Source organism: Cyphomyrmex costatus, unplaced genomic scaffold, assembly GCF_001594065.2.
Source record: "Cyphomyrmex costatus isolate MS0001 unplaced genomic scaffold, Ccosl1.0 scaffold205, whole genome shotgun sequence".
NCBI classification, from domain to species: domain Eukaryota; kingdom Metazoa; phylum Arthropoda; class Insecta; order Hymenoptera; family Formicidae; genus Cyphomyrmex; species Cyphomyrmex costatus.
The window spans coordinates 779531-838012 of record NW_017276095.1 but is presented as its reverse complement, the minus strand read 5'-3'; the positions used below and the strand labels follow the sequence as shown (position 1 = coordinate 838012).

Here is a 58482-nt window from a genome sequence, read left to right as displayed (position 1 = left end):
TTCCATTATTCAACGGTTTATTGCATATGCAATGAGTATTAATGGTATCTTGTTTGTTTCCCATTTTTATCAAAATCCGAAACGATAGAGAGCCGGGAAACATCGAAAATAATAATAAATAATTGGCAACTTTTAAAGTGAAAAAAAAAATGCAAATTAAACAGTGTTTTATACTTTACGGAACTTTTTATAAAACCGATCCTCTCTTACGTAAATAAGCTAAAAATGTGAAGTTGATTGTAAAATTTGTTGCAAACAGAAACTTCTCTCTTGTAAAAATCAACGTGTTAGATGAGCTAAAATAAGTTTTCTATCGAAGATTGCGCAAGTTACTTAACAGGATTCGCGCCATGTTTACTTTAACAAGTCGCAATCGAAGACAATATGAATACAATTTGCAGGGTTTGCGCGAGCCGCCTTACCAAGCCAAAGTTACCACCTTGTGACATTGCGGTTCGTTAATTCTTCGTCGTCTTCCGGAATTGAGACCCTTAAACTCGCTTGAACTATCACAACGTCGAAACTCAGAAAAGCTTTTTTCCGTTCAAAAAAATACCGGAAGATTAATATGTAATTATAACGAGAAAAGCATTTACAAAGATTGATGGTATAACATCGATGAGTTCAATTTTCGACGCTGCTGTATAACTTTCGGGAAACTTACAATTCTTAATTCAATGAAATCAACGACTCAAAGGAAAAGACTGTGAATTACAAGATAAAATTTAACAGAAAAGATTATTTGTTTCGGTAATATTTACTTCAAAGGAGCTAGAAAAATAAGTCTCCGTATATGAAAGAATACAGAACGTATAACATTCTATATATTCTTTATAACATTTTATATTTGTAACATTCTTCATATATAACATTCTCCAGCTTCTAAATAGCATCGAGATCCGAACTCACCGAGATTGTTATATCGCTGTCTAGCTTCGACTTTGCAACCATCCGATACGCGCAGAATATCCCTTTGAGATTTAAATCTTGCGTTTATGAGACGATTCCGGCATTCGGGGAGGCGATCCTAGGGATCTTCTTTGGTAGTGGGTTGTATCTGATGCACCACGCTGGGCAGGTGGTGGTGATGATGGTGCTCCGGTCGCCTGGAGAGACCCAACAAGGGCGGCAGCAGCGGCAAAGGAAGAGGCAGGGGTAGCCCTCCGGGGAAGCCGGCGAGACCACCGAGGAGAGCCGAGGCAGTCGAGTGTTCCTGAGCTTTTCTTCGAAGCTCCGCCAAACTGTTACTTCGATGGAGATCAGTGGTGCCGGTACCGGCGGTGCCGGGTTTGCAACAGCCGCAGATAGAACCGGGCCAGCCGGTTGGCGACCAAGATAACATTTCTTGAAGGCTGCTCGGCCGATGCTGGTCGCTGGTGGTCCATAACGATGGCGTCGTCGAGGTCAACGACGCCGACGCGCTACTGACAACTTTATTACCGAAGAGCGGTGGCGAGAACTGAGCGGCCAGATGAGGCGAGAAGAAAAGGGATGTTGGTGGTTCCACCGGCCTGAAGCCTGCGCCTATCCCCGTGGTGCTGAAAGTTTGACAAGAGGAAAAAATTAATATGAATAGGGAATAAAATTAGAATTGAAAACATATGACAAAGTATAAATTTAATTTTTTAATTAAAATTAGTTTGGAGTAGAACGCGCTTCTCTCCTATTGGGATCTCTGTCTGGGTGAAACTGGCAAGGGGATAGAAATTACTTCTTGCTGAAGATTGTTACGTTCTCCTTTTATCGTCAAAAGTGCAAAAATGTAGAATACAATGGTTCGATAAATTCCTATATAAAAGAGTTTAAGAACATATAAGATAGTTTCTATAAAAATTACTAAAATTGGATATTTTCTATAAAAAAATGTTATATATAATAATTTTACAATTTAAATAAAAATTTTCTTATTTTACTTAAACTATTTCTTTTAAACATCTATTTCTTATTGAAATAATTTTTTATCCAGGTTCTAAATCGCTACCAAACTTTTCGTATGTATTATATTCAAGTACAACATAAAAAAATTTGCGAAAAAATTTTCTCATGATTTGTTCATTTTGTTAAAAAACACAATGTGTAGTATTTAAATTTTTAAGATGAGATAAAGCTATCTCATATCCACATTTAAAATGATAAATTTTTTGTTTCAAAATAATATACTAAAAAGACTATTAATTATTTTTTAAATTTTTCTTTCTCTTAATTCGTAATTTTTTCAATTAATGGCAATAGCACAATTGTCGCGCACTGAGATCTCAATCATCACACCGGAAACGATCCTTAACTCGTCCGCGAATTAACGCTATTTCAAGCACTGGCGCGATTATCGCCAAAAGGACGTCGCAATTTCGCGCGATTCCAACTACCTATCAGTGTATAGCGAAAGCAAGAGACAGACATACAGACGCGAATGAGGTACAGGAGAAAGACAGAAACCTAGAACGGATGGAGCAGAGAGGGAGAAAGATAGATAGCTAAATAGATAGATAGGTAAGTAGAGCGAGAGAGAGAGAGAGAGAGAGAGAGAGAGAGAGAGAGAGAGAGAAGGAGCCGCAGCTTCACAAGCGCTAATCCGATTAGCACGCGTGATGTTCCGCATCCTCCGAGAGGAGCGGAGGCTGCTTTGAGGCGCTGATGATTATCTCAAATATTAATCGCAAATATTGTTTAATTAATGTAACGAACTCGAGTCGGTGCTCGAGTCGAAGCCGAGACCGGGAGCGAGAGTAGGTGGGAAGGGTTTGGTAGAGAGGACGCGTGGGGGTGGGTAGGAGTTAGGGCAGACAGCCCACGGCATTTAGGTCGTTAGTGGGGTGGGCGGCGAGGGTAGGAAAGACGCAGTTCGTCGGCAGGCCAGAGTAACGGATTTCAGGTGGTTGCCCGGGGGTGGGGGGTTGTATCGGGCTTAAGGGAGAAAAGGGCGGGAAGGGGCGACAAACCGCGGCGACGCGCGGAGGGCGACGGAGACGGCGACGGCGGTGGATGGCGGCGAGAGGAAGAGCCGAACCGCGGTAAGCGCGATAATTAGCGGCAATTAGCCGCGTAGTCTACCGTGCGCCTTGCTCTACGTGCGCGCTCGTTTACTTGCCGCGCTCACACATGCAAATGCATACCTATACGTGAACGCCGCGCCGCTCGCGTGATGGACGAAGCGCGACTCGGTACATCCCCCTTATCGACGCGTATACTAGGCACTGAGTTACGACGTCGAGTTACGGTATATGGAAAGGTAATGGCTGAAATGACGCTGATTATCTCGCAAAGATGACGTAAGACTTAACATCCACTCACGCCTTTGGAACAAAATAATCGTTGTAAAAAGAAAAAATACTATAGGTAGAAATTTTTAGTAATAATTCGAAGGCGATTTTTAGACAATTAAAGTTGTGCCAATCGCATTTTTCTTTATGAAATGGAATTTTGGCTTAATTAATTACTTGTTTTCGCGTGCGTATTTTTTTTATTATTCGATTAATGCAGAAACAAATTATATATACAGTAAGTGCAAAAAGTATTCATACAGCAGATACCTTTCTTAAAACCCTATTTTTAATAAATAAACATTAATAATAAATATTAATTAATAATTTATTAATGAAAAATAAAACATATTTCTCAAAATTATTTGATCTAAAATGATATAAATAATAAAAATATACTGTCTTAATAATAAGTGAAAATGAAAAATTGTATTATTATATTTAAATTTTAATTATTTAAACGCACAAAAAGTATTTGTTGAAAAGTTTGTCTTCTAAAATCATAAACACGATTATTTTTGCGAAGACTTTTTTGTTTATATTAGGAAACGTATTTATTGTTAATAAATTGCTAATTAATGTTTATTTTGTACAAATAAAGCTTCTTCTGAGTAAAAATCTTTCTTATATACAAATACTGTTGTATTTTTACTATCTATATATATTGCAAATTTTTTAAAATTCTTTTACTCTTCTAAAAAAAAGTACAAAGTAAAAAATAAAAGTTAACCTTGTACCTCGTAATTTGAAATATTTTTTTCTATCCCGTATCCTTTACTTTTGTCTGCCTTTTTCATCTGTATAAATTTTCAGTCTGTTAGTTACTCGAACATACACGTGTGATCACTTTAGTTATTTTATTTAATATTTATGTGCTCCATTTTACTTATCTAGGTATATCTAGTTTTTTATCCTATAATCGCTTCTAGAAAAGTAATGACGTCGATAACTACGATATTACCTAGACGAGGTCGCGTTTTCCGTGTAATAAGACTCCATTAAAATCTTTATTTAAAATTCAATAACATTAAACGCTCTCAGCTCCACCGGTAGTGAATATAGCATGGAGTTAAAACGAGTAATAAAAGTGACAGGAAACGATTCTGAGCTGCATATATTATTAGATGTGATATCGTTAATACACATTGCAATTAACAATTTTTTAAATACACATTTCAATCAATAAGATGGCCAGAAAAACAACAAAAAATCGTCATAATATCAAAATGGCGTAAAATGGTTTTAAAATAATTTATTATAAAGATGATTTTTAGTAATATTATCAATCACAATTCATTATAACGTTTGACATTATTGTGATCAGTTATGCTGATTGGATAACAAACTGTTTTAAGCCGTAGTCATGTTATACCGATTGCGTGATTGGTAATTGACGATTAATTTTCAACCAGTTAGAGCAAAGCAATCGGTGACTGGTTGAAAAGTAATTACCAATCGCTAATCACAATCGCGCAATCGTTAGTGTGACTATATTAATTCCTTCACCATTTTAGCTGGTAATGAGTTGATCTTTCGATGCGGAAGCTTGCGTTTTATCAGTCGAACATAGGCGCGATTTCCAAGACAAAGTACCTGCTTTTCGTTGAGCTAACAAGAACAACGGCATAATCAATTCTTACGTAACAACCTCTTCTAAGAGAATTGAGAGACAAAAGAGCGATCTAGCGACGAGACACAATGTCTTTGCAACGTGGATCCGCCCCAGCATGAAGTTAGTCGCTCTTAAGATAGCTAGGTAGAGGCTAAGGTAAGAAGGAACGCAGAGCTTACACCCTCCCTCCCCCCCTGCTTTCCCCCCAACCACCTCTCCTCTCCATCCGCGACCCCCGGCAGGAGCTTCGCCGTTCCTCTGAATAAATGATAGGGATATATTTACGGCGAGCGGTTTTAAATAAATTACAACTGCGGGGACGGCGAAGGAGTATCTTCCTGCCGTTTCTTCTTTACCTTTTCCCTCGACCCTGGTATCAGGCCCACCGTCCCCCCCTCCTTGGCACCCCTTTGGCACCCCGACCGCCTCAGAGCCACCCGCGCTATACCTTTCCGTCGTCTTGTCGACATCTAACGTGCCCTCCTCTCGCAAACATTACGCGTGTCTATCCACGCGTGTTTTTCGGCATTTTTTTGTTCCCGACCTCCACGTCGATCCACAGAGAGCCCCACTGTCGTCGTCTCGGAGATTATAAACGAATGTGCTCCGTCCCCGCGGAAAGAGAGGATCGCGAGCAGGATAAATCGCCCCTTTCCGATTCTTCGGACGTACTCCGGTCCCCTTGTATACGTATGGCCGATGAAACCCGTCTCTCTCGTAGAAATATTTTATGTGGTACAAATATTTTTCTAGATTTTCTATACACATGTACGCTGAACTCTCTTTTATGCTATCTCAAACATTGATAATGTAAATAGATATTTACGTAAACAAGTACTCTTGTAGGATATAAGAAGAAAAGTATCAAGATACATTTTATTATTTGAAAAATTATTTAGTTAAGTTATTATTTACGATACTTATTAGAATGTGTATTAAATTATGTAAAAACTCATAGATGAAAGAAATATACCTAGGTATGGTATAATGATTATTCTTCAAAAACGCGCAATGTTATATATATATATATATATATATAACCTTAAATATTACACAAAACACTCTCGACTTATTGTATTTTCTTGGAAAAGCTATTAATAAAATCCAAAGGAAAACTAACAAAATATTAATCCTGAGTTACCACAGTGGTGCGAATTTCTCATCTTTCGTTATGTGTGACTTTGAAACGAAGAAAACAAAAGTAATTCGATTATATGGTTTTCTGGTGTAAAATTATGCCCGGGGGGAAACTCATTGGTAATAATAAAATTAAACAAAAATAATATTTTATTGCAACAAATTAAGAAAGTAAGAAATTAAAGAGTTACTGCGCGAAGTGAAAATTTTGTTGGTGTGAATTCATACCAGTGTGGTAACTTAAAGTTATTAATATTAGTTTTCAAAACTATTTTTTCATTCATTTTTCGTTAAATATAAAACGTTTATATCGATTTGTGAAGATGTTTTATACTTTTAGCCAAGTTTGTACTAATATGGCTAACAATTTGCATTCGTAAAAGTCAATAATTTGAAAACGTTTTAATCTACTTGCTCATAACTAACATATAATATACAAAATGTGTTATGTATACAAAATCTCCCCGCGAAAAACCGTCGCTAGTTCTTTAACCTTTTTATCTGTCGCAAACTCTTTAGCACGTCATATTGGCGCTTCTCTCTGTCGACATGTGAGTCATAAACAACAAGACGCCATTTAGTTTCACGAGACAAAAGTTCAGAGCGAAAAGTGGTGTGCGCATCGCTTTGTCGTCCCCGCCACCGTCGCTGGGCTCCCGTGGAAGCTGCAGTTTAACGAGGCGACGATTATCGCGATTATACGAGTGGCTATAACGGAAGAGGTGAAAGGTGGGAGAGGGGAGTTACTGAGAGAAGAAGCGGCTTAACCGGCGGGCGTCGGGGCTAGCAATGCCGTCACGAAGAGTGGTTTAATGGCGCGTATCGAGCATCCGGCCGGCGGTGTTCAGCGGCGCTTGCACCCACTTACCCGTTGAAATCGTCCGAGAGAGTTTATAAGGGGTAGGTGGGAGGAACCGAGGCGGGGGGGAAGTAGAGAGAGGAAAACTCAGGAAGGAGGAAGATATTTCCTAAAGACGTAAATACAAACGAAGCTAAGAACTCACCTCTCAGCGGGTGGCCCAAGGCCCCCCACGGTGCTCGGTGGCGGCGGCGGCGCTCTTATGGGGGTCGGTGGTGGCGTCGAGACGCCACCTAGAGACGGCTGACTCGGCTGGGGCCGAGGACTGACCGAGGCGGAAGTCGTGCTGGGGCTCCTGGAGCCACCGCCGCCACCACCGCCACCGGCACCTTCCGCCACGGCGTCCTCCGTGTCGGCGGCGCTGCTGCTCGTCGTTGTGCCCTCTGGGTCATTCCCCGTGGGACTCGGGCCCGCCGATGAAGACGTTGGTGCGGTCAGAGCGGAGGATTCCGCGTTACCGCCACCGCCGCCGCCGCCGCCGCCACCACCGCCGTTTCCACCCTCGCGTTTGCGTTGCTCCTCCTTTAGACGTTCGCTCTTACGCCATTTCGCCCGCCGATTTTGGAACCACACCTGCAAATTACGATCGTCGCGGTTAGCATGGATTAACGTTACGTTTCAGCCTCGGAGGATCAATAATTAGGAGCGTAACTTTGATGCAGAAGTTACACTGAATTAACTTTTTTTATAATGGCTCGAAGAACTTTTCTTGCGCGGAAAAAAAATATAATATACATATAATATGCATACACTGTTGATGTTTGGTTTACTGATTTCCAAGTCATTATTCAATGCGTAAATGTTATATAACATAAAAATAGTTTTGGTGTTAACACACGCATAATATCTCCTAATGTATAACAATTTTCGTTCTACGCGGTTCTACGTTTTTATTTTGTGTCTTTAATGTTTTATGTCTTTTTCATAATACAATTTTTGGGTTATGCTAAATATGAATAAATATCATATTGCGATATACGTGCATCCGGGGAAGTTAAACTTCTCAAAAGCCAGCTTCGCGGAAGTTTGCATAATTCTCTGATTCAATATTCTCGACATCTCAGTCATCCGACTATAAGTATACTACACGCGCGCAGACCAGAGGGTTAAGTCTCGCGAAAGTCATATAGAAACGACGGGAGGGGTGGACGGATAGGAGAAAAATGAGACGGACGCGGTCGTATCTGACACTCCGCAATGTCCGCAAATGTGCAAAGATAATTGCATGTGCGGGTAGGTGGAGGAAGGGAGAAGGTGGCGTTCTGAGGCAGAGAAAAGCACGAGGGTGCGGCAGGCTGGTTGGCGGACGTTGAGGGAGGGATGGCTGGGTGACCGAGAGGGGCACTTTCCGCCGTGCATGTTCAACGAGCCGACAGCAACCACGGCGACCGAGTGTTTTTTAAAAAGCTCGAGTTCGGCTAACGAGGCTAACTTGACATAATACCGGCTGAAATAGACTTTATTACACCCAGCGGTTCTCCACCGTTGACTTTTGTCCCGACAATGGATGCACAATAACCGGGTTCTCGTGCGGAATCCTCACTCGTTGCACGTACGCGCCAACTAACAGAAAAACTCAGGATGTTTTATTACCCAGGGAAACCTAGAAAACCTGTAATTTTGGGGGGATTTCTCTTTTTCTCTTAAAAATCAGGAATTTTCATGAAAATTTTTTCTTGATGATACAAAATGACAATCTCATTAGCAATAAGTATGGCATACACACGCGCATGCATACATTCTCATTCCCTACAGTACAAAATATTGCAGAAATATTGTAGCAATATTGAAATTTACATATATTAAAAATATCGCATTAATATTGTGAAATACTGTAATTTTAATATTTTGTGGGAAATATTGTAGTATACTGTTGAAACATTACAATTCAAGAAGTAAATACGCGGTTCCGCCGCAAGATGGACACGCTTCTCGTAAGAAGAAAATGTCCGGAAGGTCTGTAAGAAGGTATATACAAAACGAGTTGGCGAATCTTTTGAAGACGTTATGGATGTTTTCTAGATACTCAAATTATTTTATACAATTTTAACGTACGTATTTTAGAATATGATGCTAAGCAGTAATATGTTAGCAAATAAAACTGGATTAATTACTGAAATGTTGTAAAATATTGCAGCAATTTTTATGAAATATTGCCATCTTTCAAAATAACCCTCAAATTCCACACTCCGACCATGCAACCGCAACTTCCGCATTGATGCGAATTTGACTTTTGCATCTTTAAACGTTAATTTTATCATGACGATGTATAGCAAAAATACGTTAAAATATGTGTTAAAATAAAAAAATATTTTTGATGGAGCGGATTTCGCACCAGTGTGGAATTTACGGGATAATATTGCTGCAATATTGCAGTATTTCGTATTGTAGGGAATAGATCTCGTGAATTTTTATAAAAAGATCAAGATGAATAAAACAATACACATACACTTAAAAAAAATATAGTGATGGCAACTATACGTATATAATGGTGACAATTACACAAGTTTTATATGCGTAGAAGTAATGTACATATTTGAATAAACTATTTTATACTTGTAATAAATACTACAAAAAACAGTTTATTCAACTATAATAGTTTAACTACATTAACTCTACATATAAAATTTGTATATACGGAGAAAACATTTACTGCTGCCACGATTAAAAGTCACTCATTATTTCATATTTTGGTTATAAGTATAGTACAATTGTGATAATCTTCTAAGTAAGATTGTGGCATATCAGCTAGAAAATGTATATTCATCTTATGGATATTACAACCAAATGTATTGGTAAGCGAAAATTATCATTATTTCCGGTTGTAGCAACTGTAACATTTGTCTGTGTAGTTGTCTCATTTATAGTTGCTGTCACGATGTCTCTTTAATTCTCTGAGTGTAGCATAAGAGACATAGATAACTTACTAGTACCGTAGTGAATTTTCTCTTAGAAAAGGTGGTCAAAAAAATTCTTAGAAGATAGTAAAAAAAGTTAATAAGATATTAAAACAATAAATATTATTTTTTAAATAAAACCTTTTTAGTTTATTTTTGTTATAAAACGTTAATATATGAAGGTGTTTTACATTTATGGTCAAGACTGTATTAAATTGCGAAAAAAGAACAGACTATTCGTAAAAAAAGATTTCATAAAAAGTCCTTAGTAAAAAGAGCTGAAATAGGATTGGTACATTCTATTCTGTATAATGGCTCTGGAAAATAATTATCTTATATTCGAGCGCGGAGCTTTCGCAGGAGGAAGCACGGGAAATGGTTTTAATAAAATAAATACGATAGGTACGACTCTCTACCGCCACCTCGAACATCGCGAGAGGATGGAGGAGAAACGACAAACGGGGAGATATAATAATATCCTAAGGGTTACAGGAGGGGGCGAACGAGGGGGAGTAATAGCTGAGAACAAAGCCATGGTTTCGCAGGGACCACCGACCGCGCCGTTTTCCTTCGCACCCTCGCGCGATATCTTTCTCTCCTCTCCGCTTTTTTTTTTTTTTCAATACAAATTTAATCCGAAATTTGTTGATAATGGGCGTAAAACGTTTTTAATCGGCTGCACCCTCTTGTTAAACGAATGTGTCGCTCTTTGTCGCAGGATTACCGATCGCACGTATCACGTGCGACATGCTTTTTAAAACGCTGCGTGACAACGATAACTACTGATTAATTCACGAAAAGCTGTTTTTTCCAACAGCCCGTAAATTGAAAAATGTCCACTTTCAATAAATCCACGTTTATAGAAATTTTCCGCTCGTTTCTCAATTTCCAACACAATTTGTGGATTCAAATATTTTCGAGTCACAACTATCGCGGGTATAGAGCTATACCGATAAATATTCTATACCGAACTATTTCTCTCGAGGTATACATGGTACCGTGAAAAATTTTCTGCATTTTACAAGTCCAAAGAAGCGTGGATAACTACATGATGAGAAGAGAAGAGAGGAGAGCTCCGCGAAATCCAATCACCGAAAATAGCTATATAGGAGAGAGCCAACGTAATCGCGGTGTCCAGCATCCGTGCACGGTCCAGAGCGCGTCGCACGAGCGCAGGTGCGAGCGGCGTTTGATGCGGCGCGACGCGTCTAATTCACGCACGCCGGTAATTGTCGGCCTCGCACACGCATCATATACAAGGTCCGTGTGCGAGGAAATATTGTGTATACGCGCGCTCGCTGTGAGGATGTCATACGGTACGTGCCTCGGCGATACAACGGACCCTCCTTCGACTCCCTCACGCCTGTCCCCCCTCCCCCGCCCCCTCTAGGAGGTTCTAATTGGAGCCTGGAGAAGAGGACGGGCGCTACATAAACGCGCCTATTTGTTCATTATTCCAGATTCCCTTTGTCTTCGCTAATGAAACAATGAGTCTGCGCCGTAATTGCGTCACAGCCAGACCGACCGCCTCGCCCCCTCTGTTCTTCGCCGCCTCGCGCCACCCCTCTGTCTCTTTCATTGTCGTGTGTACACTGTCGTATCTCTCTCTCTCTCTCTCTCTCTCTCTCTCTCGTGAAGATTGCTGCCTCCCCGTAAATTCGCACAATGCATGCCGGGCTGCCTCTTAAACTTTGTGATCGAGGATCCTTCGCGAGTCAGGATATTAATGATGAGAGGGCGAAGCGCCGAGATTCTTTCGGATTTTATCGGGACACGCGAGCTATATTTTACTATATTCATTGCTATATTCATTATTTATAAATTTTACAATTAATTTGTTCGACTAAAAGACGCAGAATAAATAAAATAAATAAAATTTTCATTTAGGGTTATTATTTTTATGCTTATGTTTTAAATATTACAGTTTATAGATTACTGAAGCAATGCGGGTGCAGGAAAACATCCCAATCCAATTCTAATATTTCTTTAATTGGTCTCCTCACCAACATGTGGCCTGACATTGCCAGTTAGGACAATTCATGGCATTCACTTTTCATACTTTTTGATTTTTCCCATTGCATTTAAACGACGAACAATTGTTGAATGATCAACTCCCAATTGTGTTGCATGTTTACAAGTCGATTGGGTTGAATATTCATTAAACGATACTTGCAATTCGTCTTCTTTCACCGTTGTAGAACGTCCGGAACGTTCTTTTGTCTCACTGATCAATCTTACAAAGTAACGATACGCATTGTGAACAAGAACATTTGCACTTAATATTAAACACTTTATCTATAATTTGTCAACCACTATAAAAAGTAACAATTAATAATAATTATTTTTACGTTGCGTGAAAAAATCGTAGTAATAAATAGATTCAATAATGCTAAGAATATAGGAGTTTTAGACGAAAAGAACGTTTTGCTAAAATATTTAAAAATAATTTTATTAGATTATCAAAATATTATAATTATATAGGTATAAAGTTGATTGTTAGAATGTTAGAACTTTTTGTAGCATTGCTCATTATGCTTCAATTTCCTAATTATATTTTGACAAAAAATTCAACAAAAATTATTTTCAAATCTATGTCTATACCGAAATAAAATATTTACCCAAATAGATATTTCAGCAAAATCATTTTTTTTTTCTGTGTAATTATCGAGATATGTTTGACTTGGAAATTGCGAAAGGCGCTGTCAAAACGTATCATCTGAAACTTGACGGAAATGCACTTTGGCGGCCGCCGAGAAATCAAAAGCCGCCATTGGTAATCAGATATCCTCTGCAGATGTTCCGACAGGATTTTAGGCTGGAAACGCTGTTACGTTGCAGGGATTCTCAGCGCGAATTACAACGGCGTGAGTAAATATGGCCGTGAGGACGGTAGCCAGGAGTACAAAGTAATCCCGGAGATTACCGGCTTACTCTGTCAGAAGATTACGTCAGGTCGAGGGTGTCAGCGCGCCTCTTGGGGGTCCAGGGCCCCCCGCTTCCGTCCTTCTGCCCTGCTCGGTTCGCCCCTCCGGTACATACGCTTTCGCTCTTGCGGCAACACCGTACGGCCGCAGACAATCGATCATAGTTACGGTCCCTTTTATACAGATTTTCTTTTTAATTTTCAAATCGGTTATATTGAATCTAAAATATTTTCATCCTGACTGAATTTTGCGCGTTCTTCATCTATGTCGCGTATACACACGTCATACATAAAATATATGGCGCGTTATTTTTCGTACGATAAATTATAAATATGGCAATTTTTTAAATCCGAGAGTGGCAGAGGACAAAAATCAATGAGAAAAAAAAAATCGTCCAAATTCCGCTTTGGATTGCAGAAATCCGGTTTATGCGTATTTTTTCACGATATAATCATTTGAATACTAATGGATACATAGGCGGGTAATACATTCTATTGTGTGTTCCATGAAATATTACAGCGAAAACATGCAGCGCGAAAAATGTTCTCGGGAATTTCTCTACTTAGCGCTGCGAAGGCGGACAAAAAATTATCGGGTTGCCGCGCGTAATTTTCTCATCGCATTAAAACGCGGAATCCAATCTCAATGCGCTGAGACGCATTAAAAGATTAAGCTCGCTGCTGCCAATGCTCGGACGCGAGCATGCGAACATTCTGTGAAGTTTTAATGCACGTGCTTTCATGTTATCGAATAAACGTGATTATGCAACGTGATTAGCATACTTTCAAGTAACCTATTTTAATATATCCTTAAATATAATGCACACAGTGCATCCGCCATGAATTTGTTTATCTCCCTTATTCTAATGGATCTTTTTCGTAATTTAATCGGATTACAAACATTATTATATTACGTGCGGCAAGATACTTTACGAGAACTGACGAAATAAAAGTGAACAAAAAGTAAATAATTATGTTAATAATAATTCAGCGACCCACGCGGCTGCTTTTAATATAACTTGAAAAATCATAATTCCAAAAAAGTCTAATCAGGTTGTAGGATTGCAAAACTTAAGGGATATATCAATTGCGCTATCTTTATACTAATTCTTTTCGATGATAATGACTTTTATTTAAAAGAAGTCAAAATATATACGAATTTTCAATATTGTCTTTTGCGAATAACACGATTAATTATTAAATTATTTTAATATATGTGAAAATATTTGCATACCAATTAACATCCTGGTTCATATTATTTCGCGTTTTTACTTTTTTTTTTAATTTAAAACACTGGCATCAGAACTTATATTTCACTCACAGAAAAAATTTCTATATTTGATATTGCTCCACGGTCTAGAATATATAATAATAAGATGGATATAAAATAAATCGTATTTACTTTTCACACACAGAGAAGAATTTTATTCTTAAATAAAAAATTTCTAAAATCTAAAATAAAGTATTCTTGACGATTTCCCATTAATTATCTTAATAGAAAAATTTATAAGTTGGACTCAATATTCTTCACCGATTTAAAAGAAATCTCTTATTCTATTCTTATAAAAATAATGTTAGTAATTTTACATTATTCGATAATGAAAAACTGGGCTTGGCTAAAACTCGAACTCTAATTCCACGTGTTTCTCACCTAACGCGGTACACCACGAGAGCTTCGCTGTCTTGATGCCATGGCAACCTGACTCAAAACTGGATAGATTTATTCTAAATGTAAGAATATGTATAAAGTCCTAAATTTATATGTTATACTTGTCTCACAAAACAATATGTCGATTTTATTTTATTCGAGAGAGTGGAATAAAAATTATTGATTAATTTTATATAGTCATAATGTTATAATCATAATGTATAGAATTGAGCTAATATAAAGTACGTCAAGACCTTTTATTTTCTCAATATTAGAAATCCTTTCTGTGAGTGTTACCTTATTTATTGTTAAGAAACGTAATCATAAGGACAATTGAATTAGGACTAGAGAGGGCCAAATTCGACGATGAAAAAAAAGATCTCAGCGAGATCATCACACTCACCTGCACTCTAGCCTCCGTGAGGTTAATTTTCATGGCCAGATCTTCCCTCGTGAAGACGTCTGGATAGTGAGTCTGCGCGAAGGCGGACTCGAGTTCCTCCAGTTGTTGAAGGGTGAACGTTGTCCTGTTTCGACGCTGCTTCCTTCGCACGAAGGAATCCTCTCCAACTCCGTGCAGCGCTGGGTGATAGGCGGAGTAACTAGTATCTGTAACGAGAATCCGGGAAAAATTCTATAAAGTATTTTTAGAATATTTCACATCTATAATTCTTAATACAACGATAATTGGCGCAAATTTTATATTTTCTGAAACTTTAAACGCTAAGAGCTGTTGTCAATGTTGATATAAGTATATAATAATAACAAATTGAATGATAATAAAAAAATAAATTACACAATATAACAATAGATATTAACATATCTAATTAAGTATTAAAAAATATGTTGAGTTAATTTTTATTAGTTTAATTATACAATACGTTTTGGTAATTAATATTGATAATATATGTTGTGTCCCCATATAAAAAGAAAATATTTCTCTTTTAAAAGAAACGAGTTCGACGAAGTTTCACCTTTTAATTCTTGATAGATTCGAATTTGCGAAGTTCTAGGAGAACTTAGTTCGGTACTCCGCATATTTGCCTGTGCTTGACTAGGGTTTGCGAAACTCGGAAACTTCAAGAAACTTGTGAGTTACTGACAATCTCGCGGAATTTTCAAATTTATACGGCAAGCGTTATTGCAAAATAAAATGATCAACATAATTTCTTACTTTTTCACGGTAGTTTGTATTAGTGCTTATCAGTGCGAATAAGTTGTATCAGGTTTTTATATAAAATAACAGCTGTACGTATATATAGGAAACAGACGCACGCTCATTCGTTTACTTAATCTAATTTAACTGAATTTAATAATTTAGCAAGTGTAATAATTAATTTCTTTGTATCAAAAAACATATCGACTTTTCACCTTTCGGAACTAAAAAAAAAATATAATAGTATAATTTTCTATGAAGGTTGAAAGGTCCAAATAAACCTGAAAAATCCAGATCAACAGTTCAGAATAAAAATATGGAGCGGCTTACTTTATCATATTGAAATAGTCACATCTATTTCCATTTGAACAATTTTTTCCATTTTGTCTTAATCATTTAAAATGTGTTTTATATTAAATTTAAATTAATAAATTATTGTTATCTATATATTATCGATTTAAATATAACTAAAAACTAAAATATTTCGCAACAAAAAATGGGGCTCTACATTATCACACTGAGAAAAATGGTCTGATTAGATTAAATAATAATTCTAATGAAAAATGGACGAATCAGAATTTTCTGATTAAATTTACTAGAATTTTATTTGAGATAACTATAATTTTCTCTCTCTCTCTCTCTCTCTCTTTGATTAAAATAATTAAATATTCTGGTAAAAATAAGAATTCCAGAAAATTTTATCGGAAATATTATATCACAGCATTCTCTGGTTATCTTAACTAAAATTTTGATTGAGTTGCCCTCAATATATTCAAATACTTCATCAGCAAAAAGATTTATAAATTTTATCATTTGATACTCAATTCAACATTTCACCAGAGAAACTGATTATTAATATACGATTATATTGTTTTTCTGTTGTATTTTGATACGGTCGCGGCATACACGTTTTATTTTGCTACCGTAATTACACGAGCAGACAGAGCATGTTAATTAAAAACGTTGAGCAAAACGTGGTTAACTGTGATCGCGCGCGCACACGAAGGATCGAAAAGTGAAGCGCCGATATAAAGGCATCGTATCGGTCGGATACGCGCGCATACAACGAGACGCGAGGTGGGAGCAGACGTTACGAAGCGGCCGGAACCGCTCATCAATGATGCAGAGCAATCAGCGCAATTAATTACCGCGGCGCTAAGCCGGGGCTTAGCGAAAAACACAAATTAATTTCCTAAGCTCATAAAAATTCATGCCACTCTCTCTCCGCCGTCCGACCGTCTCTCTTTCACTCGCACACAATGGCTCCTCTCCTTCCCTTTATGTGCCTCTTTTTCGCGCTCATTCTCTCCCTTTCATCCTCTCGACACAGAGGATAATAACGGCGACAGAAAGCGGGAGAAAGAGAGAGGGAGGGAAAACGAGATAGAGGAATAACGACGAACGTGTCATGGTGTTGCTGCACCATCAACGATATACCTACAGCCACATATGGTTGCATCTACAGGCACGCGTCGAGATACTTCGCCTCGATGCCGCTGAACTTTCATAACTGTCACGGACGTGCAATTATACGCTACGGTCTCCCTGCGATCTCCCATATCGTTTGCAAAATTAATATCAATGAGGATCCGCGAGGATTTTCGTTCTAAACCAACCCACGCGAAAATAAACGATTCGAGCTTTCCGGACCGCCCGTATTTTATCAGGGCGTTTAACAACGTTGTGGACTTGTGGATGCACTTAAAACTTTGTTTCCGCTCCCGCCTGCACGATTATCGTACCAATATGGATTTGTTTTAATAGATACCCGTATGAAATCGCGATTGTTTTTCGCGTAGCCATTCAGAAAATTACTGTAGATCCAACTAAGAAGCAACGATTTAATATATCGGATAACAATAATTGAACGGTTTTTCGTAAAAACCAAACAATATTTATTTTCAACCAAAACTTTTTATGTTCGAATTAATTATTGTATAGAAATATGCTAAGTTTTCTCAGGATATAGAAATAGATGTAAGAACAAAGTTTTAAGTTTTGATTACGTAATATTTTGAGGACCGAAAGATTTAGAGAGGAAAATAAAAAATCTGTGAACATTTTTTAGTTCTTGTGAAAGTTTTATTATCTATTTACCTCATGTTCATAATACATGATAAAGAACATTGTATATTTGCGTTGGAAACGGTCCACTCACATTTCTGTTAACTGTTTGTGTTGAATTTTTTAACTCATTTAAGTGTTAATTTAACATAATGTCATTTAAATATTTTGTATTAAACTGATATTTAAAAACTGTTTTTTAATATCAAAATGACACAATTTATGAGTAAGTAAATGAGCAACACAAAAAATAATGTATTTTAAAATTCTAAGATGAATAAATGAAATACGTATTAATTTAACACACATATCATAAATGTTAATTATACTGAAAAAATATACTTCCACAGTTTGTTTCCAAACTGTGTCAGTATTACTTTTTTCCTGATCATTTTTTAACATCATATTTGTATTGTTTTCTAAAAACAATGTTTATCTTATGTTAAATAAACACAAAAATTGATGTGGAACGTTTGGAATATGTAAAATGTGTTATATTCGACACAAATTTTTCAACAATGTACATATATTTATGTTACATATATTTTTTATAACATTAATAATTCATACATGTAAGTTTTACTTACAATGGATGTCTCCAAGACGTTCTAAAGACGTCCACAGGACGTCCATAAGTGGTTTAAGAACGTCCCGAGGATGTCTTTCATAAAAAGTATTGTATGAAAATGATAAAGACGAAGAAAGTAATATTGTTTACAAAAGCAATTATTGTTTTACTTATTACTATAAACTTTTTCAAATTGCGTTTATAACAGAAATATTCTTTGCAAATATTAAACTCAATCTTATATTTCTCGTTCGATACTTGCCAGAATAAAATTGATTAGTAAATACATTGAGAAATACATACATGTGTACCACACATTTAAACGGCAAATATAAGATCGAGTTTCAACCAGAAATTTTTTTTCAGTACCTGTGGCGCTACTGACGGAAAACGATTTGATACCCAAACCCAGATTTCTTTTTGACGGATTTCTTTAGTTTTTGTGAGAACCCTTCAATTTATCGACATATTTTGTACATATGTCGAATCTTTTAAACGACAGCATTCGATTTTAGAAGAAAAGAAATTCGTGTGTGATGTCAAATTAATGACCCACGAAACTATACAGTGATCTTGCGAATATAAACCCTATATCATACGTAAAATTCTTGATTCCCATTCTTGTCATAACGATAAGCAATGACTGTCGTTGTTGCTGCGGCTGCAGAGTGAAACGAAGATAGAGAAGTGAATCGGGCGACGACTGCGGCGGCTAAATAAATTTGCCGATGCCCCAAACTGAAATCCACTCAAGATCTTAGATTAGAGTCGGTCCGAAGTAAAGCCCGGATCCAGACAACTCGTACAACTCATCGGGAGTCGGTCTGATCCAATTTATTAGTAGCATCCCGGGTACGGAAGAAAGAGATAGAAAGAGAGGGAAAGAGAGGGGATAGGAGACCTGCGCGACTTTTGCGCTTGGGATTCACGTGCATCTCCTATTCGCGATACACTTTGTCGTTTTGTTAACGCTCGTTTGCCTGCAGAGAACGCAAAGAGAGACGATCTGTTTTTCGCGCATGGAAAACATGGAACATCGTTCATTCACGCGTGTTCCCCTTACGAGAAGTAACATCGCATACCTTTTCTATAAATAGGATTTAACATACTTTTAATGTAGAAATCATTGCCTGAAACTACTGCGATTTTGTTCTCTTATTTATACGTACAGCTCTTATCTTTTCATCTGTTTGTTTAAATTTGTTTAGTCTAATATAATATGGCATGTGTAATCAATTTTTTTATAAATCAATTTAAAATAAGATATAAAATATATGGTAAAAAAAATTTATTTTGAATTGACAAATCGGAAAACGAAAAATATTCTTCTGTATATACATTGTCTCATTTTCGAGAGAAAAATTGGATTGACGTGAAATAGCTGCAATTTTACTCGCTACATCTTTGACTGAACATTTTCACATACGTTCATCGACGTGTTGACGAGCGACTCAAAATTATTTCAAACGCGCGTCACGATCCATGATCCGTATTCGTTGCACTTACAAACTGCAGGTCTCGAAGGCAGTCCAGGAGAACGGAGGGGGGGGGGAGGGGGACCAGTGGTGGACCCGTGGAAAAACTACATGTAGAGAACGAAATCTAATGACACCCCGACCGTTACTAATGATGCTAACGAGGTAGTTAGATGTTAGAGCGAATGTCGGTGGGTCTGGACCGTGGGCCGAGGAAACCCACTTACCGACTTATCACGTAGTTACCTAATCTGTTTATCCCAACGGGGGGTAGAGGAGGCCAAGAGAGAGAGAGAGAGAGAGAGGGGGGGGGGGGGGTGAAAGAGTCAGCGGGGACCGGAGGAGACAGACGAGGGGAGCAATCGGGAGCTGGAAGGGTGCCCGGACGTCCCTGAGGACACTATTCCCCTAGACCCCCTTCCCCCCATCTACTCGACTCCTTATTCGATCATCTATCAGAGTGCGAGAGAGATAAAGACAGAAGCAAGGATCACTGCCTCTCACATTTATGAACCTCAATAGGTGTTTTAAAGAGAATATAAAGAATAGCCGGAGACTCTTCTCCTCTACACTTCTCACGTTCTTGGATTTATTCATGATGATTTCGATAGAGGGCGAGAAGTAAATAGCAATAACTTTTGGAATATTATGTATGTATAACGTATATATGTACATTTTGCGAAAAAAAGAATTGATAGAATGATTGGATTTGATAACCCGTGTTTTTTTCCTTTGACTACGTTTGTACGATAAAAAAAATATTGTGTTGGTTCACTCACGTCCTTGTTAACTATTTGCGTTGATTTTTTAACATATTTCAGTGTTAATTTAACATAATGCGATTATTTATTTCAGATATTCAACATTTCTTAGTGTTAAAATAACACAATTTATCAGTACGAACAAATAATACAAAAAAACATGTTTTAAAACGTAAATTCTAAGATGAATTAATAAAATGTCTTGATTTAACATATTTTATAAATAATGTTAATTTTACAGAAAAAAATTTGCTTCCACGGTTTGTTTACAAATTGTGTCAATATTATTTTTGTGTTTATCTATTTAAATAATATTTGTTATCTTCTAACATATCTATTTAATATCTGTCGATATTACTAAACCCGATTGATATATGATAAAGTAATTGTTCAGATATCGAAGAAAATAATATATGTATATAAAAAATCTTTTCTCTTTTAATATTATATATTAATAATGTAGCACTATTTTTAACACAAAATTACAAATTGTTCCGTATATTATGAAAACCGCTGATATTGTATTCGTCGTAATTAAAAGCAATAGGAAATTTTCGAAATTGCATGAATATTTTTTTCCGCAAAACTATAATATTCACGAAATAAAATCTTTTGCAGCTCTAATTCAATAACGATAAATCGCCGTAGTTGACCGGATATGTTGAGACAACAGACTGATCGTTGCAGTTTGACAGATCGCGCCAGGCTGAAATTTGTCATCTGGAATGGGACGCGACTTGGAAAACGATCAGTGAATAGGCAAACTGCCATCAAAGTTCTGGGTAGCGACTCGACTCGACTGCCGGCGAGACGCGGTTTAACTGGAAGTTGGCTCGAAGTGCAAATTAAGTTTAGCGGCCGTCCAGTTTGTAGCGTCCACTTTGCGTAACTCGGTCTAGTCGGTAATGTAACTTCATCGATGTGTTCCGCTAGAGCAAGTGCCAGTACAATCAGTCTGCCCCCCTCATCTCCCTCCTTCCCAGTCTCTTTCCCTGCTACCGTATACCCGGTGTCTCTTTCTGTCTCTCGATTGCGCTTGTTTTCTTCATCACGTTTTTCTTTTCTTTCAAGGTGTTTTTCTTTCTTCACGCCGTTGTTTCTTTTGTCGTTGCCAATTAAAATAATCTCTCGTAGGATTTTCAAAAAAAAATTATTATATAAATTTTATAAACTTACTAATTTGAAATTCAAGTTGAAAAAATAAAAAGATAGGTTATATTTGTACATAATCCGTAATTTATGTATATTTCGCTTATTTGCTATAATAATGGCATAACTCAAAAAAGCAATTTTTTCTAGAGAATAAGGTTCAATGTTGTGAATCATTTAAATATTGTATAATATTAATTTTACAATATAATTTTGGTACAGTAATTAATTATAAAGAAATTAAATGTATACGTTCTTTTGAAGCGTATGCTCTTTCTTATCTTTTTTTTATAATTCCGTGGATTTTGAATAATTAGGTAATTCTACTGGAAAATGGACAAATTAGAACCTTCTAGTTAAGTATACTAGAATTTTAGTTGAGATATTCTGACTGATAATTATTCTGGTAAAAATAAGAATTAAATAAAATAAATAAAAAAAATTAAACAAAGTAAAAATAAAAATCTAATAGATTTTACTATAAATTTTCTATCAATCAGAATTCCGGTTACCTTAACTAAAATTCAAATAAATTTAACCAGAAGATTCGTCCATTTTCAACCAGAAATTTTTTTCCAATGTATGTTTTAGCAAATGACTGATATCATCTGGATGTAATATTTTCTTTTGTCTTCACTATCTATTCCTTCATTAAAATCTTCCAGGAGTTTCACGGGACCTTTCGGTGCGAAAGATTGCCGTCCGAAACTGCCTCTTTTCCCTCTTCCTCATCGAGAATATAGCCACGCATAAATCTAAAAATTTCCTCATAACATTTTACATAGCGATTTAGCATGGCACGCCTTTCGTCAATCGAGACACGATCGAAAGCCGACGAAGGGGCGAAAAAGCGAGGTGAAAAAAAAAAAGATATCGTATGCGCCCGCAGCGGGAGGAATCGAATTTTTACTTACAGGGGTGAGTCGGGGCGAAAGGATACTCCAGGGATGGCGGTAATCGCGGCGCTGGGAGGCCCGGGGGGCAGTGGTAGCAGAACATGCCTCCGGCCCTGGCCACGCCGCCCCCCGGCCCACCGGCCCCTCCCGCACCAGCACCCGGTACCTGCGGTTGACTCGACGGCTGTTGTTGCTGTTGCTGCTGTTGCTGCTGATGGTGCTGGTGGTGGTTATTGTTCGGCTGGTGGGCGTGGACCGCGCCAATCTGCAACCACACGTCAGTGTCAGTTGATTTCATGATCTCTTCTCTTCTGCGGTGAAAAAAAAAAAAAAGGATCGGAGGTTCGAGCGAGTTTTTTTCCACAATTGCAGGGGCTTTTACGTCGCAAAATTGTATTTTTAAGGTGGAAATGCGCTTTGGTGTAAGTATCTTCCGCTTATCGTTTTAATAAATTACATGATTGAAAATGAGAGTAAAATGTTTCGTATTTATTTATGATTACAGTTGCATGATAAAATAATTATTAGAAGCCCCATTTTTGTAGTTATTATGCTATAATGTTAGCAATATTAATAATTATATTTACAGTTCTACATACTAAACGAAATATAGCCTTGGCCTGTAAAAATATTAAGTAATTATATATTTCTTTAATTTATTTGGAATTTTTTACCTGCATTAAAAGAGAGGTTCTTGAAATAATTTACAATAAATATTATAAATCAATTTTTTAGCAGAAACTTTAAGTAATGGTTAATAAGGTGCCCGATATTTTTAACCAAGACGGAATAAAAATAATTTTGAATTAAAACTTATATAATAACTATAAAAATGGAGCTCCTAACCTTTTATTTTATCATGCAATTATAGTCATAAGTATAACAAAACACTTTTCTCAATGTATTAATAAGAATAGAGCTTTATTTTTATGTATTTTCAACGGTTTATTAAGATAAAAACTATTCGAAGAAAAAAAAATCAATAATTTGTGATTTATATAGTTCAAAATAAGACTTCTATCACGATTGCGAATAATTCAACAAACTTTCGTGAATTTAAATTTAGATATGCCTCTAATCGCCTTGTGGCACAGCTCAACCCTTCATCCGGTCAGATTTTTCTGGACTCGCCGTTGTGTACACCTACAGGGGTATCGCAATGGCCCTTGGAAAACGGAGCATCGAAGCCACTTCCGATTTCGCCATGCAATGCGCGGATTTTCGAAAGCGGGGTGAAACATGATTAAGAGGGAGCGCAACAGCGGCGTGCTGCAGCGGGGGTGGGTGGTTATACAAGGGAGCGCGGGGGAGCTGGCGAGGGCGAGGACGCGGGGAGGGGGGGACGGATGGGTGGCCGATTACGCCAATCCCCATTAGAGGGATTGTAAACTCGCGTAAATAAATAATGTATGTATCGGCGAGAGAGAGGAGCTGGTGCACGCGGGATGAGAGAGAGAGAGAGAGGGAGAGAGAGCGGCGCGTAGAGGGCTCTTTGCCTAAGCAGGCATCGGTCGTGGAACTTAATAAACGGCGGAGTTATCAATTTATAATGGGTCGGCATGTCGCGCATGCGCGTGCCTACGGGGGGCCCCGCCGTTTCTCTCTCGTTATATAACGGCGTGCACGCGAGTGGCTTTAGAGAACCGGTATACACTAACTATACCCCCTCGGTCCCCCTCATCACCAACGACCACCTACCCCTCGCGCTTGCCGTTAGCCCACTCCCGTTATCTCTGTACGGCTGTTTATCTCGCTCACTCCATCACGACGTCTCCCCTTCATCTCTCGCTTCTCCCTTCATCTGTCCGCTGCTACACTATCTCTCTCCTTCTCTCTTTGCGGCTCTCCGGTACGAAGGGACAAATTGAATTTTAGATCATGGTGTGTTCCTGTGGGGTCCGCGAATAGAGAGGGACAGAGGGAAAGATCAAGAGAGAGAGAGAGAGAGAGAGAAGGGGGAGAGGAGAGAGAAGAGCAGAGGCGGACGTCGAGATGATACTAATTGAAATTTGAAATTGATATTAGCGAATTATTACCCCTCTCCCGTCGTTCTACTCGGCCCAACGCAATTACAGCCGCGTGTCGGGTATCAAAAGTAATTGCTGTCAAACTTAACAAAATTCGAGCAATTTTCGTTTCGGCCGTCTGACCTCCGGCGAAAACGACGCGCAAGCTGCAGTCAGCCTTTTCTCTCTTCCCTGCATACACGTTTAAACGTACTTCTGCAGAATATACTTTTAACGTTATACGAAATCGTGTTAGTTGTCCGCACTAGTACGCTCCCAATAAAAGCGGACACTCTCTTGATACATCTCGAAATCAATTAGATCAAGCATCCTTCAATGTACAATTTTAAACAATTATGTTATTTGCTCGTTTTAATTTAGCAAATTTTAAGTATTTTAAAATATCCGAAATATGTAATAAAAAATGAAGCGTTTCATTTAAACAAATCAATATGCCATTGATCTGACCTTGATGACGCCACTCAAGGTCAAAATTATAAAATTAGTAAATAGATCTTTTTAAATCCTACAATTTTTGTCTACAAAATGAAACATTTTTCTGTAAAACTTATATTTTCCGAGATATTCAGGGGTCCGACCTTTTTTTGGACACCATGTATATATTATCTATCCTGATTATATTAATGCAACATATGTGTATTTCTCCGTCAAGGCAAAAACTCTATTAAAAAATTAGCAAAGATATGTATTTTTTATTTTAACCTTTTTTGGTAGATCTATTGGATCCAATTATAAATATTTTTTTCAAAAGTATCAATTCAGCTTTGTTATATTACGCTTGCAAATTTGAATTATTCTTATTAAAATACACTTATCGTTAGTATTAATTCTTTTTTATGCAAGTTACGTTATTTCGGATTCTTAAAATTAATTATTGTTTTCAATTAATAAAAATGAGTTTTACATTAGGCTCACAAGAAGATGTATTATTTAGTCAGCGTCGGCTCCGAAGAGTTACAAAAATTGTGCAAAAAATTTAATATCAAGATACGGAGAGTTTTAGAAAATTAAAAATATTTCAGAAAAAAATAATCTATGAAAATAATTAATTGCAAAAACAATTAAGTAACCAAGTAAATTTATCACAATACTTTAATAGCTTCAGAAAAGAATCGCGACGTATCACTTCGCCGTATACTCTAAAAAATTCATCCTCGAATTCGTCTACTGTGGGTGGAGGTGCTATTGGTTTTGCGTTTGCAGAGTTAGAAGCATAATGACGAGACGTAACGCATCGACAGAAGGGACGAAATGTAGCGAGGCTAATCCGCGAAGGGGAACGTAAGGCCCGCGGGTGTCCCCGCAGCACGCGATCGCAGGGGCTCGCTCGCCGAACTTACCACCGCTGACGCCCCGGCACATACGCGCCTCTCCCTCCCTCATCCCTTTCCCGCCACGTCTCTTCTCACCCTGCGCGAAATAGGGTCGGCATGTGGTCCTAGAGTGTATTTGCGGTGTTCAACCAGCCGGGCGAAATATTATGCCAGTGTTTTATTGTGCGATCATCCCGACGGCGATGCCCCACTGCGCGCGAGGGCGAAGGGATTGTGACTACGAGTGTTGTGGAGTGTGTTTACACGTTGGCACACGTCGTCGGATTTGTTACAGGCTCGTTATACGAGGCGCGTCGTCCGCATTTACTGATACAAAAGGCTCCGGTGCCGACGGCATTTAAGATAAAGAGAGACCGATTAGAATGGAAGACTCTCGTACTGTAGATCTCTTTATTAATTCGTCGCTTTGACATGTTTTATCCTGAAATTAGGTTGAGGAATACTCGCGAATTGTTGGTCGATAATTGATTGCCATCGAAATATATCGTAATCGTTATAGAAGGGACAGCGCGATTTTTGGAGAACGCGAGTAAACAGAATCCGAAAAGAGTATGGATGACAGAGTATGGATGAGCTAAAAGATACGAATAAGAGTTCTTTCCGAGTTCGCGAGATAATTGCGAGTATATGTCGAATAACGAGTTCGAATTAAGAGACTTAAGACGCGAGATAATAATTAAAATTAACTTTCCGATGATTGTGATTCGCGGATGTGAAGTGAAATAAATATCTATATACACATCTACATGTCTCTAGTAGATTCTTTCCAAAATATCAAATTATATTCTCTTGTGTGAAATATTAAATAAAATATTCTGACTTAATTTTTCTACAAAATTGTAAAAACCGCATCAATTATTACACGAAAAAGATTTCAGATTAATTAAAAATTCCACAGCCGAAGACGTGGATTAACGTGAGACACATAAAATTTTATATTTGTTTTTTCAAAATCAATTGTTAACTTTGTGTTGAACATATGAACTTTGTTTTAACATATCCTAGTGTTAATTTAACATGATTATGTTATTTGACCATTTTTTATGTTAAATTCGTATTCAACATCTCTTGGCGTTGAAATAATAATTTATAAGTAGTAAATTAACATAAAACAATGTATTTTAAAACGTAAATTCTAAAAAATAAATCCTAGAGAATAAAATTTAATGTACTATAAATACTAATTTTTATTAAAAGGAATTATGATTTTATAATTTGCTTACAAGTTTCAGTTTTCTATTTTTTGTTAATTTTTTACATAATATTTATGTTAGTTTTTAACATGTTCATCTAATGCTAAAATAAAAATTTCAGTTGATTATATATAATCACCATATAAGATATATAAAATATATTTAATACACTAATATGGAATTAAATCTCGATCGAATGAGTTCGGTTTCACATATAATGTAGTTCATAATGTACGTAATGAACGAAAGAAGTTACACGCACGCAGTTCAATAATAAATATTTCTTCAATCAAGATACAAAGATTTTTTGTAAGTACAAATTTTGTTTTTTTTTTATACATCATAATTCAAAAAACCGCACGATAAAATATATTTCGTCTTTGTGTTGAAAACGGTTCATTCAAGTCTTTGTTAAAATTTTGAATTAAATCTTTATATGAATTATAGGATGTTAATTTAATGTATCAAAAATGTTAATTTTATTGAAAAGTAGGTTTCCACAGTTTGCTTAGAAATTTGTTTTTTTTTTTTTGTGTTACTTTCTGTACATGACGTTAATTGTGTTAATTCATCTTGCGTTAAATTAACATAAAAATTTGAATTAATCGTTTAGGACAAATTTAAACAAATTTTTCAACTGTATGTTCTTTATAGAGTATTGTGTTTATGATATCTTTTGTGTTCGTTACATTATAAGCCACATCTGCGTGAAAATAAACTCATTTGACTGGAACTCAATTTTCCATATAATTAGTAACAAGTGCTTTTGCAACTATACGTATAGGATTAACAATCAAACTTGCATATATACAATATTTATGTTGATAGAGCATTAAACGCACATCATCTGGGGCATAATCTTACGGGTTGGTATTATTCGCGATAACGTATAATGCGTTAATGAAAGTTAAACCGGATAGGGGCGTGTTTAGCTTTAGGGGTAAACAAAGACACAGTTCGACGTGGTGCGCGGGTGCCGAGTGGGTGTCGGATAGCCGGGTGTTTAGATTCCGCACGTATAACACTGCGCGCTCATTAGAGCGCGGCGCTAATTGCATAATTGGTGCCGGCAATTACGAGCAAAGCGGTGCCGCGTCGAGTCTCAACGGCGGCGCGGTGGTGGCTGGATGACGTCAACATCCAATAATTCGGCACGCGACGACAATCGCGCGCTTCCACCGCCGCGCCATTGCGCAAATAGCGGGAATCGCAATTAAAAGCGATAATTCTGTAATTAGCTTCCCGTCGGGTGTCCTGCTCTTTCCTCTTCCCGCTTCCCATCCCGATGCGAACGCGAAAGATACTCGATCCGCACGCAACCAGATATTCAGGGATGCTTGAATCTAACGGAATTTTAGACACTCCTACTCAATTAGCTTTAACAAGTAAAATAAAATACGCGTTCCACACCTTTCTCTGAAAAGGCTGATACTTTGCAGCTACGCTTTTGCGCGCTATGATAAAGGATAGAGATATTATTGTGTTTCTCTACGGAAACACAATAATACATATAATATTACAAAATATAGCTATAGCAGAGCTAATATTTTGGTACACAAAAAGAACCAAACATTTTGTTCAAGTATCTAAAAATTTAGCAAGATATAAATCTGAAAATGATTTTCTTGAACTGTCAAAATAATTATGTCGGATTACAGCTGGTTGCTACGATGTTAAAATTTTTTGCAACATTGCTCATCATGCTTAAGTTTTTTACATAAATATTTTTACATTCACAAAATTATTTTCAGATACGTATCTAAATTTTTCGATATTTATTATAACAAATGTCGTGACAAAAAATTGCTGTTTATTTGTAATAATTAAACGACAAACAATGAATAAAAATTCTACAAGCAGCATTCTTCAAATTGTTTATGTTTTTATTGTTTTGTCGAAAATATATAGTACAGAAATTAGAAGACAGCGCGTGTCACATCCACGAGTGTAAGTAAACTGTAGTTTCCGCGAAAACAGCACTATGTTGTCCCGTGCAGTTATACGTTGTCATTTTCTAAACGAGAAATAAGAAACGGCAGATGATGGTATCAATGCAACATTGCGCACGCGATGCAGCCGGGCTAGAAATTCGTAGAGCTGGCCTGCGAGTGACGTCGCAAGTTTATGTCGGAAAACTCGCCGGACAGGCTCTCTCGCGATTAACGAAGATTTCATTAGGGACAATATTGCAGTGGCATCGGCGGCGCTCGTTGACCGGCGAACGACGCGGGTCCCGGGTTTCTTTATTGGCCGGTCTCGGGGAATAAATTGGAGGGAATTAATTAAGCGGCACAAATTGGATGCAGCGCGTTAGCCCTTATTCGTGGATGACACAATTTAATAAGTATCTTCTAACGTAAACCGAGAGGCATGGAGAAAGAGAAAGCGCGGGCTCTGTCGGAGCCCTTCACAATGAAACGAATGAGAGTATGCGGGACGGAGATGTCGTTGAAAAGATGATAGACGTCATCACAATTATGAACATCAAATGTGTTTAATAAGATTTAATGTGAAGCGATTAGAATCAAAATTCTTGCTTAATAATATATACGTATACACACACAGTGAATGCAAAAAATATTCATATAGGAGAGATCTTGATTTTAAGAGATTTTATTTGTAAAATATAAATATTAATTAGAAATTTATTAATAATTTTATCCTAATATAAATAAAAGAGCTTCACGAAAATAATCGTGTTTATCTTAGAAACAAAATTTCTCGACTGTATGAATACTTTTTATGTGTTTAAATTTTAAATAATACATTTTTTCATTTTTGGTTATTATTAAAATAATATTGGGTTGGAATAAAAGTTTATTATACGCTATGAACTCTAAAATTTAAACAACTTTTTATTAAAAATTAACAAAATTGAAATTGAAAAAGAAAAGTTTCTAAATCTTAAAATCTCTACTTTTGAAAAGTCTTTGTCTTTTGTATTTCTATGAGTTTTTTAATTTTATATTCGGTAATTTATTAGATTTGCTTTTTGTGCAAAGTTAGTAAAATGTTTTCATGTTGACAAATAAAGAAGCTATTATCGAAAAGAAGCTAAGCTTAATTTCCTGCATATCTTTTTTCTCTTTCTTTCATTTTCGTTCACGTGTAACTGCATCAGCGAATGATCGTTTTCAATGAAAAGAACATTAACGCTATACAGCAACAGTGGCAACAACAATGCATCGATCGCCGCGGGTTAAGAGGGAAGAGCGTGGCCCAGAATGTAATATCGTATCGTCCACGATATGATTGTACATTGGCTCCTTCGATAATATTACAGCATGGACGGTCGCGAGGTTAACGGGCCGCATTGTCGTCTCGTCAAAAAGAAATCGAGGACAAAACGAGCTGTGGGTAAATACGCCTTCTCGTCTTGGCGAGAACAATTAGAGGCGCGTGACGCAGACACAGAGTGTCGTAGACTGATGTACACCATTTTCTTAAATTAATTACGTACAATTATCAAATGCTTCCATTAATTAATTGACAACAAATAAAATTCTTCTAAATAGATAAAATAAAATATCGATCGTTTGCTACAAAACTCAAAACATAAAGTTTTGAAAATGAAGTTTGAAAATGAGTTTGAATGTTTAAAACTGTTAAAATTTGTGATATTAATTTTGAAATGTAATTTTGACGTAATAATTGATTGTAGATTGAGAAGTAAAAGCATATTTTTCTTTTCTTCTCGATGTTTTCGTTTCGTCGAATCAAAATTTTCTAGTTAAATTTATTGGAATTTTAGTTAAGACAACCGGAATTCCGATTGATAAAATATTTCTGGTAAAATCTAAGAATTCTTGTTTTTACTAGAATAATCATAAGTATTAATTAGAATTTTATTTAGTTACCCCAACTAAAATTCTAGTAGATTTAAATTCAGATTTGTCCATTTTCCACTAGAACTATTTAATCTGACCTATTTTTCTCGGTGTAGGAAATATCTATAAAAAAAAAAAAAAAACCGGTTCAACATTTAGTCGGAGAACTTACAAATGACGCAAGAGAGAGAGAGAGAGACGGGATATCCTATGTATGATACAGAAAGCGGAGCCGTGTTCTCCTCGCGGCGAGATCGCTTTCGCTTCGAGCATCGGTGTAATGTACTTTGGTTAAGCGCATCGGAGCATGCTCGTCGCCGAGTTAACGCATTTAATGGAGGTTAACTTTGCATATGGTATTGCTCCCCCGTGCCGTAACCCCTTTACTGGCGCGGCGCACTCGACGGTATCGAACGCGTGACGCCGGCGTCCAAACTAACCGGGAATTATGCGATACAAAGCGGATAATTACGAGGCGGCTTGATCGATCTTACGTATCCTCCACCGCTGCTCCTTCCCTCCTCTCACGGTAACTTCCTCGCATCATCTCCTCCCCCACGCATGTAATAATGTAAAACTATTCGCGCCGCTGTACGTAAACTTTCGTAAGTGCGCCCTGAGCTTGCTCCTCGTCCTCTTTCTCCACCTACTTCTGCATCACCTCCTCGAAGATAGCTTCCTTCGGTATATCACTTTGCGAACATCGCGGCAAATACGCCCCTCGCGAAGAAACGTCGGTGCATGCTTAACGTCGGAAAACATTGTGAACGTATAGCACATTTTATATTCCCTCAGTATATGCGAAGCATTCGATAACAAAATCTAGAAGAGATAAAATAATGTGAACGCGGCACTAAATAATGGGAAATGCAACTTATGATCTGTTTTTTGTTGCTGCACTAGATTGCACTACAGAACTCTTTTTCTCGCTTCTACAGCATGAAATGTTGCAGCAATATTGCAATAGTATGGAATATTACAAAAATTGCAGCAATGTTTTATAAAATATTGCAATCTTTCAAAATAATATTGCTGCAATATTTTGTGTTGTAGAGGTCGTTTTCGATAGTTTATTTATCTCACTTCAAGTTCCAAAAGTGTCCTAATTCAGCCACAGGAAAACAGATGACCTTTAATATACATATTAATATGTACAAGCTTAGCCCGCTAAAGTTGCCTTCAATGCAAGTTCTATGTGGAAAAAACAATTTTGCTAAAGTATCTAAAAATTTAACTGAGTACAGATTTTAAAATAATTTTATTAGACCGTCGAAATAATTATGTAAAATGTACAAGTTATAGTTGCTATAATGTCAAAACCTTTTGTAGCATTGTTCATTATACTTGGACATAATAATTTTGATAGTTCAACCAAATTATTTTTAGACCTGTTCCTTGAATTGCTAAAAGATCTAAATTTTTAGATATTTCAGCAAAACTCTTAATTTTCTTCTTTTATATCTTTGTTGGTGTACAATCATATCAGTGCTTGAATAATCATTAATGGAAATTATTCTTTTAGCAAAACATCTTTCAGTTGCTTATTAAGATTATAAGTAATCTTGCAAGACGAAATTTACTTCTTATTTTCCAAAGAGAGATGTGTGTTCTCAGATTTTTAAAACTTCAATACTTTTCTTGGTCAAAGCAATCGCCTGATTTGAATGTCATCGAATCATCGAACAGTTTTGTATGTGTACACACACACACACAAAAGTACATATATATAATATACACTACAGTACTTGTAATCGTTTTAAATTGCGCACTGAAAATTTTATCAGACTTAAAAACGCAATTGAATTACTGAAATAATATTATATTGCAATATTAAATTTTGATGCTCGATAGGCATCTATAATATTAAAGAATCTTAATATGTTGGTTTATCTGAAATAAATTTGTTTAATGATTAATATTGCAAACAATTTTGATATTCCAACAACCAGATTTTGGCGTCCTACATAATTATTTTGATGGTTTAACAAAATTATTTTCAGATCTGTATTTATAACTAACTTTTTAGATCCTTTAGCAAAAGTATGTATTTTTTCCGTATACCAGAGAAACCGAAATGACTAAAATTCAATCACGCATTTTACTGTTTCGTAGTTCTTGGAGCTTTGAGAGTGTTAATCATTAAAGAAAACTCGAAGAAACGTCGCAGTTACTCTGAGATTAAACGGATTTGTTTGCATAAGACATAACCTATATGTGATTCCAATTGAAATCACTGGTCCAGGAAGGGTTAAGCGGATTACCAAGCGACGTGATATTATTGTACTATCAAATTGTACGCCTTGATTTAATCCGTTCACATTACCGATGGTGTAATGCCGAATAGTCACATTAATATAAAATTATTATTATTTTATCGCTAAATCTAATCTGCTAACAATATGAAGTTCTAACAATAAGTAATTAAATAAAGTAAGAATTTGTTACATAACTCTGAAAGAAAGTTGAAAATAACTGATTCGAAGTAAAAGGGAAGGAGAAAGACGTAGGATGGCTCTCGATAAATTTTAAATTTAAATTAGAAGCGATTTAAAATCACACCACACACGCATCCTATATCGGTGATGCAAAATCGTTTTCGGCAAGGCTGAAGCGTGAAAGCCGCAAATATAGAATCCGGGTATCGTTATAACTCCCATATTAAATGTGTAAATAAATTAATTCGACCGAATTGAATAACTGATTATAAATTAATAGCATGTAATGAGCGAACCGTAGCGACGCAATCCCTATGCCATTTGGAACGACGGGCGGTTATGTGATACCAACAACAACAGCATTAAATAATTAATACGGCCGCTAAACAGCAATCATTATCTCGTACATTACGCAGGGATCCGTGAAACTGTCCGAAAATAGTGATTGCAATGCCCGCGGATTAAAAATAAGAAAAGCATAGCGTCGCAGATATCGCGGTATAGAGAGATAATTGGAGTAACGCAATATACGTATAATTAATGGTAATATTAATTTAAGAAAATTAATTCGTGTCCTTCTCTCTCTCTCTCTCTCCCTCTTTCATTAAAATTTCCGCGATATTTCTTTATCGGATTTTAATGTTTACTGAACAATATAAATACGGCTCATAATGAGATAGAAGTAAAATACGTAAGTCGGGTAGTAACAGCAAGTTTGTTTAGAAATACAGAATTAAGATCGTTAAAGTTTGCAAGTTGATCTACTTTTAGATTAAGAACGAGACAGCGGAGTAAGGCGACTTTATTATAAGTACGACGTAAGCATCACAAGAGATTCTCGTTATCGAGTAAGAAAATGGAGCTCGCCGCGATTGAATTTATACTGATTATTGATTTATATCGACTCTGCTTTATACCGCCGTCGCTTTCCTCCTCGAGCGCTGGTCTGTAAAGACAAGTTTTAATTGAAAGTTGATTAAGACTGCGCTGCACCGTAAGTTACAGTCTTAACTTAACTTCCGGTCCCGAGATCGTAACTGAATCTCTTTATTCGGGCCAATTTCCGATTGCCAAGTTTAATCTTCGAAGATAGCTGCACTTTTAAATCGTAGATGAAAAGACAATTTAATCCTAATTGATTTCACGGTTTATTTCTAATAAATGAGATATTATTAAGAAGGGCTTTTCTTAATATAAGAAATAAGTTTATTTGGAGTTTCAGACCAAAAATTTTGGAAATATTTTTAAAAAATTGACCTTTTTGAATTAACATAACTTATTCACACACTATATGTGACAAAGATTCTTGCCTATTACTATTGTATTATATTTGAGTAAAATCATTCCAGAAATGTCAAATTTTTAAAAAAATGTTTTCAAAGCTTTTAAAAATTTATTTAGATTTGCAAATAATTTTGTTTGGATTATCAAAATAATTATGTAGGACGCTCAAATTGGTTGCTAGAATGTTAAAGCTTTGTCAGTAAATTTAAGTGTTCTACATCATTATTTTAATGGTCCAACAATTCTTTTTAGATCTGTATCTAACTAAAATTTGTAGATACTTTAGTGTAAAATTCTCTCTTTTCCACATGTATGTATTTTAAAAGAAAGTAAATGCAGACGTAGAGCGTTGTTGGGAGTTTTCGAAAGATTAATATAATATTATTTTTACGCTGTATCGGTGACGGCCAATCACAAAGGAGTTTTTGGTGCAAGCCTCCCCTCTATTCTTTCAAATCTATAAGGACTATAAATGCATGCCATGCTGTGTCCGGAAACGGAACCTTTCGACCCATTCACTAGGACAAAATTACGTCCGGTCGCCCTTTCTCCGGGCGGGGATATAAAAACGCCACTATTTTATTGAAACGATCTTGATGTGTCACGCATACACAAATACGAAAACACTGCAGTCACGGCGGACATAATATTTCACGGTCATCCGACGTATAATTATTTCATTATAATTTTATACCATAATTACCCACAATTATTTTATTGTATAATAAAATTATTCCATTATACGTTAATATTGCATAACACGTTAATGAAATTATTCTATTATTATATATTAAATATATAATTCATAAATATTTTATTTTTATTACCCGCAACGTAATGTAATTCAGACGATAATGCACAAATTGTCTTTGTTCCCGATGATTTCGTCGCCGAAAGGGACGAACGCATTCTCGTTCTCAGGAGCTGTAGGCGGTGAGAAACGCTGAAAAGGATAGCTAATTCAAAATTGCGCCTGTAAGCGTGGAACCACTTGATCCGATAGTACTCTCTTCTTCCGCTCATCTCTCTCTCTCTCTCTCTCTCTCTCTTTCGTCTCTCTCGACACATCACAGCGCAGGTCGACTCTATTTGACTTTTCGCTCCACTCGATTCCACCGCATTGCACACGCCCTTCTCGACGTGTACACTCGAGAGAACATTCCCCATACCCCAATCTCTCTTTCTGTCGCCCTTTTTACAGAAAGGGGAGAGAAGCGACCCGTGTTTATATCCTTCACTCGCGCGTTCTCGCCGTTGCTCGTTGCCTCATTCCCTCTGTCTCTTTCTGTTTCTCTTCCTCCAGCTTCTATCTCGATTTACGGAGCGACCGACGGTTTTCGGTTTATTTCCCGCTTATCCATTCAACATTTGATTTATTCCGTCTATCGCGCACCGCACTGCGGGTGGTACGCTTCGATTATCACACTGCGGACCATAGTCCGATTGTGGAAAGAAACGTACCGGCAGTGCAGTTTGATGGGATTAGGTCTGAATGCGCAAATAGCCACAATGAAATGATTATAGTTAGACAGTTACATTCTATAAAATGTAAGTACGGATTTAACACCAGGCAGTGTCTACGTATAATTTTTATAGCTGTACACACTGTTTTTTTTTTTTTGTACTCTTGTGTACACTTGGGTCCCTAGGATTCTATCCGTATAGGTTCAAAGAAAAAAAAAGTTCAGAAACGCGACAAAATCGCGATTTAGCAAATTGCACTGAGGTTTTTGGAACTCCATTGTATATAACTATTTATATAATACACATATATACATATATAACTATTTTCACCGTGTTAATATTAACAACAATATGTGGATCATAGGTTTTGAACTATGCAGTAGCGGCCTAGACAGAGATCTGAGGACACCATCCTACTAGGAACGAAAATTATAAAGTTAATTTCATATTTGTACAGAGTTGTCAGTTGTGGCGCATTTCTTTCAATGTTGACACCCCTTGAAAGAATGCTTTGACGCATAAAAATAAATTCTTGACGTTTCGATGAAAAAGTGATGCTTTTCGACGAACCAACTTGTTTCTTGTTGTCCACTCGTCTGAAAGGGGCACCAAAAGTCTTAAAGAGGCGCCAAGAAATACAGGGCCTAGGGTGCAAAAATGTGTAAATCCGCCGCTGACACTATAATGTAATATAAACATCAGGGATTCTAAATCCACACCATACTGGGGTGTTAATATTAACATTAACACGTTGAAAATTATATAGGCACTGCATGGTGGTAAATCCACATTCATATTTTTTAGAGTGCACGATTTTAATTATTTATATAATTATTAATATTTCCTTTGATATTAGAGATTTTTTACTCTTTTTTTATTCTCCCATGGCGTTCGAAGAACGTTTCTATAATTAGGTATTGAAAATAAGACAGAAGAGTAGATATTAGGTACTCTTGCATTTAGTTTGTTGTCTTGTGTGCTTTATATCAATTGTCCTACAATAACAATAAATATTATATTATTATCATAAAAATTTCCACGATTCTTTATTTTTTTAAATAATAAAGATAACGGAGGTTCTGCTTTACTTTGTATATTAATATTATACGTACAAAACAATAATAGTAATTGAATAGAATTATATTGAATATAGAAAAACCTTTAATAAGAATTTTTTTCGAAGAAGTACATAAAAATGCCAAGAAAAATATCAAGATAACGGTCATCTGTACTTTTCGAGAAACAACAAGGAATATTTTTTTAAAGGAGAATTAAAACTCCTATTACTTCGCGGTTGGAACATATCATATATTATAATACGACAAACATCTTTACAATTAAATTCTATTAAGCAATAGTAATAACAGAACAGTTTTGCTCTACATTGTGTAACAGTATAAAATAACGACATGATTGATAATCCGGCGAAAAATGCATACGATACCCGAGCCAACCTTCGGATGAAAATCGGGGCCGTCTTCTCGTCGACGGAATACATTAACGCGATGCCGAACCAGAAGCGAACGGGCAAGCTCCGAGACGAAGAAGCAGCATCGACGGTGTGATTGAATTAATTTGTCAATTTGCCAATTACACGGATGAGTTTGTTTGGTGGCCGTGGCACGTCTCCGTTCATCGATCGCGACCGGATAGGCGGGTTGGTTGAATTCGTGTTCTCCGCGCGTGTGCGTGAAATCGTACGGCGTGCGACGCACGTGCGTGCACGCGTGCACCATCGTCTGCGTGCGTGCGTGCGTGCGTGCGTGCGCGCGCACTCACGCGCCATACGTAACCACGTGGCTCAGTGCATAGATTCAACGAGCTCAATTGGCGCACCGAACGCAGAAGAGAAGGAGAAGGATCGTATTGATTCTCCAGTTACGCAGACTCGCGACAGAGCTACGACGAGCCTGACTTCTGCCTCAAGCAAGAATTCCATCGGCCTCCACGAGATGTTGCGCGCGAAAAATAAAGCTTCCGCAATTGCTCCCACTGTAGGGTATGAACAGATCAGAGCAGATATGCGGAAGAGAGCAAACGTCAAATTCTCCAATAGTCTTCGATATCGAGTCAGAAACATATCTGATCTCACATCTTTCTGTAAATTACGTTGGTCCGGATAAAAATTGTAATCAACGCTGTAATCTCTTTCCTTTTATGATCTCACATCTTTCTATAAATTATGTTAGTCCGGATAAAAATTGTTATCAACGTTATAACTCTTATATCCTCCGGAAAAAATGAATATTTGTATTTGCGATCACCTATGTATATATATACACAGGTATAAACATTTATATTTATATCGCAAAAGATATACGTTTAAGTTATAGCGAATTTTGCGAGGGAGTGTGAGATACCAAAAGCTCCAAGATGCCGCGGATCATCGCCACCCTATTGTAGGTCATTGCACGCAAGCACGCGGCATTATTACATTTGCCGCGGCAAAGTTATATCAAGCCAAAGTTAGGTTTGTTCCGCGAGACGAGGTATACCGTCGGTCTCGCGCGCGTCTGCGATGGAAAGAGACCGAGCGGATAGACTCCTAGGCGGTGTAATATCACTCGATGCACGAACGGGGAGGACAAGGAGGTGCAGGAGGTGGAGGGCCCCGAAGCCGCGGGCTGCGAGAGGGAATAGGGGATGCGCAGTCGAGGGTTTCGTTTCCGAGCCCGGCTCCGAGCCCCGAGGGCACCATTTCCAGCGGAACCGAGAGCGCGCGCGAGCCGGGACGCGGGGATCCCCCGGATCTCGCCGCTATTCCAATTGCTTCCCTGTTTGATATGCGCCAATTTCGTCCAATATGTCACGCCCCTTAGACGACTCGATTCACCCATACTCTCTCTATGCACCGCGCCGGCGAGCTTGCGGTCGCTGTCTTTCTCTCTCATCCGGTGTGAGTAAAATACGAGACACCTTCTTGAAACATCTCGGTTTAAATGCAGTTGCTACAAAACTAAATATCAAATTATATTCGTTGTCGGACTACGTAAACTATTGTACACGCACGTATAAGGAAATATTGTTTTTTCTTAACTTGGAGCGGATGTCAAAGTCTGTAACAATTATTGGCACTGTATTTGTAAAACCCACCCAATCTGTGTTAGTTAAAAGTCGCTATTAATTAATTTCAAAAAACCAAAATAATAATTTGTATTAAAAAGAATAAATATTATATACATATATAATTTTAAATAATTTTAATAATAGTTCAAATTAAAATATATGGAATATAAAGAAAATTGTATTGTTTGACATTTTTAGCAAAGAGATTATTATAGAGTGATTCCCGTATACATACATATATCTACAGTCAACTTTGAAGGATTAATTTCTATTTTTTTCCGATATATTCACTATTTTTTAATAATTTTATTTTTATATGTATAAATTCTATTTTTTTAAATGCTACATCTTTTTCTTTTATTTTTTTGTTTCTGTTTCGTACTGATGTGGCCATGTTCATACTTATGGTATCTCCGGCCGGCCGTACGCGAGGGAATCCCCGACGTGCGGGATGATCGCGGGTGGTCACGTGCTGCCGAGTGACCACTCGCTCTCTGTCTCGATGATACTCGTCGCGTCGTCACGTTTGAGGTCCATTTATATTATTTATTGCCCGGCTTTTCTGCGCGGGAAAGATCCGGAGAAAGGCGTCGACGAGATGTCCGGCGCGTGTTTACTCAGCACTCTCTAACGCAAACGGATGGCTAACAGGGTGACTACTGATCCGATTGCATCCGGGGCGTTTGAGATAAATTATTAATCTCACGCTTGATGATATCTCTTTACTATTTAGGTCTTTCTTTATCAGCGTAATCTTAAGTTTTTCTCAATATCGAAGTTATTATCGCACTTCAGAAAACGACAACTCTAACAGTAAAAGTGATTAATATAAAAATTTTATATGTAGAATTAATGTACGTTGAAAAATAGGATATTTTATAATTATTTTAACTATAAAATAGTTTATTTAATTATATTCATCAGTTTTATTGTATTACATAAAATTTGTGTAACAATCACTTTTATGGGCTATGTTCCACGATGTACACTGCCAGTACTGAAAAGCTATACCTAATATATACTCTCTAAATTTTTTGGATCCCATTCTAAAAGAATTCAAATGCTACTTCTGTTAAAAAGGAGTGAAAAAAATTTGCACTCTTGAATAAAAGTGGCAAATTTTCACTATTTTTGGAATGAGATTTTACTCTTTTATTTGGTGTGAGATTCACTCAAAGAAATTTAGAAAGTACGTAGATTTTCAGGTACTTATATCGAAACAGAGCTATAAGATAATTACGATCACTACGTTTTTTCTCTGAGTGTAGTCATTTTCCGTTTTACAAGTGAAATATAAAAATCTCCGTCCCTGAATATTGCTGCAATTTCGTGCTGTAGAGGTCAGCTTTGCCATTAGATAAAAGAGAAAGAAAGCAGGGTAATTGTAAACAAGTAAGCATTTGCCGATACATTCGCTAATAGCCTTCATGAATCATGCATCAGATATACCATTGTCGTGCATACATTATTCAACAGAATCGAGCGACTCCTCGCCATATTTCTGTGAGATTCATTTTTACGAATCTGTGGCGCACGTAGCATTATCGTTCGTTCAACCGTCCATGCAATCGTGTGCGCGTATTTGTATCTTATAAACCACTGCGGATTTGGCGTTTGTCCCGAGCACGTTGCAGTCAATTCGTATCAGATAGGTGATAAAGTTACGCGGAGGGAACCGACAACGAGCGTGTTACGCTATTTGAGGACGATCCTGCGTCCGCACCGAGGTCGAGTTGCCAAATTCGCGACGCGCTTACAACTTTGCCGCATAGCGTATAAACCTCGTTCCGAGTAATCTCATCTCCCGCGAACTTCCCCGAAACTGGTAAAGATCGTTATGCGGTAAACATTTTTCTGCATCTTCCACGAGCGTACCAAAATTTACGTCGTTACATTTTTACCTTTCTCTCACAATTCTGCGAATCTTCACCAAGGTTATTTTATTAGAACCCGTATTCTCGTGCGATTGATACCGTTTTAGAATATATATACATATATATATATATATATAAATCATTATTATATCGAATCTTGAATGTTGAAAAATCTTTAAAAGAAAAACATTTAGAAAAAAAATTTTTCTAATTTTATTTAAATTAAATATATTAAATATATATTAAATTGTTTTTTTTGACTCGTTGTCGCTTTATTATTTGAATTTGTGTGCATCATATTTATTTACGTTTACTCATTACTTCTTTATTATCGTTTTATCTCACTCAAATGCATACGTTTGTCCTTATCTAACATATTGCAACGCCATCTCTTACAAGAGCGAACAATTACTGCTAGATACAATTACCGTTTTGTTTACCACTCTGAGTTTTCGCTCAGCATTCGTATATGTACATAATTTGCAGAGATCGATCACTGTTTCAGTGTTACTATATATAGTGGCTTCTCCTGAAAACGTTAATGTATTCTCCAAGTTTTGTAGAATTTTGAAGAATGTTCACGGTATACTGTCGAAATTTTACGATTTTCACGTGGACTGTCGTCGATGCTTTGCGGCAGTATATGCGCAAAATTGATGATGATATTACTGAAACATACATGGAAAGAACGATTTTGTTGAAGTATCTAAAAATTTAGCTAACAACAGATCTGCAAAAATAATTACATTGGACCATCCAAGTAATTATATAGCACGCTCAGAAAATTTGATATTCCAAAGACCAATTCGAACGTCCTACATAATTATTATATTTTGATGGTTTAACATAATTTATTTACAGATCTCTCTATCGAGCTAAATTTTTAGAGTTTAGCGAAACCTTCTTCCCACGTGTACGTATGATGCGAAAATATTACGTTAAATCCCTTGCAAAATCACGGACATTACGGTGACGACACGCCGAACGATCATAGCCACCCCCCGGAGGCGGCGAAATAGATCCGGCCGTGAGGAGTGGCGTACGCGCGGGATTAGATAGGGTAAAGCAGAGGAAGAGGAGCTCGTAAAGAAAGAGCGCGAGAGGGGTGGAAGCAGTCAGTCAGGTAGAGAAGAAGCCGGGTTGCAACTCGCCCGGGCTCGCTCCTTCTGTATTATTGCCCGACCGTAAATTTCGCCCGGAAAGCGATTTAGCGAGGAAGCGGTAAGAATAAATCTTGAAAAAGTCGAAAAGCGTAAAACAGGAGCCGCCACCACCGCCGTCGCCCGCAGCCGCCGCCGGGGGCTGTAGGGGTAAACGGGAGGGAAAACGGGAGAAAAGCAAGGAGGACGAGTCCTCCCCCCTCCCCCGCCGTACTACTGCAATCGCTTCGTTTTTCCCGCGGTTCCCTCTCTTTACCCGTTCGTTCGTTCGTTCGTTCGTTCTGCGCCACTGTGCCCTGCATCTTCTTTCTCTCGGTCGTTTTCTGCCCCCGTGCATCTCAGGAAAGGATGAAAAGGAGGCGTGTCCGCGCGCGCGAAAAACGCGTGTGTGCATTTCTCGTCCGTAAGCGCGCTCCTCCGCATCACGCTCTCTCGCTCACTTTATGTCTTTCTCTCTCCCTCCTTTTTTTTTTTTCTTTCCAGTCTGTCGCCTCCTCCCCCGGAAAAAATTCACTTTCATTATGAGAATATACGCGGCATTCGTTTACATACGCTTAATATATGGTCCGTCGACGCGAGAATTTCGATTCGCGGCTCGGGCCGAGCTTTCATGATTTCGCTTCCGAACATCAGACTCGCGATTGAATCAAAATGACGCGGAATGGAAAAAAAAAAAAACGGAAACACAAATAGATTGGATTGTACGGCAAAGCTATGGCTTACTGCGCGAATTCGACATCTATAATTAAGAAGATTTGATGTTTTAACAAATCGTTAATGTTATTTAGCTGTCAACTTTGCTACTTCAACATAGAAAACTGCGTTTATCCACATATTACGCCTGTAGATTTGCTGAATCAGTGAAGTTTTTAGCTGTGTTCTTTTTTTCTGTATACTTTATCATTATTTATCTACACGAAAAGAACGGTTTCGCTGAAGTATCTAAAAAATTTAGTTATATAATTTAAAAACAACTCTCTTTAGACCATCGAGAAATAATTACGTAAGACGCTCAAAAACTAGTTGCTAAAACTTTTGTACAGCACTGTCGTCGTGTGTTTAAATATTCTACATAATTTTGATGATCCAACACAAAGAGTTATTTCCAGATCTATATCTCTTCATTAGGAAAAATATTTTGCTCTATTATATACACGAATCAAAATTTTGCTGTAACAATAAAAAAATTTGTTTAAAATGTTATACCCCAGATAAAAATTTTTGATCAAAGTATTATATACCGTACAAAATTATAATTGTTTTACAAATTAAATTGTTTTTTAGTTGGTATAAAGAAATATTTTTATTATTTACAAAATAGAGAAATTATTTTATGAAAGCAACAAAGCTTTTGTTGTACTGTAAACAAAATATTTGATTACTGGTGAAAAATGCCTCAGTATGTGTAAATTATAACAATAGTACCGGCCATTAAATATTTTTTAATAAATTTTTAAAAAAAGGGCTCGCACCTCGACTTTCAAAAAAATTATTTTTTTTGCGCCATTTTGTAGTACTCGAAGAGTACTACAGTTCCTGATCGGTTTTAGTGACACTATTCGCCTTTTTAATATGTTTAAATAATTTTTCGATCCGCGCGCTGGCACCGCACGTCAAGAGTAAAGTGCCCCTAAACGGCCAGTACTGGCCGACTTTTCGACTTTTTCCGACAGTACTACAATAGTTCCGAAGAAATATGCATTATTATAATAACGCATAATATAACATTGTATTTTTTTCTTTTTAGTAATAACATATAATAGATTAGCGCTTTCCGAACGCGAGGACGAATATCTTTTTTTCCTTTCTTCATTTTTCTTCCAATAAAATTAAACTAATCTTGACATATTCAAAAAGTAATAGATTCGCCTCACGTAAGGATGATTAGTTAAGGAGGACCGAGTTTTTATTATAAATTATTAAAACCTCCAACTATTATTTATTAGGTTTGAACTCGTAGAGCTAGGAGTAGAGCTTACGCGGAGCCGTGCTCCCTTATCGTAAGAAAACAAGCGCGGGCATAGGTTCCACCAAATTCTGAAGAGTCTTGATTGGTCCTGAAAGGACACTTCCACATACATTTTTAAGTATAAAAGAGCTGCGAAAAGCAGGAAAATTATCAGTCGTCACAGAAGAAAATTCATCATTCTTCCATTCACTAGTCAGTTGTCAGTCAGTCGTCAGAAGAAAATTTATCATTCTCCTTTTGAAGGCATGGAAGCAACGTGAAAGAATTGTCAATTTTCGAGGAAAATGTCTAAGACGGGGGCCACGCCATTGGCAGCGACATCATTTGAGTCTATCATCAAAATTCAATTAAAGGGTAACGAAAATTGTGTAACAACGCGTTAGGTTTTGGAAAAAAAAAAGTTAACGGTATAACGAGTTATTTTTCTAAAGTAACACTTTCCAATCCTGAAGATCTTTATACCTCGAGACTGCCGAACAATTTCGGCGCGAAATAACCGCAGAACACTATAGCGGTGCGATCGGAAAACAGCGGTCGGTGAGAAGTAGCGACGGATTGCGGGAGTCACTGGCGGCGGAATGCCGTTGGCGGTAAGTGAAAATTGCGGGCACTTTGATCCTCGCGAAACGACGGGTCCTCCTTCCTCTCTTCCGCGCATTCTCTCTCCCGCTCGTTTTTTTTTCTTTTTCATCTTTTTTCCCCTCCTTTTTTGTCCCCGTGCGCAGCTTAATGCGATTTGCAAATTCGCGGCTCGACTATCGCGGCGTCGTCGTCGGCCCGACCGGTCGGCCGGCCGTCCGAATGAATAAATGATACGCGCCGATTCGGCCTATTGCGGCATTATCCGTCGTCGAATTCGCTCCTGACGCGGCCAATTATTCATGCTCGCGTGGCGCCACTGCGATTAAAGGTCAATTTCGATCCCGACGAGAGAGCGCGCGCGCTGCGGAAGATTTCTCGTAAACATTCCTTCCATTAAATCCGGCGGATTCGCGGCGGCGACGACGGCCGCCATACATGATTCACGATTGTAATTAGATCTTTCTTCCTTTTCATTCGTCTTTTGTGTATTGTGTCAACAATTCGTTGGTTTGCGCGTATTAGATTGCGGTTAATCGAATTCGATCGCGATCAATATCTTAGAGAGGATGTCGGCGGTGAATCTAATTGCGTACAAATAACACGCGTTATAGATTGCGCGTTAAATCGCGTTACGTACCAACGAGTAAATAAATGTATGTGTGTGTTCATTATATCTATACGAAATATACACTGTTTATTATATTTCTATTAAAATCGAGAGAAAAAGCTTGATATGATTTTGCGGATGGAGAGGAATAGAGATAAAGAAAGGGAGATAGAATGCAAATTCTCTAATTGACAGAAATTATTCGTTAAATGGAAGAGAATAAAGATTTATTTAACTTTGATAACTCTTTGCATAAATATAATAATTGCTCTTTCAGCTAATAATAATGAATAAACTTATTGTTTTTACTGAAAAAGATGATCTTGCAGTTATTGCGAAAAGTTATCTAGATATGAAAAATTAACTGAAATGAATAAATGACTATTGAACGTTGTTATATTGGATATGTTTTGTATCTAATCAATATAGAGACAGCAGAGATAGAATTTATATCTGAACTACTTGTCTATCTCTGTAATGTTCAATTAGATGTGACTGTAACTGTGATTTATATTCGATTATAAGATCTAACATTTCTTGTATATGGTATATTGTTTAAAATACTGTGCTACAAATTCTACGCGTACAATACATAATTTTCTACCAAATACAAAAGACAGCGATAATTTTGGGACAACAAAATATTTTTTTTTTACGTGTTATAACATTTAAGTGTGATTTAAGAATGCAAACAATGATAGAAATATATCTCTAATTCACGTAAAATGAATACACAATTTTATTTACTTTTAAATATACATAATAATCTTTATGTAAAAGTTTTTTTGAATTTATCAATAATTTGATGCAAAAAATAAAAAGTGAAAATATAGACAATTTTTGTGATCGGATAAAAATATATTAATATACATATATTAGAGTAAATGAAATTCTTTCAATTCGATAAGAAAGCAAAATTCACATGAAGAAACGCGTTGCACATTTAGACGAGAGAAGGTAACGGATGATTTATTATTTTATCTCGTTAAGGGGATCCCGAAAATGAAGTCCCAACTCCAATATTGCTGTTTTATCAATATAATACAACAAATCTTTATAAACTACTAGATCAATATCGCACGCACACATCAAACACAAATTTTCTAACGAACTAATCTTTTATATGAAATATAAAACCTAATTCTAAGTTATACTCAACATTGTTTAACCAATTATAAAGCAAATATTGTTACGTGTCGATGTTAAAAATCGGTATCAAAACTGTAATTTTTGAACCATTTTTCTGTTTTTGACACGAAATCGATCAATTTGGACTACATTATCGTTAATACTTTAATTATGGAGAAGGATTTTTAAATCTGTAAAGGCAGTTAAAAATATACTTGCTTTTTCTTTAAACTGGTAAAACGGATTCACTTTAGGATCCCCTTAAGGTAAAAACCTTACATTCTCGCGACAGATAGAATTGTTTTTTTCGCGCCACTAGAGAAATCGATTGCTAAAATAAAGACGAGCGATCAAGCTGAATTGACATTGATATCGAAAGGTGAATCACGCACATAGAGAATGCACGATCCGGCCGGCCTCGCGAGCGTCCTCATCCTCCGTTTATCGCGGGCATACATGTGCGCGTCTAGAGGAAGTCACCGCACCGTGCACGGCGTAGAATAAACGGTCAGTGACGCGCGGTAATGGCCGACATCCTAATCCTGGCCCCCTACAGCTTTAATGCCATACACTCCGCAATGATAATGCCGTGTGTGCTTTTTGTCATTACCAGTACGAGCCATGCCATCCCGTAATGAGCGCCGCCGACCGCAGGGCTCCTTGGGTATAGCGCGCTGGAAATTACGAAAAGAGTCCCTCCTCTCCGCGTCTCGTCATCTTAAAATTTATCTCACGCGGCTTTACATAACTCGGGGACAGAATTCCACTTTCTAATTCACGCAAGAAGCATTTCACTGCACCAGCTAGACTTATCGCTGTTTCTTGTATCTGGTAGAAAATTGTATTTCGAACGCGTGTATAGAATTTTATAGTGCAATATTCTAACAATATATGCAAGAAAATTTAGGTCTCATACTCAAATAAATCACTGCTAAATACGGTAAAAATCACAATCACTCATCTGATTGAACGATATAGAGATTTTCTTAATAAATTTGACAAATGGTTCGGATGTAAATTTTGTTTATGTCATCTATATTAATTAGATACAAAACATATCCAATAATAATGCAGGGTTCGCTAATTATTTAGCCATTTTAGCTATAATTTCTTGTATCTAGATAATTTTTCGCTCTAATTGCAAGATCATTTTTTCAGTGTTCAACGTATAATTTTTTTACATATAAATTATTTATGTGAGATTTCTGATACCCCAATATTACATCTAAATTTCATTTTTCTTTTTGATTTGCAATTAAATAAAAGTTGATAATATTCTATATTCTATAAAGATAAAAAGCAAATTTATTTTATAATAAATTGTATAAAATATTTGGAATTATTATAATAAATACAGTATTTTAAATATTAATAAATATAGTACCAAAGCTTAGCGCACTTTTCCGATTAATATAAGATATAATAAGATTTGTGGAGATTCCGGAAAATTGGAAATATGTGTGAAAGGAACGATTTTGAATTAAAGTACCTAAAAATTATTTAGTTAGACAGATTAGATTGGAAAAAAATTTTGTTGTTCTATTAAAATAATTATGTAGAAAACTCGAGCATAATGAGCAACTATAATGCTGCAAAGAATGTAAATATTCCAGTGATTAGCTTGAGCGACCTACGTACTTATTTTAATTATAGTTTAATAAAATTATCTTCAGATCAAGCTAAATGTTTAAATCACTTCTTTCTAAAAATCTGATTATGGAGTATTCTTAAAATCTATGAAGGTCGAAAGGAAAAAAATATCGTCGATATTCATCGATCAGTAGTCGCTCGAACAGCTTCATGTCGGGAAAAAATGTGCGGGTATAGCCAGCGAGCGGTTATAACACGCATTTTGTCATCGTACAATGTGACGTCACAGGTCCTGACCCCCCTCATTCTCCCTTCTCCTTTGTTATATCGAAACGTCTGCGAGTTCGAGAGCAAGAAAATGGCAGAGGATAGAAAGAGGAGAGCGAAAAGAGAACGAGGAGAGCGTACCCGCAGCTGCCGCCCCGTGGGCTTCCAACACAATAATATCTAATTAATTTATTAATGAGGTTAACTTGGCAGGATTGGACGGCAGACAGCGCAAGCAGCGCGGCGAGCTCTCTTGAAGCAGTTTAGCGTTATAACGTCTTCTCCTCTGCCTCGACTCTTCGTCGGCGGAATGAATTAAGCTTAATCGGAGCGAAAGTGTCGGGCGCGTGTGCGAGCACTGCGAGCGTCCTCGAGCAGGGCCGCACGGCCCTTCGCCCTTCTCTCAGCTCTCACGTCCTAGGCTAACAATTCCGTCCCGAGCCGCTTAAGGCCGCTTATCGCGAATAAAAGTGACGTATAATTTCGCTGACAATAGATCTGTCTTTTATAGCTGAATTAGTATATACGGTCTCTATGCTTAAGACCGCAGCGCAGACTTTTGCGTAGCGAATAATATACGCATAAGAGAATCAACCAATTAGAGTTCCTCGTTTCCGTCAAATGAAAAAAAAAAAAGGAAAGGGTTCTGATTGGTTGATTCTCTTTTGCATTAGGCGTTATGCACAAAAGTCTGTGCGCACTGCGGCTTTAAAGGTCAAACTGTAAATAAGTAGGATATGAAAAGGATTTTTTTTTGTTGCTGCACTGAATTGTACTAAAACTTTCCTTTCCGCTTTGAATGATCGTACACTTTACTTTAAATACAAAAAGTATACATTAAATTTAGTTATAAAAATAACAGACATTTGACAAAGCGAGAAAGATAATTTTCTAGTGCGGCGCAGTAAAAAATAAACCTCTAATGTTCTCATAATTCGAAATATATATAATAATAAGCCCGATTATTTCAAAATTTCTTGTGCAATCGCGAGAAATTTAGTACCAAGACGAATCTGGATCTTGTAAGATCAGCTTTAAATATGAAGGCGCATACATATCTAAAGTAAACGTTATAGATTATGTACTTAATTTATCATCTAACAGCGGATGTGTTTACCTTCCATTTCTATCGAGAAACAATTTATAACGTATGAAGTTTAAACATCAGATTTCTTTACACGTAGATATAATTGAAGAAAATACATTTTTGTTTGACGCAATAAGTTCTGTGATTGACTCCTATACATCCTGTAATTCTACACTCTATAATTCCTTTTATCGCTCTATCATTTCTTTAATCGTTTTTTTTTTTTATCAACGATATCGTATACAGTGCGGGGTCCATTGGAGCAGGGCACGGATCAAGAATCGTTCCGCGTTAAGTTTCGACCGAGGCTTCTCCAACGGCAAGCTCCGGCAGTCCGCAGACAGCTGCCGCGCGGAGTCCCCGAAGGGATTCACGGCGGCGGCTGACGAAAACGAGCTCGGACAGCCGCCCTTACACCCATCATCATCGTCGGCCTCTTTTTCTTCGTCCATCCACCTCCTCTCTCTCTCTCTCTCGCTCACGTTCGCTCTCGCTCTTCCTCTATTCCTCCCTTCGCCTCCCTTACGGGTCGCGCAAAACCGTTCCCCGTTATTCCTGCCTCTCCGCACGCTCGGTGGCGGTCCCGCGCAGTTATTACGTGACCATAAAGAGCAGTCGCTTTTCCGAGGACGATATCGTATTGCGCTTGTCGCGTCAAATTCCGAGATCGCACTTGATTCCGGAAGTAACATAGAGTGGGAGAGAGAGAGAGAGAGAGAGAGGGGGGGAGAGAGGAACAGAGAAAATCCGGGACATGTCGGGAATGGCGGGGCTGAAACTCGCCGATAAAACGAAGGAGAGAGAATTACGCTCGGCCGAGTAGCGACGAACGGAAGTTGATATTTCATTTAGGCGGATTTAAAGAGTTACACAGCATAGTGATATAAGTCAGTTTTTCTTCATTCTGACGTTTAAACGTTTATCAGAAAGAGAAGGGAAAAAGTTGTACGTACAATACGATTATACAAGACTTGTTTTCTGCGAAAACAGATTCACGCCACTTCGCTGTCCAATCTTTCTAATTATTTAATACAGTGAGAGCAGAAGTGCGGTGATTGATCGAATGAGAAATATCGAGACTGTTTCAACCTTTATTAAATAAAATCATTGTCTTCATATTAAAAAAAGTTAATTTCAAATGGGCCAAAAAATGTATTGATTAAATTCTCTATAATATATTTGTATACCAATTTGGATAATAGTAAAATGTGGTTTCAATATCTCGCTCTCTTATTTAAAAAAATGACACAACTATAAAAACATGATTTTCAAGTTATTATCACGAATAAGTAAAAGTAAACGTTACCCTATCAATCTTCAAAAGCGAATTAAACCAACTTAATAAAAAATTGTCAAAATTATTTCTATAATTCAAAAAAATGGTTTAAAAAATTTATATAAAAAGATCGTGATATATATATTTTTTTTAAGAGTTGTGAAATAAAAATGATATTTAAGCATAAAAAGAATATATTCTTCTTACTGATATTAATTGATTATATAGTTAATAACTTTTCGTCAAGTTAAAAAACAGTTTTTTTTCTGAAAAACGTAATTTTTTAAACAATAAGAATCTTATTGATCCGTTCATTTGAAAATTCTACAAATAGGAAATAGAAAATACTAGCCATAACGGTCGAAGCTAAAAAATTAATTAATTTACAGATTTCTATTATATTAAGATCTGTTTAATAGATGCCTATTGAGCATCAAAATTTAATTGATATTATTTCAGTAGTTTAGTTAAGTTTCTAAGTCCGGAAAAATTTCGGCGCGCAGTATATGACATATAGTATATACATAATTCACATTGAATTATTTAAAGCATTAAAGATCCAGCTTCGACTGTTATGGCCAGTTTTCCTATTTCCTATTTGTTTAATTTTGTTTAATTGTCACTTTTGAAATAAAGGAGAGATGCGTTGGAAAAAAGTGATAATTTTGAACAAACCTCGGGTTTTATATTATATAAATAAAACTAGATATCTTAATTACATATTGTATGCATTATGTAAAAAAAAGTAATACTCATGGAATTAAATATGATGTGTAAGCTACAGATAGTTGGCGTATAATAGCATCGATTGTGCACGTCTATTCTAGACACGCGGTCACCTGAACGTGCCGCAAATTCTAATCCTATTAGGGCAAAGTTTAGTTCGAACCTAAAACGGAATTATCGGCTACCCGGGTCTAATGCCGTAATTGCCATATATATCCCTGGATTATAATGTGATCGCTGACAAGTTTCCGCTATGATAATTTAAACGCGTAACTCTCAACAGATATACCGTGGGGTCTTACACTTAACAATGCAGGCTTTAAATGGAAGTACAACTGTATCGGTGGCCAACTATAGCTGTCGTTTGAAACTCGTCTAAAGCATCCTACGTCTCTTTTTACAATCAAAAATAATGTATAGCAATACACTGAACGCTGCCAGCTTCTATATTTATCTCACAACGTCTGCATAAAAACCAACATTGAATCCTTTGCCAAATGGCAAAGTAATCTGTTTAACTTCGATTTACATTATTTATGGCGTTCCACCGCGATTGTGTATTTTTTAATAACTTCCGACGTTTCAATACTTGAATAATCTCTATAAAATTACAAGAAAAATGAGACTGGATCAAAATAATTGTTTCCTTCATTCATAGAATGAAATATAGTCATTACTACTATCGATCTTATCACGTTTATAGTATGTGTTGTGTGAAAATTTCAATTTAAAATAATTATTAATATTAATATTTTACTAATAAAATTTAATAATAATGGAAAAGAAAAATTAACAATAAAAAATATACTGTGTATAAAAATCATCATATAATTGTAGAAGATAAATTATTTGTTCTACCCTTATTTAAAAATAATAAACGTCTTCCTGAACCAATGTAATATAAATTAACAATGTAAAATATTTCAGATGAACATACATAATCCATGAGAAATAATTGTTAAATATTTCCTTAGTATAATATAGTCATAAGGCTACATAATAATTTCGAATATTCCGGTAGTTTTCGTACTCTACCTCGATACATGATTACACACGTACATTAATCGCACCGCAAATTATTTATGGAAAATAGAACGGGGAACAAATCGCACCAATTTTCTACTCAAAGCTTTATTACGTCACGTACTAGTTCGCATACGGCACTTAATAGTTAATTTTAAAATAATTCGATGATAGCCGAAAGTTATTTTTAACATAATTTTCTGACTCATGCGACAGTCGAATGCGATGCAAGTCCCACGTGAACGCGTGCGATACGAAATAGCGTAGTATATATACATATATATATATGTATAAATAATATTGGATAAATAAATCCTTTTACAAGAAGTTTTTCGAAACATAAAAATAAAAATATATAAACGAATAATATGATAAGCTCATAAGTAAAAAATGAGGTTAGAAAGAAGCATTATAATATTAGGCAAAGCGCGAAGAGCAAAGGAAATATATCGATATCACATTTGTCTTCATTATTTAACATGATGACATAAATGCGTTTTATGGTACTCATTACGTTCATCCGCTCTACCCTAGCAGGCCACTTAAATGTGACAGGACAATTCCGATCGACTTTGAAACAGCGATCGAATTTAAACCTCCGGCGCATTAATAATTTCGCAGCGTGATTATCGTTAAGGCGTTAGTTACGTGTAAAATGTAATCGCGCTTGCACGAGCGCTGTTGAGCCAAAATGAACAAGGTGCATTTAATAATTAAGCTATTTAATTTAGCATGCGATTTGTGGGAGATAATTAATTGTTATCTGGAATAAAAGCTATTCTCATCTTTTTTTAAAGTAGATCTCTCTCTTAGAATTTAAGTCCAATGCGTCTCCATGTTTTCTGTGTCAATCACGTCAACACTGAGATTATACCGAACGTGATAATTAATTTAATAATTTCCTATATCTTTGTTTCCAGTTAGGAAAGAATATTTTAATTATTAGAATTATATTTTTATTCTGTGTAATTTAATATTGTACTAAGAGGAAAAAAATTTTTTAATGATTAACGTACGGAGACAAAATGACATCATTGGCCGTTCCAGTGTTTGTTGATATTATTCATTACAAAATTTTTTACTGGATATATTAACAATATCTATGCGAATAAGATTCAAGTACATATATTGTTTCAAAAGCCGGACGTCCGAAATGTGTTAGTTACAGATAAAACAATGCTCCTACTTGTAATCATGCTACTATTATTCAATTGTTTCAATCTCTTCGTTATCTGTCAAGCTGACAAAATGAATAATTTAATAAATGTAGCGCTCGTGTTTCATTAATTTATTCGAAGCATTCGCGAGATCGATTTAGTATATTTAGCATGACAGCTAAGTACGTAACAATGTGCCAAAAGGCATTATTTTATCGTGTTATTACAAGAGCTAATATTTAGAAATGTAAGATATTTTCATAAAAAAAAATCGTAGCTAAACTCAATAATCGTAACAAATGAACGCAAAAAGAATTATTAACAATACTTTCGTAAACATCGCGATCGGAATTATTTTGTATTTGTCGATGAAGAAATGTATGTTACTGAATAATTTGACCATAATTATCGAATAAAAAAATATAAAGAGAAAGAGAGAAAATATTAATAAAACACTTTTAAAAAATCGTTAAAAAAATCATAGCTAAGTTGAGCGATCGTAAAAAATACGTTCAGGCAAAAATACGTTCTGTAAAAATAACGCCTAATAATATTTATCATAATTATCGAATAAAAATATATATTATGACGTTATTACAATGACATTAATTCTACATTATTCGCGTGGTTGTTTCCAAATCACTCCATATTGCATCTCAACTTTGTTCTCTTTGATAATTTAAAATTAAATAAAGATAGGTAATATTCTACAGGCTCTTAAACAAAGATAAATGCAATTTTTCTCGAATTATCAAACAATTTGCGTTAAATATAACAATGTATATAAATAGCATTCATACAGTTAGCGAATTTTGAGACTGAGATGTTGTTCCGGACATCTCATGCAAGTAATAAAAAAATTAATTATAAATACAATAATATAAACTTTATCAGGACCATATATAATGTGAACACACAATAATAACTAAAAAATAATGATATTGGTCGAAGCTGGATTTTGAATGCTTTAAATAATTTCATGTAGATTTACATACCACATTTGTAGTCTTTTGAATTGCGCGCCGAATTGATTTTTCGAACTTAGAAACTGAATTACTATAGCAAGATCACAAATTAAATTGACGCGCATTTTAATAATTTGATACTCAATTGACATCATTTTAATAAATCTTTTAATATTGTTTATACGCACTACTTGAAAAATGTGTATATTCATATTAAATTATTGCGAAGAATATTAAGACACCGATGGGGTCTAAAAACTTAGGAAGCTCAATATTATATTATAGCAAACGAGGTAATATTTTTTGCAATAAATAAATTTATTTACAGATTTCCGGCATACTAAAATCTCCTTAACAGATGTCTATTGAGTATCAAATTATTAAACTGCTCGTCAATTTGTGATGTTACTGTATTAGCTCATTTGCGTTCCTAAGTCCAAAAAAACAATTAAGCGCGCAATTCAAGTGACTACTCGACAAACTTAGTATGTAAATTTACATGAATTTATTTAATGCAATAAACGATAATAAAAGGCATACAAGAGTCAATTTCAAATAACATACGATAATATAGGGCATAAAATATATTATAATCTGCATAATTGTCTAATAAACCATATTACATGTTTCGGCTCCTAGATTGAGCCATCCTCAGATATTAAAAAAATACAGCGTGTTGTTAAATAACAATATAAATAAGCATCATGAGAGCCCAGATGAGTGTCTCGCAGAGAGAACGGAACTTGCTTTATTTAAAGCGCTCAAGATTCAGCTTCGACCGAGTATACAATCATTATTTCTTAGTTAATTACAATAAATGCAGTAATTTCTTTGAATAACTTCTTGCTGATCCAAACGCATTTCGCGGAGTTCACGAGCCAGTTTGGTGCTGGAAAAACCGTGGGATTTCTTTTCCCCGATGAAGAAAACAGGAGACTTACCTTGACCAGGGGCGGACTGTGGGCAGGAGGATGATAGTGTCCCGGCGATGGGCTCGCGGGTGGCCCCGCGCCCCCGGGCGAGATGGCACTGCCTCCGGGGGTGAGAATCCTGGACTCGTGGCTGAACAACACCTTCCCGATCTCTTCCGCACCGCCGCGGACCCCCTCTCCCCGCGATTATTAGCCGGTCGACGGCCCGTCTCCGATCTCCGATCGACACGCCGATTCCGCCACTTCCCGCCACACTTTCCCGACCTCGTGTCGTTGTTCCCGACTTTGTCCTTAACTCCGCATGCGTGTTTCCGCAAAACTTCGCTACGGGTCGGTTCAACCCGCGGGGGATCACGTTAACTCTGCGACGTATACCTTCCGCGTAGCGTCGCGGTGTCAGATCACTGTTCCGCGTTTGACGTTAGAAGAGCAACAACTCGGAAAAGATGTGCTCTCGTAAAGAAGAGTTTGGATGTATTTCTACTGACGAAACGATCACGAGACTGTCGATCTTGATGGATTCTTGTGAGTTCTGACGAGCGACGAAACGAGGCAAGCCGTCGCGTTCGAACACGTCGGACTTCTGCCGAGAGTGACAGCCGAGAGATTTTCTGTTTCTGTCATGTGGGGACTTGACACGATCACACGCGATTGGAGCTCGATGAGAGGATCACGATATTCTTGCGAACAAAATGATCAGTGTGTCAGTAGGTCAAAACAAAGCGTGAGGTTGATAGAAACACTCGTAGAAACTGGTTGCGTTTTCCGTCTGTCCGAATAACACTTTCGCGTAAGAGGGGAATTCCAACGTGCGTTTAAAACAACGTGGTCGGATCTCCACGGAGTCCTCTCCGGAGCGACAGTCGAAGGAGCATTCACGCGATCAAAGTGAGATCCAAGCTGAAATCCCGATGTATCGTAGTCGAGTCGAGCATAGAGGAACAGCTTCTTCCTCTTTTGTCTTTTGGATTTTCCACTTCTACAGAAAGGTCCAAATCAGACCGCGATACAATTTTCCTAAGTTCAAGGCTGAAGTCTCCACGAGGCCAAGGAAGCAAAAGATAGTCAACTTCACGTGGTGTTCGATCTCGTCGTTCCTCGTGGATGGGCACGCGGTGAGTCCTGCGACAGGACGAGGACGTCTTCTCTCTCTCTCTCTCTCTCTCTCTCTACCTGTTTCGAATATCGACACGCCAACCGCAAGGCGACAGAATATCTCCAAACTGATAGTGCGTCGCGTGACGACGACGTGTCGCGGCCGCGGTGGAGTCGCGGACGACCGCCGTTCCGTCGCGCGGGCCGCGCGACGGGAAACGTGCACGACGATAGGCGGAACCACGCGTGCGCCGAGCACGCGGCAAGGCGTGGTCTACGCACGACGTGCACCGCATCCCGTCTCTCTCCATCCGCGCGCTCTCGCCCTTCGCACCCTCGCCGCCGTCGTCGCCTCGCGCGGCCGGCTCGGCGCTCCCCAACGATCGTCTATCCGCGAACGGCGCGACGCCGGGTGCCCTCCGTGCGCCGCCACGTGGTTTTATTGGCCAAATAACGCGTACGACAAACATCCCTACTTTCATCCCTCTCACCCTCTAGTCCTTCCTACCACCCCAGCCCGTTCCCCCCCTCTCCCCCTCCTCCCTCCCTCTGTCTCGCTCGCTCGCTGTTACTCTCGCCCCTTTTCTCTCTCCACCTCACGCCCTTTCGCGGCTGCACGTAGGCACTTTGCGCGAGAAGAGCGGCGATAGTCGTCATGGTGTAAATCGCGTTTACCCCAACCTGTGCGTCCCCTCTCTTCCCCTTCCCCCCCCTCAGCGAGTCCATGGCGATCCTTCGCGGAACGCGTTAGCCGTTCCTCGTCCTTCGCGCGCGTCCGCACGCTCTCGCGAGTCTCATCTCCATTTTTTCAAATATGATTTTAAACACGATATTAGGTATGGATTTAGAATCGTAACAATTCTGTCTTAATCATCCGTAAAATATTTTGACGGAAAATATAATGTGGGATTAATTACAATCTAGAATTTTAATACCCAGGTGTCATAACACTTGGCAAGATCGAGAGCAACAAAACTCAACAATCGGGGATGGGAATATCTTGAAAGATTCCTTAAATCAAAGGTAATATATTGACGTGATTTTTTTTATTAAATTTCCCGTGAGTTTAGAAAAGTGAAAGTAGAAAAGAAATGGATTTTGAGATGTTGACACAATTTTTATTCGGGGATGGTGCTTTAGAATTAGAATATCGAGGAGAAATTAGAATTTATCGATTAATAGCTCGCAAATCTGTGTAGCCACTAGCTACCGTCTGACTACTACGCGATTCACTTTATGCAGGCGACGCACAGAGTAACGCAATTTTGGTTTACATTACAAAGTAAATCCTTTTTAGCTTGATATCGTCTTCCTCTGTTCCATATGTCTTCGTCGGTTTTTATAGTGGCACACTCGTTATATAGTATCTTTTTTTTTATAGTCTATTTCGATTCTTCTACATTGAAAGAAAAGTATTGGTATTTTTTGATTATAATTGCATGATAAAATTAAAATTATGATTAGAATCTTTTACAGTTATTAGTACTGCTATAATGTTAATAATAATAATTATAATTCTAACAAAAAATATACATATAGATGACATCAAAATAATAATTGTAAACATTACCATTATATTATAATAATTACTCATGATAATCATTATAATCATTCGTTTCTATATAAAACTATGTAGTTAACGTCGCTGGATTTTTTCTAGTATATTCAATAATTCGTAAAAATGAAGTTGTAAAGAGAGAGACCTACATACTTATACTATAATAATAAATATGTTATTTACATTTTCATAATGCTGCCGTCATTCAAATTAAGAAATTTATAAAAAATATTTAACCGTTTCTTGATGTTCCTTTTTAATTCATTTCATTTTTATTTCACGCCCTACGCAGCATAATTTTAAGTACAGTTTTAAAGAATGATTAATTACTCCAGTTGTCTTAAAAATTACGAAAATGGCTGTTTAAAAATAGATTCAACGCTAATGGAGAATTAAGATGAATTTTCCCGTCATATGGACAGCGAAACGATCTTTTTTTTTTTTTTTGAAA

At 37.0% G+C, this 58482-nt stretch overlaps 1 protein-coding gene across 1 annotated transcript; it reads right to left on the bottom strand.

Moving 5' to 3' along the window:
• Window positions 1–1027: 1027 nt before the first annotated feature.
• Drgx (Dorsal root ganglia homeobox) lies at window positions 1028–22508 on the bottom strand. Its single transcript, XM_018539161.1, has 4 exons — window positions 22424–22508; window positions 14740–14945; window positions 7014–7441; window positions 1028–1538 (listed from the first exon to the last, which is right to left on the bottom strand). The coding sequence occupies exons 1-4, from the start codon at window positions 22506–22508 to the stop codon at window positions 1028–1030; spliced, it is 1230 nt and encodes a 409-aa protein (XP_018394663.1).
• Between the last annotated feature and the right edge of the window lie 35974 nt (window positions 22509–58482).

Excerpts from the sequence above, each read along its gene's own strand:
- Drgx (XM_018539161.1), bottom strand. The coding sequence starts at position 22,508 with ATGTTCTGCTACCACTGCCCCCCGGGCCTCCCAGCGCCGCGATTACCG. Across the intron at positions 7,442-14,739 it reads TCACGGAGGCTAGAGTGCAG|GTGTGGTTCCAAAATCGGCG; the intron begins GTGAGTGTGATG and ends CGTAATTTGCAG. Across the intron at positions 1,539-7,013 it reads CTTGGGCCACCCGCTGAGAG|CACCACGGGGATAGGCGCAG; the intron begins GTGAGTTCTTAG and ends TCAAACTTTCAG.